Source organism: Peromyscus leucopus, chromosome 4 (assembly GCF_004664715.2).
Source record: "Peromyscus leucopus breed LL Stock chromosome 4, UCI_PerLeu_2.1, whole genome shotgun sequence".
NCBI classification, from domain to species: domain Eukaryota; kingdom Metazoa; phylum Chordata; class Mammalia; order Rodentia; family Cricetidae; genus Peromyscus; species Peromyscus leucopus.
Genome location: NC_051066.1, coordinates 100,707,222 through 100,779,310, shown reverse-complemented (window position 1 = coordinate 100,779,310; position 72,089 = coordinate 100,707,222). Strand labels below are relative to the sequence as shown.

The 72,089-nt window shown below is 43.9% G+C and overlaps 2 long non-coding RNA genes across 2 annotated transcripts; one reads left to right on the top strand and one right to left on the bottom strand.

Annotated features, from left to right (window-relative positions):
- Nucleotides 1–19,470: 19,470 nt before the first annotated feature.
- Nucleotides 19,471–44,753, bottom strand: LOC119087787. The gene is made up of 3 exons (XR_005091268.1): nt 44,715–44,753; nt 43,349–43,458; nt 19,471–19,762 (listed from the first exon to the last, which is right to left on the bottom strand). It is a non-coding gene; the product is annotated as an uncharacterized LOC119087787 (long non-coding RNA).
- Nucleotides 44,754–44,776: 23 nt separating this feature from the next.
- Nucleotides 44,777–48,987, top strand: LOC119087786. The gene is made up of 3 exons (XR_005091267.1): nt 44,777–44,856; nt 48,068–48,231; nt 48,741–48,987. It is a non-coding gene; the product is annotated as an uncharacterized LOC119087786 (long non-coding RNA).
- Nucleotides 48,988–72,089: the final 23,102 nt, after the last annotated feature.

The following is a 72,089-nucleotide window of genomic DNA, read 5'->3' as shown; positions in this document are numbered from 1 at the left end:
CTTCTCAGATGCTGGGAGAATCCATATTGTGTCTGCGTGGGTACACTATAAACAGAAATAATAAATGTCAAGCTAAAAAAATTCCAAAAATTGATAGAGCTTAAGTATTTGTAATGATGATATTAGCACTTTGAATATAGAAAATAACAATTTAATACGATTGGCTATTCCAAACATTTTAGAATTAGAGGCACTGGTTTTAAAATGAAATTACTACTTATGAGTTCGACAATCTGGCAAAAGGGTGGAAGTTTAAAATGAGCCCCATGAACCATCTTCTAATCCTGATGGCTCATCTCTGTAATTGCATATATAAATAAAATAATAGAAGGCAAGGCCAGAGTCTTCAGGTAGCCACTGCATGAAGACCTGTCTGGTTATTCTGAAGGGCCCTCAGCTTCTGCATTTACACCAGCTCATGATGTTGACTCAGCTCTGAGCATAGGAAGTGATTTGGGGAAACAGGTGGTTCTCATCAATGGTTCAAAGTCAAATTTGATTCAGAATTATCTGGAATTGTTATTTAAAAAAATCCACATTTGTGGGGCCCATTTTAGGTCTTTTGGATCAGTCATTTGGCTTGAGTCCAGGGATTTGCACTTATTAATGGCCTATTCAAAATGTGATTGGTGTTGCTGGCCAGGAGTGCCACTGCCCTCACACAAATCACAGTGCCAGAGCTGTAGTCACACAGTTCACCTTTATCTCTGGAGTCACCCAAATCATTCTGGTGTTTGGGGGACCACCAGGGCCATGTTAAACTGTCAGTACTAAGGCCTTCTATATGTATGTATTTATTTTTAAATTAGGCCTGGTCCTGCCCTGTGACAATTCATAAGACACGCATGCTCTGAACTCAAGGTGCTGCTGCAGCTTCCTTCCTGTGGGATCTTGGTGCTCTCATGAAAAAAATAAGCATTTTTTTTTTCTTCTAAAAAAAATCTCCTTTGTACTATTCCTCATAAGACTCTGGCAAGTGTCTGCACATTGTCATTCCTGTCAGGAACTGACCCCAGGAAGAGTGCCACAGATGTGAAGTCCAAGGGACAACAGGGTAACAGGAAAGCAGAGTGGCCCTGCTCAGTACTTTTGTGCATTCTGCACAGTTTGGGAAGTCACAGTTTGAATTTCCCCTGAAGAGTGAGACAGAGTCTCAGAGATTCATAGCCAAAAGGAATATGATGCTGCCATCAGCCTGAACACACATCAACCTACCCCTTCCTCAACACACTAGTCAAGTACAGAAAGACCATCTTCATGATGGCTAAAACGCTTCATCCCTTCAAAGAAAGGGCCCAGACAGAGTCCAGAGGTAACAGAATTAGACTCGGTCTGGGCTATTTACAAGCAGATGAGCTCTTGAATGACAGTTGACTTTACACTACTCATGCATCATGACCAGAAGGCAGAGTTCTCTAACCACAACCAGCTTTGACAGCCTGAGTATGGAGATGCCCATCCTCACTTGGTAGACTTTTGTCTAAATAAGGGGAGTAGAGTAAGAGGATCAATAAGAACAAGTACTAAAACGCCACAGTGACACTCATTGCGTTTGTATGGTGTGCTGCTTAGCCTTTGTCAACTTTACAAGTACTAGTGTCACCTAGAAAGAGAGAATCTCAGCTGAGGGGCTGCTGCCGTCACATAGGCCAAGTGGGCACATCTGTGGAGGCCTTTTCTTGGCTGCTGACTATGGGGATTGAATGAGAATGGGCTCCCATAGGCTTACAGATTTGAACATTTGGTCTCCAGTCTGTGAAACTATTTGAGAAAGACTAGGAGAGTTGACCTTTGCTGGAAATGTGTCACTGGGAGCAGGTTTTGAGGTTTCAAAAACTCATGCAATTCCCAGTATGCCTGTCTCCGCCTCCTGCTTGTATGTAGATCAAGATGTGAGCTCTCGGCCATTTTTGCTGCCATGCCGTCATGGACTCTAACCCTCAGAAGCCATGAGTACAATTCAGCTTTATAATTTGTGTTGGTCATGGTGTTTTGTCACACCAACAGAAAAGAAGCTAACACATTGGCTGATGTGGGAGAGTCCAGCCCACTGTGGCTAGTGCCGTTTCCTTGGCAGGTGATCCTGGTTATGTAGGAAAGGCAATTGAGCAAGTCAAGATCTAGAAGCCAGTAACTGATATTCTTCAGTGGTGTCTGTTTCAGTTTCTGTCTTCAGCTCCTGCCCTGACTTTCATCAGGGATGAATTGTAACCTGAAAGATGAAATAAGCCCTTTCTTCCCCAAGCTGCATTTTGTCAGTATTTTATCACAGCAACAGAAAGCAAACTAGAACATAAATTGGTACCCAAAACATAGGATACTGCTTTGATGGTCCTGACTGGGTTTTGTTGGTGGTGTTTGTTTGTTTGTTTGTTTGGTTTTGTAGTTAGTTTGTTTGTTTTGGGTAAGGATTGTGGAGGCATTTGGAACCTTGGGATGAAGTGCTCAGATCTTAATGAGCCTTTATTGTGGGAGCTTGGAAGATCAGAATGCTGAGAGAACTGAGGATGATGAAGGCCTTGACTTATGGGATGTTTGAGGGAGACAGAAAGTCTATCTAGGCCATTTGTGTGATATATTAAGTTAAGAAGCTGTGGAAGTGGAACCTTTGCTTTTCTGGGACAATAGATCCTGGTTAGCTGGGCTGAAATAGCAGCTGTGATTAATAAGAGACCAGCAGCACTGAGGTGAAATCTCCTGGGAAATATTTCCTCAGGGTGAGCACCCAGAAGCTGTGGTCCAGAGGGTGAGAAGGCTGCATCCCAAGCTGGCAGCTGAACCTGGCAATTCTGTGAGAGTCTCCTGCATGGTAGTGGTTTTAAAGGCATGAGGGGGTCATGGAGAGCAGGTAAGTCTTGGCACTAAGTAGTAGGATCATAATTTCCCTGAAGAGAGGCCGGGAGGCCATTTGTGAAGGTGCACCCTTAGTTATGGTGGGAACTCAAGAAGAATGGAGATGCCAGGGCTGTGAGATGACCACCAAGGAAAGTGACAGCTGTGAAGTGGAGCTGGACTGAGCCCTCGAGACAGCCGATGTGTGCTGTGGACGGCACGAGTGGAGTTGCCTGAGCCCTTTGGAGACCAGAAGACAGGGAGTCAGAGACGGCAGCCGCTGAGCTGTTTACACTGTTGCATTCTGCTTTTGCTTTGATCTTATTATAACTGTGACCTGGTTCTTACCTGTTGGGATAAGAAGCATTTAACTCGTTTCTGATTATACAGGATCACACAGTTAAGACAGTAGTATTTTAAAGAGACATTGAATTTTTAAGTGACAACATTTTTAAAAAAGATTGTGGGCTTTTAAAATCTAGACCGTGTTTTACCCTGTGATGTTAACATGAAATCTTGGAGATAAATAAGAAAGGGAAGATTATCATTTCATAATGATGTATTTATCAGGTTGGCAGGGAGTCATTGGTGCTGGTTTGTTTTTTTCTACTTGACACAAATTAGAGTCACTCAGGAAGAAGGAACCTCAACCGGGGTATTGCCTCCGCTAGACTGGCTGGTACGCACATTTGTGGGGCATTTTTTTTATTAGTGGTTGATTGGGAGGACCCAGCCCATTGTTGGGGTGTACTACCCCTGGGTGGGTGGTCCTAGGATGTATTAGAAAGGCAGCTGAGCAATCCATGGAGAGCAAGTCAGTAAGTAGCATTCCTCCATGGTCTCTGCTTCGGGTTGTTTCTGTGTTGGTGCTCTTAGTGTATGAAAACAAAGCTTTCTTAACCTAGAAAAGTAAAACACTGTTGTGACACTTGCAGATTCTTTGTTATGCCACACACTATGAAGGAAGATTTGGGGAACCGATGAGATGTTCTTTATTCACCCAAGTACTCGCTTTCCCACGGAAACCCTTTGGAGCCCCCTGAGAGCTGCACCAACTCTACGTCTCAGAAGCCCATAGCGACTCGAGGGAAGCAAGAGTTCCTGAACATCCATCAAGTTCAAGTTTATACCTGAAGGACAAATGTAAGCCAGTCATATGCAGACCAAAAGTATCTTTATGTTCCTGATATAATGGCATAGCAGCATCTTTCACACTAAACCCTACATCTTTGGAATCCCCCAGGACTATATATAACCTGTTGGGACAGATGAGCAGTGGCCACTTTAGAGGGGCCATGCTCCTTGTTTCCCACAGTTGCTTTTTATTCTTTATGCCACCTATGGTCCTCTTGCCACCCTTCTCCTGGAAGCATTCTCTTACCTTCCCTGACATTGGCCCAGATGAAACACCTCCATGTGAAGATGTGTGGCATCCATACTTACAGAGGTGGCTAGAGCCAAAGACTCTACGTCCGTCTGACTTGACCAGTTGCTTGCCAGCTTCCAAACAATCAGTTGGTGCTTGATGATCTAGTTTCTAAGTTGACAAAAGTAGTCGGATCATATTTTGGTTTGGTGTTTAAGGCTTGTTGGCTTTATGGAATACTAATAAAGCTTCAGTGTAAGATTAGTATAGATTTAACATTAACATTAACACCTCATTCTTAGTCTGAATTTCCTTGGGCTTGACACTTTTACAAAGCCTTTCTCCTTAATTATTTCTACAGATCCTCTCAGGGCTTTATAAATTGACATGGTTTGCTCTACCAGAGGCCTGTAGTTGGCTATCTCCTACTCTTTCCTTGACCTGCTTCAGGCTGGTCTCAGACCCTGCTGTGCTGGGACTCAGCTCTGGGAACGGCCTTCCAGCCTCCAGATGTGATGGGTAAGGATTTTTCAGGACTCTTTCATCTCTTGCCAGTCCCTCCTCCACTGACCAGCCCACTTTCTCCTTGAAGTTGAAACATCGCAGTTTTCCTATATTCCTTCTAGCTATCTGGGTTCTCTGTGCCAATCATTTTCTTACATAATTCCCTCTACCCAATCAGCACTAAAAATCTGCAAGTCTTTTTTCTCACCCCATTCTATGTATTCCTGCAAAACAAACAAACAAACAAACAAACAAACAAACACACCTTATTAATATCTGCCCTGTACTTCAACTTTACTCCCACTAGATGATGTTGTCTGTCTGTTTATCAATAGTCCCTCTCTTCCTAGGGAGCTATTAACTCACCTGTGTCTTCTTTAGGATGGCTCAAGGACATTTCAACTTTAACTTATCCCCAAATACAGTCACGCTCCCTCCCAAATTGATCCTCTTGTGAAGGTCTGAAGCTCAGTGAACAGCACAGCCACCCCCACCTTCTCCTAGTTGCTTTTCCACTGATGGGATAGAATTCATGGCCAGAGTCAGCTTACGGGAGAGGAGGTCGGTTTCACAGTTTGAAACTATACAGTGCATTAGTGTGGGGAAGGCATGCTGGCAGGTGGCTCTGGGGCAGAGGGAGTTTGCTGCCGCTGATGGTCGCAGCTCAATAAATAGGAGGTAAAGACTGCCCAAGATGCAAGGTGACGCTATAAGAAATCAAGAACTGCCCCTCATCCCTGCAAAGACACACTTGTTTTGTGAGGTTTCAACAAAAGGGTCCATAGCCTCCCAAGACATCGACACCAGCTTGAGACCAAGTGCTCAAAGACATCAGCCTACAGAGAATATTTTACATTCTTATAAAATATTCCACTCCAGCCTTACAGGCTCATGAGCAGCTCATAAAGCAAAACATATTGTGACTGACTTCAAAGGCTCCCATAGACTTATAGTCCCAACCCCATTCAGAAGTACAAAGTTCAAAAGCCCTCTTCGGAGGCTCCAGATAATCTCTTCTGTGGGAGTCCTGTTAAATTAAAAATCAGTTATACTCCTTTAATGTACAATGGCACAGAGTAGCCATTCATATCCCAAAGGAGAAAACTGGGAAGTGAGCAATGAAAACTTGAGCCAAAGGACCAAAACCTCCAAGGCAAACACCAAGTCCTACCACTTGTGGTGGCTCCTATGGATCAGAGTACCCACTCCTCCAACTCTGACCTGCAGCATGCGTGGTATGCTGACTCTTATGTATCAAATTGGTGTGAGCTAGGGTCAGCTGGCAATAGGGAAACCCAACTGAGAGAATACCCCCACCAGACGGGCCTGTAGTTAAGCCTACGCTGCATTGTCTTGTCTGATGACTGATGGGAGAGGGACCAACTCACAATGGCAGGGCCACCCCTGGGCTGGTGGTTCTGGGTGCTATAAGAAAGCAAGCTGAGCAAACCAAGTAAGCCAGTAAGTAAGCAGCACTCCTCCGTGGCTTCTGCATCAGTTCCCACATCTGCCCTGTTTTGAGTTCCTACCTTGAATTCCCTCAGTGATGGACTGTGGTGCATAAAGGAAAGCTGAAATAAACCCTTTTCTTCCCAACTTGTCTTTGGCTATTGTCTTTATCACAGCAATATAAAACAACTAGGACAAGGTCTCTCTCTAACACTGTGTCTACTTGGTGCCTACAGCCTGTGTCTACTTGGTGCCTTTGCACACAGTCTTTGTTTCTGGTATCTCCAATATTCTGTAGCCTCTCTAATTCAGCTTAGACCTCTTCGTAGTTTCATGCACAGACTTCCTAAGAACTCTGGGCAGAGAAGCCAATGCTGTCATATGTTTTCTAGTCTCAGTGGCTTTCTGGAACCTTAGCACAAGCCTCTGTAACTATCTCATTATTGCATCTTGCATGTCTTCAAAATAAGCACTCCAGGGATGATGTCAAGTTCTGCTGCCTTCTTGAGATACAGCCTGGTCCCCTTGGATTACAACTGCAATGGCCCCTGTGTGCCTTTGTGGCTAATCCTGGGAAAGGCATTTTCCTAGGCATTCATTTTCCCCCAGGGTACCCTGAAGGCTCATCTTTTCAGACATTCTCCTTTAAAATTAATTTGCATTGTTCTACCCTGGATCTCTAGATAAGTGGAGTCATGCCCTCCGTGCATCCATCTTATTGTCTCCATGCAAAATTCATGGTTTCTCCTTAATGGAATTAGTCCCTAGCTATGCATACCTGTCCTGTCTTCAACTTTAACTGCGCCCACACTCCTGTCCTTGCCAAACTCTCTGTTCACATTTTTCTGCTCTGCTTTCTAGTCTGTCTCACTGGAAATCTGGGTAAATGCAGTGAACAGTAGCCATGTCACAACCTGGACGCTACATTGTCTTGACATTTCCTTCACTAACGAGTTCAGACTATGACTTTAGAATTTAATCTCGTTTAAGTTTTCATAGTCAGGATGTGGGCATGCGCAGCCATATTATTTGCCTGAGTATAATGCAAATGATCAGTAGCTTATTTACTTGTAGAGTTCTTGTTCCCTTCTCAAGCTTCATGAGCTTGAGCACTATATTTAATGACTAGATTCCGACAGAACCCTACCATCATGGCCCATCAGGTTCTTTTTCATGGCATTCTAAGGCTTCTCTTGCCCTACAGCTTCGATGATTTCAACATTCCTCCCATCAACCAGTTCTAAAGACCTATGAACCATACAAGTAAGTTTGTCACTGCAGTGATCCCATTTCTTGGTGCCAATATTCTCTGTTTTAGTTCTGTGTGTGTGTGTGTGTGTGTGTGTGTGATTATGATGAAATATGTGACAAGTAACTAAGAAAGAGTAAGTTTATTGGGGCTCACAGCTGAGGGGAGATAGTCCATCTTGGCAAGGAATGCATATCAGCAAAAGACAGTGAGAATGTGAGGAGGTGGTTTGATCACATTTCAGGAACAGGGAGCAGAAGCTGGACAGGAAGCAAGCCCTGCTACAAATCCCAAGACCCACCTCCTCTGGGGAGACTCTATCTTTTAAGGGGACCACACTTTTCCTAAGCATCACCACCAGCTGGGAACCCCATATCTGAACACATGAAGATTTCACATTCAAACCGGAACACTGTTATGCAAATGAGAAAACAGGATAATTTACCTTGCATACCTCTCTACTTGATGATAATCTTTTGCCAAGCCTAATATTCACATACCTTGAATCCGTCTACTTGCCTCCCTCTCTCTCATCCTATTCTGATCCAAGCCCCCATTATCTATCACCTGGGTAACTTAGCTGGCTCAATAACTGGCCTCTTCCAGTTCATTTCTTGCATAAAGCCAGGGTAATCTAAATGCAAATGTGATCATGCTTAAAGAACCCCTTTAGTGGCCTTTCATTGCTCTTAGAATAAAGACCAGAATGCTTAAACAAGGTGTGCATGACTTGCCCTCCACTTGGTTTTTTCTGTAAGTCCCACTTACCAATCCTATCCCATTTTTTCACCGGGCACTGACTGCACTTGATGTCTCTGCATTTTTGAATGCTGTATTTTCTCCCGAACATACAGAGCCTCTGTTTATATGGTTTCTTACGTCCACATTTGCACACTCTTATTTCTAAATCATGCCGCTTCAATTAAGTACTTCCTTCTTTTCTTTCACTTTATCTTCGATAGCACTCTTCCAGAAGGCCCTTATTTTCCTTCTGTTCTAGTTGGCATCTTTGCTGCTGTGATAAAACACTGATGAGAAACACCACGAAGGAAAGGGTCTGTTTCAGCTTACCGGGTACAGTCCATTACCAAGGCAGTCAGCGCAGGAACTCAAGGCAGGAACCTGGAGGTAGGATTGCTTCATATGGCTTACTCATCTACCTTTTTGTACATCTCAGGCTCACATGCCCAAGTATGGCACTACCTACAGTAGACTGAGACCCCTACCTCAATCATTAATCAGGACAGTACCCCATCAATCTACCTACAGACCACCCTTATGGAGGCAGTTCCTCAATTGAGGTTTCCCTCTTCCTAGGCAAATTCAGTATGTGTATAGTTGGGGAGGAAAAAAAAAACAACTAACCAGCACAACTGACTCCTTATCAACTTGACACATGAATGTCACTTATAAACCATAATCATCTTATTTATGGTTTCTTTTCACAACAATAAAAAAACCCTAACTTAGACACCCATCAACTGATGGACACAGATGCAGAGACCCACAGCCCAACATGAGGTGGAGTTTGGGGAACCCTGGGCAAGAGGGAGAGGAAGAACTATAGGAGCCAGTGGGGTCAAGGGCATCACAAGAAAACCCACGGAACCAACTAACCTGGGCTCACAGGAGCTCACAGAGACTGAACCAACAACCAGGGAGCCTGCCTGGGACTGAGCTAGGTCCTCTGCATCTGTGTTACAGCTGTACAACTTGGTCTTCTTGTCAGACTCCTAACAGCAAGAGCAGGATGTTTCTGACTGTGTCTATTTAAATTGTTTATCTGATCTTGATTTAACTTTGGTAAGTGGCATCTATCAATAAAGCTGTTGGGCCAGGCAATGGTGATGCACACCTTTAATCCCAATGCTTAGGAGGAGGCGAATCTTTGTGAGTTTGAGGTCGGCCTGGTCCACAAACTTCCAGGGGCAGCCAGAGCTATTACACAGAGAAACTCCGTCTCAAAAAAAAAAAAAAAAGGAAAAGAAAAAAAATTTTTTTTTTCATTTTCCAGTTCTGTGGAGTATGTTTTTGAAGTATGAACTAATGATTCTTTGGATTTCCTCAGTGTCTGTTGTTACATTCCCCCTTTTTGTTTCTGACTTTGTTAATTCGGATATTCTCTCTCTGCCTTTTTGTTAGTTTGGATAAGGGTTTATCTATCTTGTTGATTCTCTCAAACAACCAACTCTTTGTTTCATTGATTCTTTGTTTTGTTCTCTTTGTTTCTATTGTATTGGTTTCAGCTCCAGTTTGATTATTTTCTACCATTTACTCCTCATGATTATGTCTGCTTCTTTTTGTTCTAGAGCTTTCAGGTGTGCTGTTAAGTCTCTAGTTCGAGAATTCTTTAATTTCTTCATGCAGACACTTAGTGCTATGAACTTTCCTCTTAGCATTGCTTTCATTGTGTCCCATAAGTTTGGGTAGGTTGTGCATTCATTTTCATTGAATTCTAGGAAGTCTTTATTTTTTTTTTCGTTATTTCTTCCTTCACCCAGTGCTAATTCAGTAGAGAGTTATTCAGTTTCCATGAGTATGTAGGCTTTCTGTTGTTTCTGTTGTTGTTGAAATCCATTAATCCACAGTGGTCTGATAGGATACAGAGGATTATTTCAATTTTCTTGTATCTATTGAGACTTGCTTTGTGGCCTGGTATATGGACAGTTTGGGAGAAGGTCCCATGAGGTGCTGAGAAAAAGGTATATTCTTTTGTGAACACTTGATTTTTGACAAAGAAGCCAAAATTTTACAATGGAAAAAGAAAGCATCTTCAATAAATGGTGCTGGCATAACTGGATGTCAACATGTAGAAGATTACAAATAGATCCTTGTAGCATGAATCTTAAAGGTACTTATTAATAAAATCAAACCTGAGGCCAATTATTGGGGTGAATGCTGGAAGATCAGAGAAGCAGAACAAGCCACAGCTTCCTTCCCACGGCAGTTCCTCAGCTGGTCCTGTTTCCTCAGACTGGAAGCCTCTGAGTCCTCATCCAAATGGATCTCAGCTGAACTGCTGCTCAAAAGCCTAAAAGCTTAACTAGCTAAAAGCTTCTAGTTTCTGGTCTCCACGCCTTATATACTTTTCTGCTTTCTGCCATCACACCCTGGGATTAAAGGCTCACTTTCTGGGATTAAAGGCCTGTGTCACCATGCCTGGCTGTTTCCAATGTGGCCTTGAATTCACAGAGATCCAGACAGATTTCTGCCTCTGGAATGCTAGGATTAAAGGCATGAGTGCCACCATTTTCTAGCCTCTGTATCTAGTGGCTGTTCTGTTCTCTGACCCCAGATAAGTTTATTAGGGTGCACAATATTTTGGGGAACCCAATACCACCACAGATCCTTATCTATCACTCTGCACAAAACTCAAGTCCAAGTGGATCAAAGACCTCAACATAAATCCAGATACACTGAACCTGATAAAAGAGAAAGTGGGGAACAGTCTTGAATGCATTGGCACAGGAAACAACTTCCTGGACAGAACACCAATTGAGCAGGCACTAAGACAGACAATTAACAAGTGGGACCTCATGAAACTGAAACACTTTTGTAAGGCAAAGGACACCATCAATAGGATAAAAAGGAAGCCTGTAGAATGGGAAAAGATCTTCACCAACTCCACATTTGACAGAGGGCTGATATCCAAAATATTTAAATGACTTAAGAAACTAGACATCAACAAACCAAATAATCCAATTAAGAAGTGGGGTACAGATCTAAACAGAGAATTCTCAACAGAGGAATCTCAAATGTCCAAGAAACACTTAAAAAAATGTTGCTCATTCTTAGCCATCAGGGAAATCAACTCAAAATAACTCTGAGATTCCATCTTACACCTATCAGAATTGCTAAGATCAATAACACAAGTGACTGCTCATGCTGCAGAGGATGTGGACCAAGATGAACACTCTTCCACTGCTGGTGGGAGTGCAAACTTGTACTGTCACTTTGGAAATCAATATGGCAGTTTTTTAGAGAATTGGTAATTGATGTATCTCAAGACCCAGCTATACTACTCCTGGGCATATACCCAAAGGATATACCACCATACCACAAGGACACTTGCACAACTATGTTCATAGCAGCTTTATTTGTAATAGCCAGAAACAGGAAACAATCCTAGATGTTTCTCAACCAAAGAATGGAGAAGGAAAATGTGGTACGTTTACAGAATGGGGTATTACTCACCTGTTAAAAACAATGAAATCAGTAAATTTATTGGCAAATGGATGGAGCTAGAAAAGATCATTCTGAATGAGGTAACCTAGACCCAGAAAGACAAACATGGTATATACTCACTCATAAGTGGATATTAGGCATAAAGTAAAAGATAACCATGCTACAATCCATAGACCCAGAGAAGCTAAGTAACAAGGAGGGCTCAAGGGCGGATGCATGAAGCTCACTGTGAAGGGGAAATAGAATGGACATTGCCAGTGGATGCAGAGTGAGACCTGGAATGGGGAATGGGGAATGGGGTTGGGACAGGAGGGATCAGACAGGGGCGTTGGGGGCGGGGAGGATTAGAGTACCTGGAGAAACAACTGGAACTGGGGGCATCTCTGGGATGAGACTGAAACCTTGAGCAATGGAAAATCTCAAGAATACATGAGGATGACTGTAACTAAGATTCTTAGCAATATGGGATATAGAGCCTGAACCAGCCATCTCCTGTAAGCAGGCAAGACGTCCAGTGGAGGGTCTGGGACACCAAACGAGCCACAAACCCTTCTTCCTACCATTTATCTTTCCTATAAGATGTCCTGGGGGTAAAGATGGCACAGAAATTCTGGGAGTGACCAACTGATGTCTGGCACAGCTGAAGCGCCATACCCTGAGAGGGAGCTCACCCCTGAGGGCCAGGGCTTAGAAGCAGGATACCCCAGAAACCTAGGATAGAATGAAACATGAATGACAAAAAGAAAGAAAGAAAGAAAGAAAGAAAGAAAGAAAGAAAGAAAGAAAGAAAGAAAGAAAGAAAGAAAGAAAGAAAAAAGAAAACAAGTCAATGAAATGACTTCTAGTGATTTTCTGCTCTTCTCACAGATTGGTGCCTAGCCCTAAGGCCAGTCAAGGCAGGAGCTCAAGGTGGGGGTCGGCAGACCGGCAGTGAACTAGAGACCCCAGGGAAGAGAGGGATGGTGCTCCTTAGCATGCTTTCTCTGGCTTGTTCAGCTGCATCTTTTACATCTCAGGTCCACCTGCCCAGGTATGGATCACTGACAGTGAGCTAGGCCCTCCCATGTCAGTCATCAATCAAGAGAACGCCCCACAGACATGCCAACACACCAGTGTGATGGATGTAATTCCTCAGTGGAGGTTCCCTCTTCCCAGGTGACTCTAGTTTGTATCAAAACTAGCCAGTACAATGTCTGGAGCATATTATCCTTCTAATGACTTCAGCTACAAGTAGTAATTATAAATTCAGTTTTCAAGTCGATTCGTGTACCTCTCTCACACTGCTTTTACTCCATTCCCTTCAATTTCTCCCTAGCACCTGTGTAATACAGAGGAGGAAATTTAGTTTAGGGTAAAATTTCATTTGGTAATTCTGTTTGTTAGAAACATCTGAGCCCAGCTTAGCCAAACACCCTGTTGGTTACACTTCATCAAGAGCCTTCCCTCTTCACTATTACATCATATAAATCATCTATAGAGCAAAGTGCAGAGAAATTCCTTATGGGAAGTGAAAATAGAGTTCTGTGTACCAGGTTTGATATCATCTCTACCCACTCCCAAAATTTAAAATTCTTTTGTGGCTTCAGGAAACAAATTGTCAGATTTGGATAACTAATGACAGAATATTTAAATCGCTTTGGTAAAGCCGTTACAGGGAAACTGGGAGAAATATTTTGATTGATTTGGCACAACAAGCAAATTGCACAGATAAGTTTCTAAATGGCTACGATCATGATCTTTAGCAACTGCATAGTGTAAATCATTCGTCAATCAAGCACTCAATACACCGTGGTGTGCTCCACAAGGATGGGCTAGATATGATAATTAAGTGAGAAGCTGATCATTATATGAAAATGAAAAGAAGGCTTCTGTTGCGTGTGTGGTTATGTGTGACCATCCAGGTCTCTGTATGATATACTAATTATCACTCCATCTACAGCACAGAGACACTAATGAACTCCTGTTTAACTTCCTGTTATGACTTGAGTTTAGGTATTTTAAGAAGAATTCCATAGAACTATTCTTCAATTTCTAATCACTGTTTTGCTAATTGAGAAGTTCTTGCTTTAATAGCCTGGGATGGGTAGAACTATTTTTTCAGGATTCTTTTTCAGGTAATAATGGGCAGACTTCAGGGGGAAAACATTCATAGCTGAATAACAAGAGATTCATAGCAAATATTTAATAGCCAGAAGGAGTTGTGAACTCGGGGTTGTGGAATATTTTTATGCCAAACAAATGAAAATGCAAGTAGTGGAGTCTTTTCCAGGGTTTTCTCTTTGGCCTCTGAAATGCCAGTTCTCAGTGGTGCAGACTCATCGGGATGCAGAGGACAAAACTGTACGTGTAGTAACCTCAGCACTCTGCATCTGGATGTTTCTCACATCTGAAATGGCCATCAGTGAACACAAAGGAGGACAGTCCTTGCGTAAAGCAAGGTTGGACATTGAGTCTCCCTCCCCACCAGGCACTCTGACCAGTGTATTGTTTGAGATCAACGCTGATCTACAGTGGGACACTGAACATGGCCTGTGCTGAACTACGATTCTGAGTGCTGGGATCACCCAGGAATTGAATCCTCTCACACAATCGATGACACTCATTTATCTTCCCTAACCACATTTGACTAATCAGATTCTTTCCTTTTCCTCGTTGTGGCTTTCATTCCTGCTTCCTTTTAGATAGAGGAGAAAACAGTTATCCTCTCAACCTTTCCATACAATTAACATCAAAGAGAAATAACGGACTCACAGTCACAGAGAAAAAAATATCCAATTACATACTGAAACTGGGACAAATAATTATGTCAATAAAACTGATTGGCACAAAAAAGCCAGACCCATGGAACCAGGAGATTTGGCAGAACAGAAGACTTTTACTGGCTGCGGAATCTCGTCTTCCATTCAGTCTGTCACCTGCTAACACAACTGGACACATAGACAGTGGTTAATGGAGCCAGAGATGTGACTATAAAAGTTGTGGCCAGAGCCAGTGAGGGCCAACTTAATCAGTAGGGCTGGATGCATCTGTGTTCTGGAGAGGAAGGCACTTCCTTCCTCGCTGTGCAAACCTTCACATAGCTGCCCTAGCTTAGCAGCCTCTAGAGCTTTCCTAACATAACTCTTTCTTCTCACGAACAACTTGGAAAGGAAGTATTTTAGCTATTTGAATACACCAGTCTTAGAATACTGTTTTCTAGACATGAGGGAAGAAGGGTCTGATTCATAGCCATGCATCATCGCAACAAAACAGCCTTCATCACACAGTCCTCTCTGACTGCTCAGCTGCTTGAGGCAGATTGGTCTGGATTGTGGAGACAGGCCATGTCAATCCAAAGTGACACATTCTGTTGGCCCTGGCTCTGCAGCCCTGTTGAAAGGATACATTTGCATTTGGGGTTATGAGTTTGTAGATACGGAAGTACTCAATGCTCAAGCGTACCTGAGTTGATTTAATACTGCTAATGAACTAGAAATCCAGCTCCCATTGGTTACATGGAGCCTGGATAGGGTAGATAATAGGCCGTGTGAGTCTTGCTAGCTAGCATACATGTGCCTGAATTGTTACTTGGAGGAACATAGGTGCTTGGGAGGTTAATTAACAAAGGCTACTTAGAAAAATATTCATTATTGCTACAGTGCAGTAATTTTACCCTTGAAAAGGTACAGAGTAGTTCTCTCTGGGACTGCTAGAGAAACGCCATGTTGGCTTGGCCTCTGACATCGTATATGACTCCCCATCATATCATTCTCCAATTGGAGTGACTCCTAAATACTATGAATCTAGTTGTAGGACATGGCAAAGGCCTAGGACTTAGCTAAGACATGAAGGTAGACCCTTGCAATTACAGTATTTTTTTTTTAAAGTTCCAATGTCTACAATAAGTTTCTAATAACCAGAAGCCAGTTTGGCTGTTGTATGTGAGAACATCGCTGGGTCTTTTTCAAAGTAGGTTTGTCACTTCCCCTAAGGGACAGAATGGTATTGGCAATGAATGCTGGGATCTGTGTGACCAAGAGAAAAGTGGAAGCAGGATGGTCCCCTCGTGCCATGCCCTTCCAGGCCAGATGAAATGCTTCTGCACACAGTGGCCAGAGAGCCAGCAGTGGAACAGGAGGATGGGGTGAGGAGCCAGGGTCAGCCAAGCTGCCAACTGGGCATGAGGAAATGCGCCTTGCCATGCCCATGTGAAGGTCTGATGACTGGGGAGAGTGGCTGGTGCAGGGCTGGAATAGAAAGGGCTTTGAAATTATGATCTTCGTGTTATGAAACAGATTCTTGGCTGCATTCATAAAGCAGCAAAGCAAAGACTCACATTTTTCTCTTCTGAAAGACAAGGGGTCTCTATGCATGAACTGGAAAAGAAATTCTCAAGAACAGCTAGGACTCCTCAGAGCTCTTTCTCAACCTCCCTTGTGTCTCCCTGCCACTGACCTATGAGTGAAGTCATTCTGTAAGTGACCAAGTCTCCTGCCACTGACCTATGAGTGAAGTCATTCTGTAAGTGACCAAGTCTCCTGCCTCTGGGAGAGTTAGAGAACAAAGATGGCATAAGGAAGGCAGGTCCTCCTCTTCCCAAGGTGCATCCTGGGCTGACTTGCTGTATCACATGGAGCTCCAGTCAATCTTTTCTTCACTTTTGCTCTGACCTCTCCTGGGATAAATGTGGTGACTAGCTGAAGCTCTCTACAGAACAACGTTAAAGAGGGATTGTCATGGGGAGCTGTGCCCAAGCTGTGTCCAGTGTGTATGGCCTGCACAGAGGAAAGTCAGCTCCACAGGAGTGGCCAGGGCAAGGGTCCAAAGTTAAAATACCCACATCCAGAGCTTCTCAAGCATTTTCAGTGTCTGGGGCACAGAGGATTAGAGGGATGTGGAGAACAGTGTTTTCTGCTCTTCTACACGAAGACTTAAAATAAGTCAGTAAGTATTATTTTTGAGTAGTTTGAAGTTTGCTGAAGAATGAAAAGGAAGTACAAAGTTCCCAAAGGGAGGTCTCACACTTCTCCTTCCCCCTCCTCCTCTTTACACCTTGCATGAGTGTGGTGTATTTCTTGCAAACTGACAAACTGATGGGTCATTAATTAGCATTCAGAGTTTACATGAGGGCTCACTCCGTGTTGCACATTCAATTGGTTTTGACAAATGCATTATGACAAGTATTCAGCACGCCACTGTCACACAGAACAGTGTCATTGTCCTAAAAGTACCCCTCGCTGGCTCCAGCTCTCTATCTCTTCTCTCCACTAGCTCCCAACTCTGATTTGTCTTTTCCCTGTCTCTCCAGCATTACCACTTCCAGGATGTTATAGAGTTAGAATCATATAGTATATAGCTTTTCAGATTGCACTACTTCATTTGGTAATATGTAATTATGTTAGCTCACTTTTTTTTTTAACACTAAATAATACTCCATCATGAGGCTGCTCTGGTTCATTTAGTCATTAAATAAAGAGGACATCTTGGCTGCTTCTGAGTTAGGGCAACTATGTTTAAAGATGCTGAAAATATTCACGAGCAGTTTTTTTTTTTTTTTTTTTTTACTGATTCATGAACCCTTGCAGGTCATGGGAAGAGATAAGTGTACTAAACACACATCCCAGACACAGTGCATTGCTCTGTGATGATAGTTGCCTCATCAGTATTGGCTAAGTGAGCAACTGAAGAAGCAACAAATCTTGTGCAAGTGGAGTATCACGGACAGAATGTTGTTCTCTCAAATTCATATGCTGAAACTCCAGCTTTCAAAGTGGATGTATTGGGACTTACTGTATTTATAGTGTTTTTAAATGAGGTCGTGGGGATGTGATTCTGATAGGTGTGTCCTTAAGGGAAACGTCACCAGTGATCTCTCTCTTTCTGTATGCAAAGAAGTGAGGAGGTAACAACCCACAAGATAGGAAGTGCCTTATACCTTGGTTTTAGATTTCTGGCCTTCGAAATTGTGAGAAAGTCCTTTCCGTCGTTTTAAGGCCCCAAGCATTTGGTACTTTTGTTATAGCAGCCTGAGCAGACGGATAGCATGGAGTTTGTTTCCCACAATGCTGTTGGTGATTGAAGGATGCAGGATGGAGGGGAAGCCATATACTCTGTGATATCACTAGGGGTCTGCACAGCGGGGGTCCTGTCATCCGTGGCTCAGATGTGACCAGCGAACAGGCAGTAGGTGTGGAAAGGGGCTTTAGTAAGGCCTCTTAACCACTTCCTTGAAACACATTCCGGACAGGGAATTCCTCAGGTAGGCATCCAGGTCAACGCAAATACTCAACGTGTGTGCAGTACCATGCTGCTAGCTCTACCTGCCCATGGTTCCCTGGAAATATTTAAGCACAGTGACCTAGGCTGCTCTAGTCACTAGAGAACACAAATCTTGTCAACCTCGTGAGCAACACACATCTGACAGCCTTTTAAATTCATATTTAGTTGGTAGTTATTGGGGGGGGATGTTTTTATTTCTTCTGTGACTTACCTGTTCAAGTACTTCATTTCTCTTCACGTATGCTCATATTTTTGATGAAAGTGTAAGGAACCTTTGTAGACTAATGAGGCTAGTCTACCCCCCACCTGCGTGGTACATTTCCACCATAAATCTTAGGTAGGTTGGGTGTGATGATTGCTGGATTTTTAGGTTACTACAATTAATTGATCTATTTGTTTGCATTTCTGCCTTCGATGCCATGTTCTGAAATTCTCACAATGAGGATCAACTCACAATTCTCTTATTTGCATTCATTGCTTTGTTTTGAATTTTGCAATTAAATCTTTAATTATCCTGGAAATTCCCTGTAAAAAGTAAACAATGTGAATGTTCTGGCTGCATTTAAAAAGCACAATAGCTACTCTGAGAGCCATTTCTCCCATCCAAGTACCAACCAGGCCCAGTCCTGCTCAGCTTCCAAGAACAGGATATCAGACGCCATCGGTGCAGTATGACATAGACTCTGAGCGCCATTTCTCCCTGTCATCTCAAAATATTTGTGCTGAATTTGAAGGTCTCTTGTTGACAACAGAGGTCAAGGTGGGGGGGAAGGAGGTAGGAAGAGAGGGAGAAAATAAAATGGACCTAAAAGGAAATTTTGTTTTATTTTAAAAGCCAAGTAGAAAACCCACTTGAGTTTTTTCCGTCTTCAAAATAAGCAGGCTGGACAGGACATTCTGTGGCACTTCAATGCAGCTCAGCCTTAGACATTTAGGAATGCTGAGGGCAAACAGTGCCTCTCATCTTCTCTCTCTGGAATAGCCCCGGTGCCCCGCCCCCAAACAGCTATGGGCCGAAATTATGTTTGAGCTCAGAGAACGCTGGAAGCAGCCAGGATCTTGGAGAACGTGGGCCTCAGACCACTTTGTTGATAAGAACACTGAGTCCCAGAGTTTACTGGACCCACTGGGGTCGCCCCTCTGGCTAGCTGCAGAGTCAGCCTGGGACCAGGCCCTCAGGTCTCACTGTGGATTCTCTTCCCTCCCAGCTCTTCAGCACCATCCCTTCATAGCCTTGCTCCTTCCTTTCCCTGTGACTCAAAAGTCTTTTCATTGCAGCCATGATTCCCTCCTGTCCCCCAAACACGATGCTGTGTGACAGCGAAGGCTGAGGAAGAAGGTGGCTTGCAACCAGAAATGCATTATGGCTGGAATTTCTTCTCAGCAAATTTACCACTTAAGGCTGCCATGTGTTTTTAGCCCCCCTTGGGCACTTTAAAATATTGTTCCCCCAGGGGGACTAGAGATCTTTTCACTTTTCTTAGGAGAAAGTGATTACAGCCAAAGCAATAAAATCCTTCCTCTTTTGCCTAAAAGCAGTGAAATGATTACCTATATCCTTAATTTAAATTCCCACTGACAGCTGGGATACCGCTGCAGCTGGAGGGGATGAGCCGACCTTCACATCTATTGTCAGCGCGGAGGCAGAAGGGAATTTTATTGACCAGGGAGGATAATGCGCATTAGGGAAGTCAAGCAGGTCTGCTCTGACCTATTGGAATATAGTGTGGGGTCAAAGGGCACGGGGTCTGAGCTGGAAAGCATCGTTAGCTTAAATGCCAGTTGTGTCCCTTTGTGCAGTCTGCTGTGACACTTGCCTGGTCATCTGTACCTCTGGGGCTGGCAGGAGGGTCGCTTTCAGCTGCTCTCTGCTTATCCATGGTTCTGAGAAGAGATTGCTGCCAACCCCCTTGGGGCTCCTGCTTGGAAAAAAAGAACAACAGCTGATTGCTATATCGTCAATCCCAGAAATTCCATCTACATGTTTTCAGAGCCTTGGTACAGCAGGCCACTCCTTAGGGGGACGCTTTACAGTGTTTGCCTTTAAAAAGGAACCCTCACAAACCACTCCAGGGAATGTCCAAGGAACAATCCTTCTCTCATTACACCCCTCCCCCTCCCCGGCTAAGTGTCTCTCAAAAGTGCCTCTCTTGGGACATTTGTTCCCGGTAATATCAAGACCCAGTAATGCATGAGACTTCTTGTTTATTTTTTCCCTCGTTTTCCATGCACAGGCGGACAGGGACTTGCTCTGAGGTCATAATAAGTTCATCGAATGTCCTGGGAACTGGCTTCAGGCTGCCTTCCCTATGCCTGCTGCAGCCTCTGTCTGCATGCTTTATGTGCATTTCTCATTCCAAAGGTATTGCTAGCATCACTACTTGTCAAGGGAAGAAATGTGACCCAATGTCTTAGTTACTTCTCTTGCTATGCTAAGACACCATGACCAAGACAATTTATGAAAGAAAGCATTTAATTTGGGACTTACTTTCAGAAGGTTAGAATCCATGACCATCATGGTGGGAAACATGGCGGCAGCTATGGAATAAGAGCAGTAACAGAGAGCTTGCACCCCGAGACACAACCACAAGGCAGAAAGCGAGCTTACTCAAAATGGCACACTTTTTTTTTTTTTTAAACTCCAAACCCACTATCAGTGACACACCTGTTCCAACAAGGTCACACCTCCTAATCCTTCCCAAAGAGTTCCACCAACTGTGCACCAGTATTCAAATATATGAGCCTATGAGGGCCATTCTCCACCACAACCCCACCACTTAAAGTGATAATAAGTACTGTCCCAGAAAAATACAGCCACTGAGAGAGGAGAAGTGATGTGAACCACGGTTCATGCTCCTAACACTGATATTTTCTCTGGGACTTTCTGGCTCCCCCTGAAGAGGCTATCTTGATGTCCTGCCCAGAGTCACTATTCACAGATAGCACTCCATTTCCTACAGAGGGACAGTGTTGAGTGGGGACAGTCTGTGGCATTCTCATCTGCCTGGGAAGTTACATGTCTCTTTATTCCAGGAGTTGTCCAAGCTACTAACTGATCAACTTGAAGTACAGTCTCCACTGTGGGGTTCTCTGTGGGTCAGGCTAAAGCAGTGCCACCTGAGACCACATACATGCTAAACTTAGTTCCTTGACCTGCTTTACTTTCCTAATCACCCAAACACACTACTGCTACCCCTACCCCTCTTTTAAAACCCTCTTCTTAAGGTTTTTAGGGGACCAAACCCCAGGCACTTCCCAGAGTCTCCTCTATGTTTTTTTTTTTTTTCTGTTGGCTTCCTATTAAGACTTGCTTTGTTTTCTATGTAACATCAGCGCGGGCTCACATGGCTCCTGCCATGCTACGCGAAAACAGTTTCTTTTTCTCCTAGAACTTTAGGAGTTCTTTAAGATAGGTTGGGTCTCCTTGGTCAGTTTGAGCCACGTGGGGTTGATGAAATGGAGGCGTGTGATTGACAAGACAAGAAGAAAATGGAAGCAGATGGGGGGCTGAGGTGCCAGCGGGAGATGGTTCATGGTGCCGTGGAGACTGACAAAGTGATCTGAGATTGCTTACCACTTGCCGACCTGTCACAGTCATCACAGAACGAAAGAACCTGCAGTCACACATCCTGCTGGGATGATGATTCCAGGAAAATGGCCATTGTGGATTGATGGTGTAATTGTCTGTGAACATGAAGCCAGGGATCTCCGGGTGAGGAAGGAAGGGAAAATGGGACGGTTGGGGGAAGCAAGGGCAAGAAAGGCTTCTGGAATCCACCTGGCTTTAACTCTGTCCAGGTAGAAGGACAAGTTGATGGAGATGGTGGCCAGCTTTGCATCCTTCTCTGCTCTGCAGGTGAGTTTGTGACCGACTATGGCAGAGGGGCTTTCTTCCTGGTAAACAGGCGCGGCCCTAACTTTCCAGCATAAGCATCGACCGTTCCAACAGTATTAGCTCCAAGTACAGATGAGAGGAGAGTGCTTCCCAAAATTACACAGTGCTATGACTCTCAGCCAAGAGGATGACTTCCTGCCGCTGGCTCTCCATGAGTCAGCAGATGGTGCCTTTGTTTGTTGGGCAGAAGCAGAGGAGCTTATGGGCCAGAGGTGCCAGAGGAGACTTCAAGTCATAAGCAAAGGGTTTAGGGTCCAAGCTTCCTCCCTTTTCTTCCCCCAGGGAGCCAGTTTGGGATGTATCTGAGACTACAGATTGCAGATGGCTATTGAGTTGATTCATGGTTGTTGGCAATGTCATTACAATTTTAGCTAGGAGAGGTTTGACATGGAGCCAGAACGAGGGCTTGGCTGATTTCAGACAGAACAGATTGGGAGGCCAAGACCCTGAGCATACACACACTGGGGTGCTCAGACAACTCGGGCAGGTGGGAAGGAGGTCTAGACAAGCAGGCTGTGCTCAGCGGGAGCAGGGTGCAATCACACAGGTGTCCTGTGGAACTTGGGTGAGATAGGTTCTGATTGCTGCCACAGAGTGCGTGCAGCAAGTCCCTCCAGCTGTGAGGGGATATCAGGGGGAGCCACTAATCAGGTTACAACAAGTGGTCCAAGGTCTGGATCCAGAATTTTAATTCACCGGAGGTCAGGAAAAGACAATGCGGAGTTTTGCTTGCTGCACTGAAACCTGCCCTCTTGAGTTTGCTGCTGTGTGTCCTGACCAGCTCAGGGCACAGAGAGACTTCTCTTCTTAGGTGGGGGTGTTGTTTCTAACCCCCTCAGTTAAGATTGCCCTAGTAAACTCTAAACATGTTATCATTTATGCTTGAAACTTGGTGGCTCTGCCTCAGATATGGTGATACATGCCTATTCCAGTGCTTCAAAGTTGGTGTGTATGCATGTATGCATGTATGTGCACCACACATACCCAGTGCCTGTGGAGGACAGGAAAGGGCCTCAGATCCCCAGGAACTGGGGTTTCAGTCAGTTGCAACCTACCATGTGGGTTCTGGAAATCAAACCCGGGTCTTCTGGAAGGGCAGCCAATGCTCACATCAGCTGAGCCAGCCCCAGCTTTCTGCTTTCCTAGATGACATCTTCTTGCTGTGTTTTCAGATGGTGAAAGAGCAAAGGAATGTTCCTAAAGCCTCTTCATAAGGGTGAGAGTCGTACTGGCGATGGCTCTCCCCTCAGAACCTAATTATTTCCTAAAGACCTGACCTCCCTGTGCTGATGGCAATTAGATTCCATCATGTGAATTTTGGAAGGACATGATTCCTCAGCCAACAGAAGCTGCCTCCAGTGAGTACGTGAGTGCGGGGTCAGGCTTACCCACGCTAAGACTCGGATACTGATGAGATGAGTAGGTCTTATGTCTTCTGGGGGGAATTTTCCTTCCACTGTGTGGCTGTTAATTTTGGCTGTAAACAAAAGGATGAGGAAAACTCAGGATGATGGATCTAGTCTACCTGTTGAACATATAGACTAATGGAAGAATGATTCAGACAGATGCCACAGACCTCACTCATGGAGGGTACCAAGTAGGCATCAGAATGGTGGATGGGTACACAAATCCAGGCTTGAAAAGCCCTTTGCATGCGGCATTTGTGTGCCTGAATCTGCCTGAGAAACTTTATCATCATCTTTCCAAGACTTCTGCTCTTTCTCATGTCCACTTAGAGATGACACCATTCTAAGCTGGGCATAATTTGAATAGTTTTTGAAAGATAGGAACAGCAGATAGGAAAATCATAGGAAACAGGTCAAAGAATGCCACAGTGGAAGGCAGAAGACATTTAGGATCTAAGTCAATAATTTTTGACATTTGAAAAATGGTGTTGCCAGGTGCTGGTGGTGCATGCCTTTAATCCCAGCACTTGGGAGGCAGAGGCAGGCCTCTGTGAGTTCGAGGCCAGCCTGGACTGTAAAGTGAGATCCAAGACAGGCTCTAAAGCTACACATTGAAACCCTGTCTTGAAAAACAAAACAAAATGAAAGGTCTTATCTTTTCTCAAAAAATCAAGATCAATGCCTAGTACTTATATAAAAAGCACAAATGATCTCATCAAAGTAGGAATGGGCGTCACATATCTCTCCACTCCACCACCTCCCTTGGGCAATTATACACATCTCTACCATTTTTTAAATTATGACATTGGATTCTAAGAAATGAGTTGTCTTCCCCATGGTCATGCAGCTGGTATTAATGGAGCTCAAGATGGGAGTCCTGAGTCTGATTCTTGGACTAAAGATCCAGTTTGTCCATGTGTAAATGAACATTTTTCATTTGGATTTTATAAGTAGGATACTCATTGTGGACAGATTCTAATAAATAGGCATGGGTTAAAGTCTCCCACTATTAATGTGTGAGGTTTGTTGATATGTGGTTTAAGCTTTAGTAATGTTTCTTTTACATATGTAGGTGCCCTTGTATTTGGGGCATAGATGTTTGGAACTGAGACATCATCTTGATGGATTTTTACTGTGATGAATATGAAATGTCCTTCTCCATCCCTTTTGATTAATTTTTGAAGTCAGTTTTGTTAGATATTAGGACAGCTACACTGGCTTGCTTTTTATGTCCATTTGATTGGAAAATCTTCCCCAACCCTTTTCCCTGAGGTAATGTCTGTCTTTGAAGTTGAGGTGTGTTTCTTGTATGCAGGAGAAGGATAGACCCTGTTTTCATATCCATTCTGTTAGCCTGTGTCTTTTTATTGGCAAGTTGAGTCCACTAATATTAAGAGATGTTAATGACCAGTGATGTTAATTCCTGTTTTTTTTTTTTTTTTGGTTTTGGTGGTGGTGGTGGTAGTGTGTGTATGTTTCCCTTTCTTGGGTTTTGCTGGTGTAAGATTATCTATTTCCTGCATTTTTGTGGATGTAGCTAGCTTCCTTGGGTTGAAGTTTTCCTTCTAGTACTTTCTGTAGGGCTGGATTTGTGGATAGGTATTATTTAAATCTGGTTTCATCATGAAATATCTTGTTTTCTTTGTCTATAGTGATTGAAAGTTATGCTGGGTATAGTAGTCTGGGTTGGCATCCATGGTCCATTAGTGTCTGTGAAACGTGTGTCAAGGGCCTTCTTTCTGGCTTTTAGAGTCTCCATTGAGAAGTTGGGTATAATTTTGATAGGTCTCTCTTTATATGTTACTTAGCCTTTTTCTTTTGCAGCTCTTAATATTCTTTCTTTATTCTGTATGTTTAGTGTTTTGATAATGTGATAAGGGGACATTTTTGTTGTTGTCCAGACTATTTGGTGTTCTGTAAGCTTCTTGTACCTTTATAGGCATGTCCTTATTTAGGTTGGGAAGGTTTTCTTCTGTAATTTTGTTGAATATATTTTGTGCCTTTGAGCTGGGAATCTTCTCCTTCTTCTCTCCCTATTATTCTTAGGTTTTCATGGTGTCCCAGATTTTGTGTTAGGAATTTATTGGATTTAACATTTTCTTTGACTGATGAATCTATTTCCTCTATCATGTCTTCAATGCCTGAGATTCTGTCTTCCATCTCTTGTATTATGATGGTGATGCTTGCATCTGTAGTTCTTGTTCCCTTACCCAGATATTCCATTTCCAGAATACTTCAGTTTGTGTTTTCTTTATTGTTTCTATTTCAGTTTTTAAGACTTGAACTGTTTCCTTCACTTGTTTGATTATTTTTTTTCTTGGCTTTCTTTAAGGGATTTATTGGTTTCAATTTTTTTTTGTTTGTTTATCTTTTTCTCGATTTCTTTAAAGGAATTTTTCATTTCCTCTTGAAGGGCTTCTATCATCTTCATGAAGTTATTTTTAAGGTTGTTTTCTTGTGTTTCAGCTACATTGGAATTTTCGGGTCTAGCTGTTGTAGGATCACTAGGTTCTGGTGGTTCCATATCTCTCTTTTGGTTGTTGAATGCATTTTTATACTAGCATTTACTCATCAGATTTTCCAAATGGTGTGGGTCATGCCAGTGTCTATGTAGTCTGTTCTTCCAGCTGGTGTGGGTCATGCCTGTGTCTATGTAGTCTGTTCTTCCAGCCGGTATGGGTCATGCCTGTGTCTATGTAGTCAGTTCTTCTAGCTGGTGTGGGTCATGCCTGTGTCTATATAGTCTGTTCTTGTAGCTGGTGTGGGTCATGCCTGTGTCTATGCAGTCTGTTCTTCCAGCTGGTGTGGGTTGCGCCTGTGTCTATGTGGTCTGCTGTGGTTGCTGGGGAGGGCTGGCCATGACAAGGATGTTTAGGTATGTGGGGTTGGGTGACAGAGTGAGTCTTAGAGGGAGAGAGTCCAGTGGGTGGCGGGGGTGGTGGTACAATCTGGAGGCAGATCTCCCACCTGCTTAGGCAAGGATTTAAAAAAAAAAAAAAAAAAAAAAAAAAAAAAAAAAAAAAAAACCTACAAGTGACCACTAATCTGGCCAAGAAATAACCATTTTTTTAAAAATTGCAATGTATGCCATTCCAATAATTTACTTCTGTATATGTACATGTAGGAAGCTAACAAGCATTGTTTTATAACCTGATTCTTTCTCTTCATAATTTCATGTGAGTATTTCCCATGTCATTAATTTTTATGACATCATTCAATTATAAAAAGGTATCATGGTATACTTGCTAGAGATTTTTGTCTAGTTCTCATTTTTGCAGCTATGAGCTGAATTGCAATCAACACCTTTGAAAAATGCATCTTTGTGCACATCTAGCTTAATCTGATTATAGTAAGTTCTCAGAAGTAAGTGAAAGTGAACACACAGTTATTAGGTTTTTAAAAATAATGTCTGCCAAATTGTCTGGAGTTCTTCCTCCATAGCACCAGGGTACCTTTTCTTTTGAGGCCACTCTGCACTGGATGGTACAGATGTTGACCCTTGGGAAGAACGATGTTCAAAGTTTTGAGTGTTTTTCAGAAGATCAAACCATAGTAACATTGGGTTGGAGAGAACTTCAGAGGCTGGTGGCTCCATCCTTCTCTCTAGGCAAACAACAGTGTTTAACCTGAAGGGGAGAAGTGGCAAGAAAGTCAACAGCATCAGAATTTCAAAATGCTGCCATTCCAGAACCATTCCTAAGCTTTGTCTGGGTGGCTGTGTCTCAAGACTGGTGGGGTATCCATGTCAGAACTGTCTTAACTAGGAGAAGGAACCAGATTTGGTGCAAGGGTTTTGGAAGGGATGGAAGATTCTGGACACCACTGCTAAGTCCTTGGTTGTGTGTTTCTTATTGCCACTGTAGCTGATTGCCATAAATTTAGGAGCCCAAAGTGACAGACGTTTATCTTCAATTCCCAAACAAGTCTGTAGCGGGTCTAAGGTAAAATCGAGATTGGGCAAGGCTGATTCTCCAGTGGGATGTCTACTCATCTATTCCTGGCTTTGGAGCTGCTGGTGTGCTGGCTTCCATACCAATGTCTGCATCCCTTGCTATTACATGACCTTCTCTTTTGTAGTCAAGCTGCTTTCTGTCTCCCTTTTTATGAGGACACCAGTGATTCTATTGAGGCCAACCAAAGTAAGCTGTAACAGTCTCCCTTTGAATCCTTAACGCGACCCTGCCAGGAGGTCTAGATGCAGGCTTTGTTTGAAGGTCAAGGAAGCCATGATGAGAATGCCAAGGGAAATGCCCTGGTATACCACAACTGCTGTCCAGATGACAATAGGGAATTACAGCACCTTGGAGCAAAGCCAGAGAAGTACCACTCCTGGGACCCCCAATGCCATGAATAGTTCTGACTGAGGGCCACCACATAAGCATAAGGCTCAAATGCCAATGCTCATGGCCTCAGAATCAACACTTTGTGAGACACTGGTAGAACTGTGTATGTTGATAGTGCTCACTTGGCTTAGTACCATCTACCTTAGTTGTTAAAGCAATCTGGAAGAGGAAAACGATGATTTCAGAAAGAAACCACAAGGACTATTATTAAGAACCCATAGAGAATATGGACTTAGGAACCATCTGAGGATTTGAAGAGCTTACTCTGAATCAACACGGTGAGGTCAAGACAGAATGCTGTTGGCTTTCCAGGCATTAGCCTTCTAGTTGCAAGCTGGTGGACCTAGAACACTGTGACTTGTACAAACATGCCTGGGCTGAATGACAAGGAAAAGGCCATGTGGCATAAAAGAGTGTCTTTATCAGATGGTTTCAAGGATGACTGACAGTGGCCGCTCCTTTGTGGAAACTTCTGATCTTCCTTTCCTCAACCCCCATCTGATTGATCTACATTTTCTACAAAAGGGTAACTTTTTAAAAAATTATGAAATGAAAGTATTCTGGTGTACCTTGCAAATCTCATCTCTAATTTCTCTTCTTCTTCTTCTTCTTCTTATTTATTTATTTATTTATTTAATGTACATTGGTGTTTGGCCTGCATGTATGTCTGTGTGAGGGTATTGGATCCCCTAGAACTGGAGTTTCAGATAGTTGTGATCTTTTTTTTTTCTTCTCTAATCTGAAACACTGATGTGAACAGCATCACATAAGTCTATTTTAATGCAATTGACACAAAAGTCACTCTAAATATCTCTCACAGAGGGAAACAGGCTCATGTCTCTGAATGATGGAGGAGAGTCTCTGCTTTGGGCTAGAGGTCAGCCTGGAGGCTTCATTTCTTCTTGCTTTTACAGCTCTGGCCCTCAGTTGGCTTTGTCCATGTGTAGCTCTCCTCATTTGACCAGAAATGGCAGTCATGATCCCAAACTTCATATTTGGGAACAATTATCCAATGAAAATCTCCTAGTAGCTCTCTTTGAGGGTGAAAATCATTCTCGGTGGCTTCAACAAGTATCTATCAGTTTACTCTATCATCATGGATGACCTTCGGTTTCTTAATGAGCCTGTACTCCAGGAATGGACTGTGGATGGTTCTCCCAGGAAAGTGCATGCAGAACCTAGCAGTTAAAGAAAGAGCCATCGAAGGAGCATAGTATCAGTACCAACTATGGGGAACCTCAGGTACACCTCATGTCTATGCAGTCGGAATCTCTTTTATACAGGACCCCAGATGATTCCTCAAGTTATAGAGGCACCAATTCACTTCTTTGAGAAAGGGGAAAGGAGCCGGGAAGAAGCAGCATGCACCTGCTGCACAAATCTTCCTGTGATGGTGTTAAATTGATTTTGACAGCATTTTTTCATAGAGAGAACTGCAAAATGATTTGAACAGTTATCATCTATCAGTTTAAATGTTTTCAACGACAAATAAAGAACTCCCAACTCAAAGAGTTTACAAGAATAAGGGAAAAATTGTATCTTACAGTATAAAGTATTGCAAAGTAGCATAATTCCTGGGCTGGTTCTCTCTTTTTAGACTCCCCTTTTGTCAAGACAAGGTTTTATCATATAGCTAGTGTGTTCAAGGCTGGCCTCAAGCTCATAATCCTTCTGCCTCACCCTCCTGAATGTTGGGGTTACAGGCATGTGACACTATGCCTAGATTAACTTTTCCTTAAAGATTCCCAATGGCCTCCCCTCATATTTCATTGGCTAAGACTGGCATCTATACCTACCTCTAAACTGCTTCTACTAAGGCAAAGTATTATCACTACTTTGGCATTCAGAATGTACCTGTAACTCTGAGAGGAAGAGTGGATATCAAAACCAAATCAGGTCCTCACCTTCAAGGAGGGAAAGCCCTTGGCATTCAATGGCCAGTCACAGCTGTATCTGTAGACCTTCCATTTTTTACTATTTACACTTCCTATTTGTCTCAGAATGGCTAAATTACGTTGAATCTGGTGGTTTATAGCTTGACCTGAAAATAGTTAATTTTCCTTGCTTATATATTTGGTACTTAAAAATGAAGCTTGAAAATGTTTTAGGAGGAAGAAGAAAATAGACCAAGACCAGTAGGAGCGGATTTTCATAGTCAGAGTTCTGATTGAATGTGACAAAGGGCAGAATAAATAAAGAAGACACTTGACAGAATCCTCTAGATGAAAGGTCTTATTTGGTTTGTGTTTGGGCAGCAGAGCCTCCTTTTCCCAGGCCTGCAGCTGAGGACCGGGCTGTCTGTATCTACCAGGATCAATACAGTTTTTGGCACCAGGCTCCGTTCGCCCTGGGGCACACATTTAAATTGTCATAGTTGGTCTCCCTCACAATGACATTCTTCAGTGAGGAAAGCAAAAGAGTGTGTGGCTGGTGAGGACTATGGCCAAACACTAGCCTGCCACAAAGAAAGTCACAGGCCTTTTAGCACCTAGACTTGTTTTCTTCCATTAAGGCTAAATAATACCAAGTTCACTCTCGGTTTCCTTAGAACAAGGCCCAGCAGTGGGTGAATTTGAAGCCACTTAATTATGCCTCGTGCTGTGTCAATCCTCTGAGGGCACTAGGGCTCGTTAGGGAAGGGTGGACAATCTGAGCCCCCTCTGGCTGCAGCCTGTGAATGGGATCTCCTTGGTCTCTGTCTAATAATAAGGCTGCTCTCCGGTGGCCCTTGGATGCCTGCCTTGTGACCCGCCAGGCTGTTGTGGTCAGGGCAGTGGGTGGCTTTGCAGTGGCTTTATTTGGTTGTTGAATGGATGGTTTCCTCATGATCTCCTTTGTTCTCGTTTTATTAGCAATCTCCCTGTGCAGAGGCATTTGCACAAGCGTGGCCATTGCAAGGAGGAACAGTCCGGACTTCACAGAGTGCAGAACGGTCACCATGGCACTTCCTCCATCTCGGTAGGTTTCGTTTCTTAAGCCCTTGGTGTTTTGAGCATTCTCAGATCTTTACAAGACTCAGGTAATTTGTAATTTAGGGTCCTACAACTGCCAAATCCTTTATCAGGCCCCTGAAGTGGAGTAGTCAATTCAATGTGTTTAGCTACTATGCAATGGGCCGTATTATCTCTAGTCTGTGAGCAACTGGAGCCTGAAGAGACTGTGACTTTCTCATGGCCACATAGCAAGTAGGTGGTATATGTGGAGGTAAAAAGCAAGGTTTCATGTGCATCAATGCGTGTGCTTTTTACTGTCCAGAGTGACAGAAAACTTGGCCCCATCCTTTTCTTTGATTTTATTCATGAAGGAAGGCGGGCGGTAATGCATGAGCACAGCCCAAGTGCACGTTACTTCTCAGAAAGCACAGATCGCACCTTTTTATCCCTGGGGCAGCCCCCTCATTCTCCAAGATGAATACTTGTGTGTGTGTGTGGGGGGGGGATGTTCATGCCTGCATAACGAAGTTTAGTATGTAGTTTTGCCTCTTAAGTTTACGGAGGCTGAGAAGTCCTGTAATCTTCCTGCCATGTTGGGGCCTCAAGAGAACTGATGGTATAGGTTCAGGCTAGATAGTTGGTGATAGAGCTGCTAGTTCCATTCTAAAGCCCTGAGCACGAGGAGCATCAGCAGCAGAAGATACATGTGCCGGCTAAGGCAGCCAGGAAGAGCAAGTCCAATGTGCCTTTGCTTTTGTACCATTCCGGCTCACCATGAATTGGATGATGACTATCCATTCAGGGAGGAACATACGAGTTATTCACTCTAATTCCAAGGTTAATGTCAGTAACATCCTCAGATATACCCCCAAATAATATTTAACTAGATAGCTGGGCATCTCATAGTCCAATCAAGTTGACACACAAAATTTACTATGCCAAGTACCTTTGACTGGATGAAGGTAGTATCAGCAAAGGAACAGGTCCCACACCTTTCTTTTTAAAATATAACCCAAACATATCATTTTTGTCTTGTAACACACATTTTAAATGGTTGCTGTACATGTAACACTGGGCAAGAGACTCAATATCTCTGAGTGTTGAAGACAATGTCCACCATGCAGTGTGCTGAGAGGGTTAAATAAAAGGAGACAGGAAATAGTTTAGAAACATGTTCATAGGTGCAAACATGTCATCATTATCATAGTTGTTTGCCTCCATTGCAGAGAACAGTACAGACAGATTTCTAATGTACTGAAGCTTTTAGGTACCCAGATTCTGTATGTCACAGCTCCCAAGAAAGGTCTTGGACTAGATCACTGCACTTTAGGAAATGGGCCCAGAATTCTGAGCACAGGGAGTGAGACCTGTATGGATTCCTACTTTCCACATCAGCTGCCTCTCTAACATCTCTGTTCCTTGGGCTAGTGGCTTTCCCACCCCAGGCCTACTGTAACCATCAACATTTCAAGAAACAAATATAAGAATATTCCCCTTCCAGGTAGGTAAGCATAACTAGCATTTTCCCCAAATGAGTATTTTTAAACTAGAGATTTGTATGGCTCATTCAGAACCATTTTACCAGAAAAGGCAGCCTCAGGGAAAATGACTTAAAAGGACATGTGAAAGATGGACTCGGCCTGTCTTCGTGGTAACAGAAATATTGCTGTTATTAATATCATGCACTTAGAGAGCTCTGCCTTCCAAAGGAGCTCAAAGCATTGCTCATATATTATCTTATTGTCCCTTGCCATATGCAAGGGACGTAAAGGACAGGAATAGGAAATCTTCAGGAAAAAAAGAAAAAGAAAAAAAGCACTGTTCATTGAAGCTCTTTGGGTTGAACCAGATCCAGACCAAAGCATCACAGCCTGGTAGGGGGAGCTAATGAATCACTTTCCTAGAAATAACCAACTTCCCAGCACATGTCACTAAGTGGCAGATGTGTGAAAGCTGTCCTTGAAGGAAGACACCTGTATTCACACCTGGGGACAGAGATGATATGCTTTGCAACTCCAGACTTTGCAAGACCTTTTAGAACCTACAGCTGACCTTCCTGACTGATTCCAATGTCTTTCCCTTGGCATTTCAATGATGTCAACGCCTTGGTTGTTGACCTCATGTCTGAAGGGCATTGGCTCCATGTTGGGTCATGTAGTGGAGGATCCTATTGCTTAGTAATGGAGGATTCTACATGGTATTGCATACATAAGAAGCCATCTTCAAGTTATGACATTTATTTATACTCCACATCTTCAGCTTAGTCTAATCTAGACCATTCTAGTTCACATCCATATTCATTCTAACTGGTACTTGACCTAGTGTGAAGGTAGCAACAAAGGGTGACAGGCCTACATGTGCATTAAAAACCGTGATCTCATGCAGACTGGAAGCACAGTGGGACTCAACCCCATCTTTGCACTAAGAAGAGCACATGAGTTCCTGAGCTGGCTTCCCTTCATGATGAACTATAATCTATAAGGTGAAATAGACCCTTCCTCCTCAAGTTGATTTTGGTCCCTGCTTTTCTAGAAGCAACAGGAAGCAAAACTAAAATAACAACCACTTATTTCACATTGATTAACAGAGAGCGACGGGGGAGGAAGAAGGAGAGAGATCAAGGATTTTTATAAACTTCATGAGCTGAGCTAAATGACTAAATAATGTAGACACTGTTGATGGAAAAGAACCCAGTCTCTGCCATCAAGGAGAGGTAGCTGCTATATTTGTTCCACCTTTACGCCTGAGTTGGTGATGTAAAAGCTCCAGGTAGGTTTAGTAGTCTTGCTAAAAGCAGCAAGAGAAAACAACAAGCAAATCCCCCTGGGTTGAGGTAGCTCCGGGGCTCAACAATTTCAAACACAGCAATTACAGTTCTTTCTGTCAGGACTGACCTTTGAGGAGATTGGCTCACTTGTAGAAGGTCAACATCTCCTGGTCCTGGTACAAGCAAGTCCTGAGCATTGCAATAAAATAGAGCCAGAAAACCCCATGGAGTCTTTTGCCTCTCCCATCCGGCAGTGATCTGAGGTTCTCAGATCCTTCCAGAACACTCTGACTACACAGCTAGCTCTCATATGTAAGGGGGTGGGTGGGTGCTGGAAAAGCAGCCTTTACAAGGCAATCAAAGTTGGGTAGATTTCCTATTAGAGACTTAAAATGTGTTTTCATAGCAAGGCAGCCACTGTTCCCGAATGAGTGGATTCCAAGGATCCTGCACGTTCCCCAACTCCTAGTTAGGAGTGCTATGAGGGTCTTGATGGGCTACAGGAGGACAGTGAGTTCATCCAGGGAGGGGAACAAGTGGGCAATCGTGTGCTCTCTCAAGTCTCCATTTTCCAACTTCCACTTTGAAATTTCTGTATCCAAACTCAAAGACGAAAAATCAGTCTCCTTCAAGATCCTTGAACGAGAAATGTTCTCTGCTGTGATACTCCATTTTGGTGGACAGTAAGAACCCACATCTCCAACTCAAACAATAGAAGACAAACTCATGGCTCTACTTTGGGCTTGGCTTCCTGCTTGAATGTTCTCTTCTACGACCCAAAACTGGCCTTGTGCCTATTCCTGTAGCTAGAGTTTTCCCCAGTCCTGCTTGGCCCACAGTCAGGACAAATCTCTCTCACCCGCCAGTCCTGCAGCTGCTCAAACCCAACCAAGTAAACACACAGAGACTTATATTTCTTATAAACTGTATGGCCATGGCAGGCTTCTTGCTAACTGTTCTTATATCTTAAATCAACCCATTTCTATTAATCTATAAGTTGTTACATGGCTTGTGGCTTGTGGCTTACCGGTATCTTAACATCTTCTCATGGCAGTGGCTGGCAGTGTCTCTCTGCCTCAGCCTTCCACTTCCCAAAATTCTCCTCTCTCTTCGTCCTGCCTATACTTCCTGCCTAGATACTGGCCAATTAGTGTTTTATTTATTAACCAACCAGAGCAACACATTTAGCATACAGAACATCCCACAGCATATTCCAGAGAGGTACTCCTGTTCTCCAAACCAGAAAAGTGTTATGTTCTCAGACCAGAGGCTTTAAATCAAGTTGGTAACCAAATGGAAATACCTTTCACATAGCTTAGAGTTCACTGTCAGGGAAGAGGGAGGAGTTTCAGCTCATTCTTTCCTTCCTTCCTTCCTTCCTTCTTCCTTCCTTTCTTCCTTCTTCTTTTCTTTTTTTTTTTTTTTTTTTTTTTTTTTTTTTTTTTCCTTCCTTCCTTCCTTCCTTCCTTCCTTTCTCTCTATCTCTCTCTCTCTTTCTTCTTTTTTATTTTTAGAATGTTCAACTCTTGCATTCTTAATATTTGTTTTATGGTATGATGATACATCTCAATGATAGAGAAATTGCCTTGTATGTTCAGCCTTGGGTTTGATTCCCAGTACTTAAAAAGAAAGGAAGAAAAAAGGGAAGGAAGGAGGAAAGATGACAGATTTTGAGTTTAGTTCTGGTGTGTGTGTGTGTGTGTGTGTGTGTGTGTGTGTGTGTGTTGAAGTATTACTAGTGGGTCTCTTTTTTTCTCAGAAAAAAAAAAAATGTTGGTGGCAGAACCCAAGATGGCGTTCAGAAGTTGCCTGTCACACTGTCTTCACATTCATACAGTGTGGCCCTCACAAAACTCAGGAAAAGCCTTCCCACTTCTTATTCACGAGGCCTATGGATGGCTTGTACTCTCTATAATTATGTGGACTCATATTTAGATATATTTTTTTCTGGAAAGAAAATAAAGATATTCTTCCCAGTTGGCAAAGCAATCCGTGACCTAGATGATATTAAACCTCCATTTACCTCTGTAGCCATTGGTGACTGAAACAGATCAAAGGTCACAGCAGGAGGGTCTGTCAGCAGCCACAGGAGCTGATTCTCAGCCCAGTATGAGCAGTACACCCACAGGGCTGGAGCTGGCCTGGGGGAGTCCATCTGGGCTTCCATGCCTGGGTTCTGCCTTCACGGTGGGAGTGATCCCATTTTCAGTAGTAGGTTTCTTATGACAAAGAAGTCCAGAGAAGCACCTCGCCTTGATCACATGTTAACTGTAATTCCCATGCTTCTGATGACCAGCAGAAGAGGAGGCCTTCATGATTTGAAGTGTGCTGTATTCTGGGAAACTGAAGATTTACTTTCACAGTCTCAAGGGACGTAAACTCTTGTTACCCACTTACTTGTGTAAACAGTCTTGAACACAGAATGCTTTTGGTTTCTGCTGAAACCAAAAGAGAACCAGAACCCAAATCACACAAGGAAAGGCCACAGAGAATAGTAAATGAGAGAAAAATGTTTCAATCGTCCCTAAATAATAAGCTCAGACAGATTAGAAAACCATATTTAGAAGACAGTATTTCGGTGCTATACAAAGAGACACTCAGCGAAAAGAACAAACAAAAGGGTTCTTCTGATTCAAACACAGTCACCACACCAGATGCGGTAGCACATGCCTATAATCCCACCAGTGAGAAACAGAGAAATGGGGTTGCCACCAGTTCAAGGGCAGCATGGCCTACAAAATAAGACTCTTGTTTTGGAAAGCAAAACCAAATAAACCAACCACTATTGCCAAAAAAGTTAATCAGTATAAAAAGATTGAGGTCTGAACTAGTTCTCAGAGAAGAGAAGGAAAAAGAAGATAGAAAAAATGTAAGAAAAGATAATATATAGGTAAAGAAAACAGCCGGGCAATGAGCATCAGATCAATAAGCTCTTTTGAAAGAAGAGAATTGGAGTGGGAGAGAAAGAAATAAGAAGAAAAGAAATTTTCTTAGAGCCCCAATTCTGGCAATTTCCAACAAAAAGGGTGTACAAGGACTGACTCCAAAGAACAGAGAGAGCCCCCCTCTGAACACAGTCTTGTGAGTCAGCACTGGGGATAAGGGATGACCTCCAAGCCTTCCGGATTTTTAAGCACTGGGGATTGAACCTGGGCCCTTGTGCATGTTGGGAAAATGCTCTAGCACTGAGCTTCAACTCTGAACTCCCAACTCTGAAAAAAATGACCTTTTAAATACCCAAAAAGGACAATGAACAAATAGACACTGGTCTTCTCAAAAAGTAGCATTGGATGCCCTGAGACAGTGAAGCAAGAAACTTCCAAGTTCTAAGGGAGAATAAAGTTTCTGTCCATTCAAGGGGGAGGCAAGAAATCTTTTAAGATAGAAACACTTAAGAAGTACACGTCTTTACTAGCAATGTACAAGCATTGATCTATGACACTGCCAAGTATTTGCAAAAAGTCAAGCTATGATGGGCTTCTGCCATGCCCCCCTGGAAGTCTGTCCAGGCAGCTTGTCTCTCTGCAGCTGTTGGCACGGACCTAGAGCACCCTCGTGCTGCTGTCTTGAAACCCATAGGCTCTCATTATACCAGCTGTTGCCACTGCCATCATCTAGAGAGAACTTTTTCTTCTCTTTTTTCTTTTTGGTTTTTCGAGACAGGGTTTCTCTGTGTAGTTTTGGAGCTCGTCCTGGATCTCATTCTGAGACCAGGCTGGCCTTGAACTCACAGAGATCCGCCTGGCTCTGCCTCCCGAGTGCTAGGATTAAAGGCGTGGGCCACCACTGTCGGCCAGAAAGAACTTTTTCTGGTACTTATTTCTGGGTGTGTTGTTTCCCCAACTCAGTTCCTGAGCAGACAAAGAATTGATAGCTGAACCTTGGATAAGTTGCTCATGGTGTAGCAACAAAGGAGATGAAGAAAGTGGACCGAAGACATTTTGAGTTTGCAGTGGAGAAAGCTGGGCTTTTGCTCAGAAAAGCTCATTCTCTGGAAATTCCCCATGTATAGAAAGAAAATTTAGATTCTGACTAGAAAAAATTTACAAATATCCTCACAAGATATCTTAGGCATACTTGGTGATATGTTAAAGGAAAAAAATGCCAACTAATGTGGACAAATTAGAAGAACGGACAGGAGAAGGGATATAGAAGTCCAACTATGAAGCAAAAGAGAGCGGGATTCATGCGATTGTGTGGAGTGCACTGAGGACATAGGTTTCAGCTTTGCCCTTAGATGTATTCCTGCCATTGACTGGGGATCACAAGCAACTCTTGCAAAGGGGAGGAATGTAATCCCCACATCTGTTCCAGCTAATGATAAACAACATTTACATAACTATAAGAAAACAAATGTATTTTTGTCATTGTTTCCAGTGTTTTCTATTTGCAAATAAGTTCATTACTTGTGGCTGCAGGACAGAGTGTAAGTGTCCCCAACACTGACAATGTAATATGGAGGGATGAGAGACAGGGTTGTTCAGAGCAGGAGACAGGTGGAGAACAAGCCCCCTTCACTTCACAAGAAAGTCATCAAACATCAGTGAGGCAAGAAATGGAAAAGTACCAACAGTAGCAAAGATAAATGCTCCAAAAGTGTTTGATTTTAACTGTCACCTGCTCAGAGAGGAAAAGGGGAACAGCAAGAAGAGTCAGAACTTTGTGTTTCCTATCGAGAAGTTAATAGAGAAACTTCTAAACCTGGCAAGATGTAGTGTTACAAACTTACTCTAGAGGTGCGGGAATAACTCAGGACAAGTGAATTGACTGACCATGGTTGGGATAGCTGTGGGCAGTGAGAAGGAAGAGGAGAAAAAGGAAGAGGCCTACGTGTGTATATATACACACAGCTTACTCCATCTGCAGTTTCTGCATCCACAGATTCAACCAACTATGGATGGGGAAATCAGTGGGAAAAAAAACAAAATGTGTGTGTGGTGGGCATATCTAAACCCATTTTTGTCACTAGTCCCAAACATTGCAGTACAACAACTACAACAATTACGCATATAACATTTGCCTTGTAATTTGTGTGCTAAGCCCAATTTCTAAAGACATGTTAGACTATGCAAGTCTATTCTATGCAAATACTATGTACTTATAGCATGGACTTGTGTGTCTGTTGATCTTGGCACAGACAGAAAGCCTTGGAGCCTGTAGATACCAAAGAGAACTTAAACACTCTGTGAAGACAAAAAGACTGTAAGTGTTTTCATGGAAAAGAACCACAATAATATTCTCTCTCCTTTGTTTCATAGAGAAAAGGAAAAACTAGATTTATCATCATTTGAAACAGATTAGAGGATTGCTTTTAAAATAATTTATATATCTTATTCATAGTTTTGTTATGCTCACAGTTAAAGAACAATGACTTACCGTAGTTTTTACTAAAAATTACTCCTCAAACAGATTATTTTTCAAACATTTAAATGTGTAAAATATATGAACTCAGTATGAAAAATAGAAATGCTAAGTTTTTCAATCTCTTTTGGCAGGTCTAGATTGGCATAGAGTTGCCTTTTGTTGTTTTGTTTTATATTTTTGTGGTATTGCTGCCTGAATTTCAGTTTGAAAAAGTGTTAGCAAAGACCTTAGCAGAAAACTGTATTTTCCACTAAGCCCTTTACTTTGACAGAAGCTGTTGAGTTTCACAATTAATTCTTCTCTCTAGATCACTGTGCTGCATAAAAGATGGATCCACACTGACAAGATGGAACAAATATCATCATTAGCGAAACTCTAACAACGTGGAGTAACTTGCTGAATTTGGGTCAGTTTGTCTGCCTTATGACACTGTTCCTCTCTACTGCTTCATACTTGACTAATCTCCATTGTGTGCTTGACATGTTTTGTAACTGCTTGCAGGTAATTTTAACTCTTCATTTTTGGAAAATTATATATTTATTTGAGAGATGTGGGCGTGCACAGGTACTGTCGCTTACCGAGGATTCAGCACTGTGCAGGAAACAAAACAGCAGAGCTCCTCTGGAATCTCTGGGTGACACCCATGGCTAGGAAGTGCGGGGTAGGCGGCAAAGTCTGCTAGAATAAGGGGCTGTTGAAAACCTGCCCCCAAGATCCACATCATGGATAAATTGAAAGAAGTGGAAAAGCAGAGAGAAACCCAAGTGGTATGCTAAGACTCTATCAGTGTGGAATTGTCAGCTGTGATAGGCAGTGTAATGGGAGCTCAAGAGGACCTTCCTCTCGGGGCCTCTTTAAGTCATCTGCAGTCTTCTGTGGGCTGCCATCTGGTTGGCTGCTCCTGTGTTTCCTTTACCCCGTGGGGCATTTGTTGTCACCAAAAAAGGCAAAGCAGGTAGAGATGCATTTGATTTCCGAGGGTCTTGGTAGTCTTTCACTGATTCTCATTTACATCCAACAGTATTAGAGTTAGGAAGGGCTCCAGGTTGCTTGGGTGGGAATTTCCTTTGCTAGGAAGCACAAAATAACCTGGTTTACGTAAGTTTCCTAGGAGATTCGCCTATGCTTTCTAGTGTTTAACTTTTACACAACGTGTACTGCTTAATATTGGGTTCACAATTCTTCCTCATCCTTGCAAACATTTGAGAAGAAGCATTAGACACAAAAAGAGGTCTTCTGGGTGGTCCCAGGTACTCTCAAGGTCAACTCTGTTTCACTTAGGTTAACACACACACCCTTAGTGTTTTGTTAGAAAGTGCTACTGAAAACAAAATTCACCTACATATCTCTCCTGACCTCAACTGTAGTCATATGGACTCTCAGTGCTTTCTCTACTTCAACATTTTACTGGGCAAGCCTCCCTCTTTCCTACTGTTAACCCTCTTTCCTACAGTAGAGGATTAGAAGTTCACTCATTTTTCTCTGTGAGGAGGATCATGGCTAACACCTGGCAACTTCTCACTAACCCTTGACTTGAGCCTCATCCTGGTCATAGTATATCTTGCTAAGAAAAGAGTTTGTAAGCTTTCTACATTGGTTCTTGATCTTTCTCTCCACTGTTCCTCCATCTGTCTCCTAAGCAAAAAGAGCTCCATCGTCTTCAAGTGCTGAAGCCTGAATCCCTTGAGCAATGCTTGAGTTTTGCTTGTTAATCGTTCAGTTGACATGGGGTATTCCAAATACTATGCTTTACCGTCTAACCCAGGTTCTATACATGTTAGGTCCATCCAGTCTGCACATCTCTATTCCTATAGCATCAGCCAGCTGCGTTCTTCACTTGAATGACACTTAGCCTCATTAGGTTTTCACTTCATTTATTGGACATTGACATCCCATTGTGCATGTAGCTGCTCGACTAACCTTTAAAAACCGATGTCATTAGCTACCCATTTCAATGGACTGACAGTATTCTTGAAGCCTAAATGCCATGGTGTGGTTTACAGGACTCTGATGTGGTTGTGTTCCATGCCTGTGCCTCCAGTCTCATCGTGGCCTATTTTTCTCCTAGTCCCAACATTTCTATACTGTGATGTCTTTCACTTAGCTGAACATGGCTGAGTTCTGTTTCAACTTGATGCGTTCATACACTTGAAGACTTCTTTCTCCCAGTCTTTTGTTGGAGGACCCCCTTCCTCCTTTCTAATCAGCCCTTCATTATCATTACCTTCTTAAAGTTTTTCTCTGTGGCTTCTAGTGTAAGCTAGAATCTCTGCTAATACAACTTGTATCATGGGATTCATCAGCACTTGAACTATGTTATGGTCTATGTTTATGAGCATGTGTTTGTCAGACACCTGACAGCTACTCAAATATGAGTTCTACACTGGAGGGAAGTGCATCTCATTCATTTTTCTATTCTAGTACTTAGCACAGCACTTGATATATAGCTGTATTCTGGTTCAAATTTGAAATATCCCTAGTAGACTCATAGTTTGGACACTCAGTCCTCACATCAGCCCTGGTGCCAGTTTGAAGGCCTGGGAGCCTTGTGGAGGTGGGCCCTGGCCAGCAGGGGCAGTTCATTAGCAGAGGGCCTATGAAGGTTATATTTGATTCTATTTCTAGTTTGTTCTCTCATCTTCTTGGTCTCCATGGCAACAATCATCACCACAAAGTCCTATGCTCATGGAATGAGTCTTTCTGGCTACCATGCTTTTTCCACAATGATGGACAGAGAGTCGCCAAAACCATGAGTCAAAATAAATCCTTCTTCCCTTAAGCTGCTAATGAGAAAACAAGACAAATGTAGGCAGCTACAAAAAAAAAAAAAAAAAGTCATTGACTATTTGAATGAATGACGTATAGATAGTGAAGGCTAATTTATGTGTCATTATAGTCTTTGAAAATGGGTTTCTGAGAATTATGACACAAAAAAAACATAAAGTTTGTTGGCCACTAGTGAGGACAGGTCAAACCATGTTGCAAGCACACAGAATGGAAAGAATATGAGGCAATGAGATGAAAGCAAGTCGGGAATAGTCAGTCATAGCAGAAGCAAGACTATGTTGTATCTGCACGTAGCTTCTTGCCCAAGGGCACTGTGCCATGGAAGTTTGTAAGTCGCATCGTTGTTTTATTTTTTTCTTCTTAAAAAGATTTATTTTGATTTATGAGTTTGCATGTGTATCTCTGTGTGTTGCAGGGCTGGTGCACATAAGTACAGGTACCCCCAGAGACCAAGAGAGGACACTGGGAGCTCTGGAGCTGGAGTTACAGGCAGTTTTGAGGAGGTGTTGGGGACCAGAGTCAAATCCTCTGAAAGAGCACAAGTGCTCCTAACCTCCAGCCACCACATGTATATGATTTTAGATCATCTGCTAGCTACATTATAAAGCATAAAAGAAAATGATGAAATTAATTTTGATACAGTATTTTTATTTACCCAACATATCTAAAATATTACAACTTCAACATATAACCAATATAGAAAGTTAATGAGACATTTTAAATTGTTTTTCAAAGAAATGTTCACAAGTTGCTATGTTATACATGGGCAACTCCCAGTTCAGACCATTTACATTTGAAGTATCCAATAGTCACTAAGGCTGGCAAGGGACTGCCATTATTGGACAGCCTTACAGGTTTCTTGTGGTATTTGATTAATTGTTTATAACAATATGCCATGGACTGGGGGGCCTAAACTATAGACAACTAGCACTCAAAACTAGAGAAGTATGGCTGAGCTTTTGGTAAGGGCTTTCTTCCTGTCTTGATGATAGCCACCTTCTAGCTTTGTCTTCAGAGGACAGAAAGGGAGAGAGAGGGAGAAAGAGAAGAAGAAAGGGACAGGAGGGGAGAAGAGCATTGGTCCCCCTTTCTTCACCTTATAAGGCCACTAATCTTATCCTTGAGTTACCATCTTCATGATGTCATCTAAGCTTGATTGCTCTCCAGAGAGCTTGCCTTTAAATATCCAATGGAAGGATAAGTTTCTTCTACATATGCATTTTTCAGACACTCAAGTCCTTTTCCAAAGTTTATCTGTGCTGACCATGAACTTGACCTGATTTTCTTATTCAAGGGTACTATGCCAGGTAGGATATGACTCCTTAGATGGCACACCCCTGGGGACTTGCTCACCTGGTATGTCGGGCTGACGTGTAAGAGAGGAAGTGTTTGTGTGCAGTGCTCCAGAATACAGAACCAGAATGGAATTTCAAGGGGGCAGCTTGCTTTGAGAAGTTTAAACAATAAAGTGCCCTGTTCTGCAGACCATTTTATGAAGAGAGCCAGGCAGAGGCTGGTGCCCACTTGGGCCAGGATTCAATAATTCACTGGAAGCTGCTATCAGATGATCTTTCAAGTGGCTTTGAACCAGGAGATTCTATAATTGAATTAATCTTGCAACACTCTTCCAACAACCAGTATTTTCTTGTGGACTCTCATTTTGCATTGGAAAATGTTTTAGGTGGTGTTTTGTTTTCCCAGCAAAAAGGTTTTTGTTTTGTTTTGTTTTTAGTTTTTTAACTGTAGCTACACATACTGAGAGAAGGAAAACAAGGGGAGAGGGGGACTCTCTTTAACCCATTGTTACCTGACTGATTTTACCCTCCGCAGCATGTCAGGTACGTCTATAATACTATTTAACTACACAACACGTGTGACTAACAGTAGCTCATTTTTTGTTTACATTTTTGTCAGTGAAATGCTAGCAACAGGAAGCAATTGGTACTATTCCCCAGTAGAGAGATTGTTCTAGGTTATAAAAGTCAGCAAGCCTAGCAAACGCCGACTTACCGTGGTGTCTACTCCCAGCTTCTTAGGTTCTTACAGGATGCATGATGCTTCTGTTCTCTGTTCACCATAGCCTTGGTGAAAGCCAGGCCTGATTGCTGAACTCTTGTTTCCTGTGCAGAGAACATAGGTCAGCCCAGCCAGAAAGGAAAGGAAACCAAATATTATCACTTCTTTTTAAGTTGAAGAATGCATAGAAATAAAGTTGATAATGTGAACAGTACAATATTGTACTTTACAGCATCAGGCATCTCTTAGTTGCTTTGCTGAAGTAGTAAAGTTAAAATTGTGAATTGGTTTATATAAAAAATGCTGCCCCCCCCCAGTCTCAGGCATTTGAACGCTTGGTCCCCAGGTGATAGCACCGTTTGGGGATGTCTAGGTGTTGCAGCTTTGCTGGAGGAAGCCTGTCGCTGGGGATGGGCTTTGCAAAGCACCTCCCATTCCCTCCCTCTGCATCATGCTTGTGTTGGAAGAGTGAGCTCTCAGCTCCCCGCTCCCTCTCTTACACAGGCCACTTGCAGCCATGGCTCTCCACCAAGATGGGCACTGTCAACCCTCTAGAGCCATAATTCAAAAGGTAAAACTCTTTCTTCTATGAGTTACCTTGGTCACGATGTTTCAGCAACAGAAAAGTAACCAGTATAAGCTATTCCTAGAAATTCACAAGTTCACTCTTGGTATCTTAGATATGATTATTTTCAATGTTAAGTACTTTCTCCGTTTGTGGAGAGAGTATTCCTCTTTCAACGCAGAACCATTTTTCAAGTGGTCTTCATTCTTCAGTCCTGGCCTGACTGACTCCCACACTCTTTGTATAGTTGCCTTCACAAACTCCTGGCAATAGGATCCTGCTGTATTACAGTAATGCCTTGTTCTCCCTTTTCCCAGCCTAGGTAGCAGATACCATGGGTTCTCTTTGCTCTTCACAGGCTCTTCCTGTCCTAGCAGCTACTGGCACAACACATTCGAAGACTCAGCTCAGGCATCAGCTCTGCAGTGTAAGCCATAGGGAAAGCTGTAGGATGCTGAACAATATCCTACTAGAAGTCATTTCACTCAGGTGAACATACAGCCCCTTTTCTGTTTTAATCTTACTAATTCAGTCTTTCATTTGTTCAACTAATTTAGTCTTTTGTTCATTTGTAAAATATTTCTGAACACCCACATTATGCACATTATGCCAGCCACAATACAGAGAGTAAAATTCATTTCATGTAAGCAGGGACACATTTAAACACACACACACACACACACACACACACACACACACACACACACACACACTACCCTCACTGTAAAATTGTAACTCGCAGAGTGAACAATGTGTGGTGTCATGTGGTGGGCATGCTGGGGAGGGAAAGCTCACAGAGGAGGCGGGCTTTGAGCCAGGCTTTCCGGAATGCTGGGCACTTCTGGCAGTTGGCAGAGGGAGGGTGGGGGCAGCGATGCAGGCAGGCAGGCTAACGCAGAAAGAAAGCACACGGTGTGTAGGAGCAACAGGTGATAAGGTAACTGAGCTGTGGTGAGACAGCTCCGAAGCCACGTGCAGGCAGACTGGGAGGAGAATGAGGGCTGGGTATTTTCGCCCTAGGGACTTTTCTGTGTCCCCTTAATCTCCAGAATTAAAAACAAAAATCTATCTAAAGATAGAGGCTGTGAAGCCTTCTCAAATATGAGAAACAATTACGCCACATTTTGGTAGTGGTGGCAGCCATTGTGACCTCCTCCTTCCTCTCCTCCTCCCCTTTCTCCTCTGGTATAAAATATAAAGAACGCTTTTGGTTGTTATGATTTTGCAGACAACAGTGCATAGATTGTCTGAACAGGGGGGTATTGGGTGCCACTCTGTACTGGTTTCCCATTCAGAAACAAGACATAGTTATTTCATACACACCCAATGTTACTGAGTTGAGCTCTGTGTGCTGTGAACCGCACTGGGCAGGATCTGCTGTGGAGGGCTCCTGGCAGTGCTGGGTAGAATGTCTAACTTGGAGTAACCACCTCAAAGCCCTATTGTAATAAAATTGCCCTTAGCGTGAATGCAGATGCTCACGTGCAGGCCTGTGGCCCCAGAAAAAGGAGAACCCCCACGATCTGCAAAGGGCTCTGCAGTTTTCGGTAGCAGTGTGGCTGTGGGCTTATCTGAATCTGTGGATCCCATAGGGGAAAAGGGAACTCCAGAGTGAGTACCTGTGCTCTGGACAGCGTCAACATCCCAGCGCTAACACAATGGAAAAATGGCTGATTGATTTCATTGACTCTAGAAAGGTAGTAACAGGAACTTACGAGCTGGGACCGTGACAGCACTCCTGAAGGGTAGAATAATCGAGGGACCACACTGCGTGGTACACACAGACACAACCTGGATCCTCACCACACACAATTTCTTGGTCTGACTTTTGGTAAAGTGTTGTTTGCTCATACATAGGATTAATTCTAAGTCTTTGCTGTTGATCTAAATGCCATGCTCTTCCAGCCTCCAAAGAGCTTAAGTCTCAGGCTTCCAACTTTGCAAACTCACCACCATAAACACCTTTCTGAGCTCACATAAGCCATCCCAGAAACTCCAGCATGCATTTCAGAAAGAGATGTAAGAGATCAGTGAACCGACTTTGGGCAAGCATAAGCTTCTTACACTTTAACCAGTTTCTCCAAATTCGGTCTCAACTTTTCTCAGTCACCTGTGACAATTCCTCATCCGTGAATGTAGCACCTGCTTCCTCTTCATCAAGCTCTGTCACCCAAAAGTGTGTCACCTTCAGCTTTGCCCATTCTGTCCTTTCCTACATCAGCCTCCTTTATCTAAATCCTTACCTCCCTAGCTCTTATTTCAAGACACAAGTATTTCCCCCCATTCCTTTTCATTTCAGTAGATACTTATTGGAAGACAAATACGCAAAGATGGCACTGAGAAATGCATGTCTAATCATACCCAAATTCCCTGTGTTTGAGAATCCTAAAAAACAGAGTGAACACTGGAGAGCGGGGGAGAGACCACAAAATGGCTGCATTTGAACGTAATATAAATGGCGTTTGATTTTCTACTGTTTTCCATACTCTCCGTACATTTCCATACTTGTATGAGGCATTTAATTACACAGAGTGTAGCAGTCCATAAACCATATGATCCACTTTGTCAACTGTGTCAAGTCTGATGTTGTGAAGAACGTAAGCTCCTCCAGCACGGGCCCCACCCTGACATGTCCTTACACTCCTTGGCGGACAGCTCATGCTTGGTTCATCCACATACATCACATGTATGTCATCACAAATAGGAATATGAAGGGTTGATCACTACCCCAGGCAATCTGATGGTTAAGGCTGCCTGGCATCCTTAAAATAGGGTGTTTCAGGCTGGAAAGATGGCTCAGTGGGTATGAGTGCTTGCTGTGGAAACAGGAGAGCCTGAGGTCAAATCCCCAGCATCACATGAAAGCTGAGCATGGCAACATATGTCCATAACCTCAGTCCCGGGGGTGGAGACAGGTGGATGCCCAGAGCTCACTGGCCAGCCAGTCTAGCTGAAACAGCAAGCTTCAGGTTCAGTGAGAGAGCTTTTCTCAAAATAATAATAATAATAATAATAATAATAATAATAATAATAATGTAGTGTGATAGAGGAGGCTATCCAGCATTTTCCCCAGGTCTCTGCATGTTCATGCACGGACACATACACACAAACAGGCATGCACTCCCCACCACGCACAAATAAAAAACAGGATGCTTTGTGCAAAATAATTACAGTCATTGTGATACATTTCAAAATATGACTCTTCAGTCTCCCCACCATCTGCCTAGAGTCTCCAGAGGTGCTCTGTGCAGACTTTAGAGATGCTGAGACATTGGGATCTAAATTTAAATCCAAAGTGATGTGTGGCCTCAGATCAACCTCTTCCAGAATATAGTTGTCTCATGGTCCAGGTAATGGTATCTTAACATCAAACGGACATGCCTATTTTCTAGGAAAGGTGGGCATCTCATTTTATGCCGATTCCATGTTCTTTATGTTCAAATAATATTTGTTCTGTTGTGTCGTGATGTTTGTGATTTAAAGACATCTCAGATCCTTAGCTAATGGCCTTCCCTGGTAGTTGTTCTGGCCAATCATCTTATTTGTTGGAGTCACTGAACAGGTTGGGACTAACCACTCAGGAGCCATTGCTGGCTGTGAATGCCTACTCAGAGGCTCTATGCTTGTGTCCCCTCCCCCAGCAAACCAGAACTTCCAGGAGCTCTGTGTATCAGACACCAACACATCCTGATTGTCCAGCTTCTCTCACTCCCAAGGGGACAAGGTCTGACCACTCAAATGTCTCTGTGTCACATTGCAGTCAAGACTCCCGCTCTCATTGTCACCCAGGGGTGCTCTTTGGATCAGAAGAGTCCCAGTGTCTGAGGACGAAGTTTTCTGAACTGCTAGCTTGTGTTTGAGGACATTTCTCAAGCATGGCACTATATGGTTCTAGGAAATGCTGATACGACTATAGCAATTTTCTCCAATTTGTTCCTGACAAAGAATTCTCTTCAAAATTGAGTTGGCTTCTTTGCTTTTGTTCAAAAATGCTGGTAAACACAATTAGCCTCATTAACCTCAGTTTCTATTTCATAACCGAAAATTAGCCTACAATCACTGGTTTGCTGGAAAGCACAGTTGTAATTAGTCTTTAACTGACTGATACAAAAAATCTGCCTCTTTAAAAATTTTCTTTGACATTTCAGTGCATATGAAAACAAGTCTGAACCTTCCTGCGTTAGCACTGGGGATGGAAGTAAAAATAAATCGAGGAGTTAAATCAAGGATCTCAAGCTGAGACATGAAAAGTGGTGTTCTTGGATGTGGAAGCTGGAGAGGAGGCATTTGCTGGGGAGATGACGGTGTGAAGGTAGACTCCATGAAGCCAATTCTCTATGTGTCTCGTGCCCAAAGCAAGTTACTTATGACATTGATGGACATATCATCTACAGGCAAAATCAAGTTATAATGAGAGAGTGGGGAAGGAGAGGGAGAGAGAGAAAGAGAAAGAGAGAGGGGGAGGGAGAGAGAGAGAGGAAGAGAGAGAGGGACAGAGAGAGATGCAGACAGGCAGGCAGAGAGATTAGGGAAAAGGATTTGCTTCCTTGGCACAGTTGAAAATGTCATTTTCAGCCCTTGAAATTCACACTCTTGACTAGCTTAGGTACCAACACCTTTTTGTGGGAGAGATTCGAAAGTCACATTGTGTGTGTGAGCAGTCGCCACATTTGGTCTTTTTCAGGCTACCACCTGAAGACAGGACTACCCATTCTCCTAACCCACAAGCTGAGTCAGGGGTCCTATCAGAAAATTGTCTGGCTGTTGTTGACAGAATCCCCAAAGCAGAAGGGTGAGATTGTTTCTTTTTTTGTTCAACAGCTAACCTAGAAATATAAAGAAAAAGAAGAGAGAAGAGGGATTAATTTGAGGTAGTTCAGCTAGGTCTTTGGAGGGTGTTAAATGCCTATGGCCAGAGGAATCAGACCACAGCAGGCATCCCTCGGATGGAACACGTAAGTCTGCTTAGTCACTGGCTAGCTTAGTCTGTCCTGGCTACACAGTAGACTGGATAGCTTACAATCAGCAAACACTCATTTCTGGGAGTCACCTGGGTTAAGAAGTTTGTATCAAGGCGGATTCTGTGGCGGGAAACAGCTCTGTTCCTAGTACATGGGCTGCCATCTTCTTGTCAAACTTCCACACAGTAGAGAGGGCAAGGGACTCCGTGGGGGTCTCATTTGTGAAGCCACTAATATCACTTATGAGGGATGTTTCTTCATCACTCCATCACTCTCCAAGGCCTCTTGACCTCATCACACTGAGCAGAGAAGATCTCAGTGTGGGTTTAGGTAGGGCGTAAGCTCAGGTGAGGAACTAGGTACTGAGTGAGGCACAGGGTCCTGGGGTTGACCCTTTTGGGGCTGTTACATTTGTGGACAGCATTATGAAAAGAAATATTTCAGTGCTCAGAAACCTGAAACTAGTAGGAGTGTGTGTGTGTGTGTGTGTGTGTGTGTGTGTGTGTGTGTGTGTGTGTGTTTATAGGTAGCAAAGGAAAGTATACTGGTTAGTTGTGGCCAAGTTGGTATGAACCAGTCATTTTGAAAAAGGAAACCTTAACTGAGAAGATGTCTTCATTAGATTGCCTATCGGCAAGTTCCTGGGACATTTTCTTGATTAGTGATGGATGTGGGAGGCCCAGGTCATTTTGGGTGGTGTCACCCGTGGGTGGTATAAAAAGCAGGCTGAGGAAGCCTGGGGGAGCAAGCCTGGGGGAGCAAGCCTGGGGGAGCAAGCCAGTAAACAGCATTACTCTCTGACCTCTGCCTGAGTTCCAGCCCTGCATGAGCCTTGCCTTTCTTCATTGACGGACTGTGACTGGGATAAATAAACCAAACATACCCTTCCCTCCCCAAAGTGTTTTTGGTCATGGTCTTTTTCACAGCAATGGAAAGCAAACCAGACAAGCACCTTTGTGGGTCCTTGGGCTGAATCGGGGCAACTTCAGATAAGATCTTTGGGATAGCACCCTGCTGCGCTGGGGAGATGACAGATCTATGTGTGGGTAACATCCCATCGGCGGTGAACATCAGGTGCGGAGTCCCAAAACCTGTCTAGCTCCGAAACTCTCCGAGGAGATACCAAACAAGGCCCGAACAGAGATCCGGCCCTGCCCTGACTCCTCCCTCACTCCCTTCTGCGCTTCGCAGCAAATCCTTCATTTCCAAAGTCTAGACTTAGCTGATGCCCTCTGCACACACCTGTTCCAGGACTCGGCACCATCTCTGTCTGTGTGGACAGAGGCTGAAGGACGCCAAAAGGAGGCCACAAAACCTGTCTAGAGCCCAAATTGCAACTGAGGAGTCTCATCGTTCAAAGGGAGGTTCTCTCGTGCAACCCCTGAACCTCTTCTCAAGCCCTGTAAGAGCAAAATGAAACAGCCACTGAGTCCGGAAACAATCCAGGACAGGAAAGTCGTTTTCATTAGGGACCTAAGGCATCAGATGCGAATAAAGCAATGAGAGAGGAGATTGGTATTGTTTTCTCTGTGGCTGGTTGGAGAGAATGGGGTGTGACGCCTGACTGTGTGGCAGCATCGCTGAAGCATCTTTCTTATTCTCTTCGTCTTGTTTTATGGAATAGCCAGTGGGAATGATTGCACTGCTGGGAAGTGAGTCTCATCATTAGAACTTCCTTGATCAGAGTGTCTCACTTCAACTCGGCTTAAGAATCCCCAGCAATGATGCCGGGCGGTGGTGGCGCACGCCTTTAATCCCAGCACTTGGGAGGCAGAGCCAGGTGCCAGCCTGGGCTACCAAGTGAGTCCCAGGAAAGGCGCAAAGCTACACAGAGAAACCTTTTCTCGAAAAACCAAAAAAAAAAAAAAAAAAAAAAAAAAAGAATCCCCAGCAATGTACCCTACAAGGACTGCTGTCTTCCAAAGAACCACAAACAGTCTTTACTTTCTGAGACATGGTGTAGCCTGCTGTTACCCCTTCCTGCCCCCAGCAGATTCTGCCTCCTCTGGCATCCTATATGTTTTTTTTTTTCCATTTTAATCTCCATTTGTTTCAAGCTAATATCACATATCCTCCAGAAAGAAGAAAGACCCTGGGGGTGGTTATTTTGACAAGCTATTCTGGATAGGAAGCTCTCTCTTTCCCTGACATTCATTTCTTGTTTCTTTTGGGTAATTAAACACAGAAAAGGTCACCCAGCATTCTGGCAATAACAGGAAGTGGGGAGGGGGGCAACGGCAAACAATACAAGGAAGGCAGCACTATTTTTATTTTTCTTCCCGTTTCTCTAGGAAGGATTAGTTATTTATCGATTATTCATAGGCCACCTCCTTCCTCTAAGACTCTCGAGGCTGTGCAATTTGAAAGCACCCCAGAAACACCTGCGTGTTACTAAGTTTAATTTCTTGGCAAAACACCATGGCCACACCAATACAAAAATTTGATTTGAGTGCTTCTAAGTTGCAGTGAAATGGAAAATGTGTCTCAGCTACAGCATCTGTACTCTCTTGTACCTGTTCTCTCTTCCACCATCCATGCTGTCAGCTTCGGGGAAGCGTTTTCCCATCTTGCCTTGCTAAGATGCCCAAGCTAAAACAGTGGTCTACATGATCCCACTCTCCTCTCAGCTCCACGAGGGGCGTAGACTGCATTTCCACATCCCAGAATTTCAAGGCCCTGGGTGATGATGAACTTCATTCATTGAAGCACCTTAGCTGCTTGATGACTGTCTATCTAGGCCAGTTCAAAGCACATCAGCAGCTACAAATCTGGGCTGTTTTAGTCTTCGCCATGCTGTGAGCATAGCTTAGGCTTTCCCGCTCCACAGCCATCACCATGCTACCCTTTCGGCCTAAAACTGTCTTTTTAAACTGGTCCCGTTCTTCATGGTGGTACTGAAAGACGACTGTCATAGGAAGCAGGAGAACTGGCTTCTGCTCCTCAGCATAGGCACTCAGTCAGCAACCAGTACAACAGCACACAGCAGCCCTGACATACCCCCCCCCGCCCCCGCACTGCTCTCCAGGGCGGCTGTGTGGCTCTGATGGCTTCACCTACGTTCACCCACCTATCAGCAGACAGTTATGTGCCACTCTTGGCTGAGTTCTCTCACGTGGAAGGGGCTTGGGGAGCTATGAGGTAGCCTAGGATGGCCTTCAATGAGAAACCTGGATTTCCTCCACATGTTTTTTTTTTTTTTTTTTTTTTTTTTTTTTATCTTCCAACGAGTGACTCAGGTTTGGTCTTAGAATCCTGTCAAGTGTGTGCAAGAGAGAAGGAAAAGGACCCTTCAACCTCAGCTCAGGGTTGGCACATCAGTCCTTTGGCTACATCCTTTGGTTTGAGCAAGGCCACCACAGTTTTAAAGCTTGGGGAAATGGGTTGTACCCCTTGTTGGTAAACCTCTCAAAAAATCACATCACCCTGGGAGAGGATGGGAGTAAAGAGTAAGAAAACTGTGTACTATCAATCTGCTCTGGATTACCTGATTTGAAGAAGTTTTCAACGGTGGTTTATTTCTGCTGGTTCTGAAAGCTATTTTAAAATGGGTTTATTTACACATTTATTTTATCTCCATTTATGACTCCTTCACAGTTGGGAGCTGCATCTCATTTATTGTTTGGGCCTTGGGTTGCTCAGCATGCTAGACATATCTCAAAATAGAAGCATCCTAAAACCAAGGCAAGGCAGCAAAGAGACGCAGAAGACTTTCAGATGCAGACTGACCTCACGAGATTCTCTCTCTCGTCATTCAGGTTGGCACGACCCTCTCTGAATGGAAGGACAGTGAGAACAGGCGCCAGAGCGCTGACAGCAGCCTTCTAGTCTAGACTCCCCGCCGTTCCTAAGGCTCAGGCTTTCAACTTCCCACTTCTCCTCAGAGGTCAGCCATCTTCAGCCTTCTAGTCTAGACTCCCCGCCGTTCCTAAGGCTCAGGCTTTCAACTTCCCACTTCTCCTCAGAGGTCAGCCATCTTCCCAGTTCCTCTTGGCTTCCCTGCCTGCCTTTCCTCACTGTGGCAACTTCACACTTGTGTAGTAGCAGAAATGACTATGTCTTTCTTAGTCATTGAGCCCAGAGGCACAGAAGATGGCTCCCGCCTTAAAGTGATCCTCTAATCAAGGGGTTTCTGGGAGAACTGACTCCTAGTGGGGAACGCTGGCTCTCTGGTGCTCCCTGGAGCTCTTGCTGGTGCTCTGTTCATCAGTGCACCTAAGGCCTTTAGACACCTTGATCCCGTCCACTTTTCATGTCCCATTCCGTCGTTCTGATATCGCCGTGTGTGGGGACAGCAAAGGCAGTCCAGTGAAGGGCGGACTGCCCTGAGAAGGAGAAAGGAAATGGGGAGACAGCCCTGCATGGATTTGCTGGTGGTGAGAGCTCTCCACTCTGCAGAGGGGAGTTCAGTTCACACTTCAGATTTGGAATGAATCTTGCTCCCACCATGAATCTCCCCATTGCTATTTGAGGCCTTGGCTTGCAGAACTCTGTAGTGAAGGCTTTTATTATTAGGACACATCCTTATGGTTCTCTTGATTTGGTTTAATTCTCCAGTCACAAAGCTGAGAAAGAACCTGGCTTCAGTTCCCTGGAAACCTCCTTTTAAAGAAAGTGCACATAGACCACTCGGCCCTCTGTAAATTCTGAATATTTTCTAGCTCAGTTAGCAGTATATTGCTTTTCAGATACACCCTGAGCCTCTGTCTATGAATCTGTCTCCCTTATCTTGATGTAGCCATGGCTTTGTGACTTTGGGATAATCTGATAGCTCATTCCTTCTGGCCATTCATCCTTCCCATCCACGGAGCTAACTTGACTGGGGTTCTGTGAAGCTACCTACCCCTCACGGTGACTGTTTCCCCATAACCCTCAAGCATCCTTCTTCCCTGAATTCCAGTCACCCTTGAAACTTGGCCTTCTCATCAGAAAAGAGAAGGAGTTTTGTCTACCTTGCTTCTAGAAGTGGGGAGATCCCCTACTCCAAAATCAGTTGTTTTATTTCTTCATAATCAAGATGTATCTGAAAATTCATGAGTCTGTTCTCTCTTAAGACTGCCTAGAAATGGTTATTGGACCTGAAAATTTATAACATGCTTCAGGAAAAGAGAATGTGTTTCTATAAATTCTTTTAGATCAAAGGGATGAAAACTCAACTGTACCTCGAGCAAAATGCAGAATGTATTGATCCATATAAGCCAGGGAGAAATTGAATACAGGGACTTGGCTATATATTACACATAATTCACATTATACACACACACACACACACACACACACACACACATACACACACACACACATACACACACACACACACACACACACACACATATATATATATAACATAGGTAGTAACGACAAGGAAGGAGGCGATTTCATTGTTTCCAAACCCACTCTGTTGTCTTTCCTCCCCAGAGATTTTGTAGTTATTTTCATATTTAAACACACACACACACACACACACACACACACACACACACACACACACACACGGACTTTGGGGAGAAGGTTTCATTGGCAAAGCATGAGGTCCCGAGTTTGGTCTCTATCATCCACATAAGAGCAGGATGTAGCGTCCCAGGTCTCTAATTCCAGTGCCCAGGAGCTGGAGACCATGATCCCTGAGTTGTAAGCTGATACCGTCTTGTGAAATCAGTGAGCTTCTGGTTCAGCAAGAGACCCTGTCTCAAAAACTAAGCTGAGTAGTGATTGGCAAAGACAGCCAATGCCAACCTCTGGCTTCCACACCCTGTGTGCACCTCCGAGAGAGAAAGAGAGAGAAGAGAGAGAGAGAGAGAGAGAGAGAGAGAGAGAGAGAGAGAGAGAGAGAGAGAGAGAACAGACAAAAACTTACACTTAAGAAAAATGCTAATTTCATCCTTCTAACAAAACATGAAGTCTCCGCCACAAGGGGAAGGGCACAGAAGTTCTTCTTCCCCTCTGGTCTTTCTGCCCGTTGATGGCCAGAACCTGAGAAGTTCGACTACAGCAGAAGAAAGCGTAGGACTGGCTCTGTCGGAGCCCAAGGCAGGCATTTCCTAGGTGTGGCGAATGTGAATGGTCTGCTCCATGTGAGGGAGGAGTTTCCTTAGCTGTGTTTCCTAGAGTGGGAAATCCTGTTTCCTCCTGAACATTCACATCGTGCCAGCAACCCTCCATGTTTAGGAATCCATGTCTTACGCTCATCTCTTGAACACAGGCAGTAGGGACTTAACTGCTCTCCTTCTTAGGCAAGAAGATGGCGGAAACAGAGCTGTGTGTCACATTGCCATACCTCTTTATTGCTGCTAAGTCATCCCCCTGGTACTTCCAGCCTCCTGTTGCTACCCAAACACCACTGCTCACCTTGGGATGGCAGACTGATTCTGGAGTCCAGCCCCTACACCAAAAGGCAGCTAGCTATCCGTGGGTAAGGGATGCAGTTTGCGCACACACAGTTCAGTTATCCGCGAGTATTCCTCAAACCTTTCTTACTGAAGGGTGGAGTCAGGGCAGCAGGGAAGGGAGTAACACCTATCAGAAGAGCTGGAGCCAGAAAGTTGGGTCTCCCCACACAGCACATTCAGGGGTAGCACTGAGGGGTGCCTGACAGTTCTAAATTCAAACCTAGACATCGAAGTGTTTGTGAAATCGCATTTGTGACGCTGAGGAGACAGAATGTAAGCCTCCTGAGTAAGTTAGAGCGCTTCGGCCCCTGCTCGTGGTACCTGGCTTCAGGCAGCAGATGTCGGTCAGTTGGGTTCCCTTATCTTTGCACAGGGTTATGGGGATGGCTCCAGTGAGGTAGCCGCTTCTGACTCCTCCTCCCGTGCCCCGTTCTGCCTACAGGAGAAGCTCTCTTTGCCCGCTTTGGAGAAGCAGGCTTTTCTCCGTTGACTACCTCCCCACTGCCTCCCCACTGCCCCTGAGGCTGTCAGGGTCACTGCCTTTTGGTCCCCAATTATCTAGGTGTGGACCGAGTGCCATCCTTCTCCCTCCAGCTCCAGAGCACACAGGAAAAACTTTCTGACTGATGATTTGACTGACGCCCCTCGCTTTGCTCAGGAGGAGAGGGATGTGCCTTCTAGCTTTACAGGGAGTTTAGGAGGGAGCACGTGGTTTGCTTGCCCCACCCCGCCCCACCCCAAAACCTATGCCATGAGCTGCAAGCATAAAATTTGATCCAATTGTCATCAATAAACACAGTCATCACTATAGTCACGATGATGCATGTCCATCATCCCCCAAATGTCCTCGTCCCCCTCTGTGACCAAGAGCCTCTGGTCTGCTTCCTTAGTTTGTATGTTCTAGATTTCTCTATATATGGAGTAAGTCTGCTTTTTTAATTTTTGATGAGTTCTTTCAAAATAATTTTTAAAATCAAAATATAATTGCATCATTTTCTGCTTTCCCTTTCCTCTCTCCCATCCCTCCCATGTACTTCTCTCCAACACACACACATAAATTCATGGTCTCTGGCCTCTTTTATTTTTTGATTGTTGCTACACACACACAAACACATGCACACAATCTGCTCAGTTATTATATGTTATTTGAATGTATGTAATTTCAGGATTGACCACTTGGTGTTAGACTAGGAGTCTCTTCCCTGGAGAAGACTGTTTCTCCAGCTCTGTCTGCATCCCTTAGTAGCCTGTAGTTCTTTGTGCAGGGGGTGGGGCCTGTGAGATTTCCTCCTTCCATGTTGACACATCTGTTAGTGTTAACCTTGTTTAGATGCTGTTGGGGCAGCCATGTTGATAAGACTCCATGGATTCAGCTTCCTGGCATTTCTAAGAGACACAGTCTCCCAGCAGACACCCCAGTCCTCTGGATCTTAGAATCCTTCCTGCTCCTCTTCTGCTGTGTTGTAGGAGCTTTAGGTGAAGAAGTGACATTGTAGATGGTTCAGCTGGGCCTGGTACCACATAATTACTTCTCTGCATTTTGATTGGCTGTGGTCTTCTGTAATGGTCTCTGTCTGTTACGTGGAGAAGTTTCTTTGTTGATGGTTGAGAGCTACACTTATCTGTGGGTATAAAGGTAAATATTTAGAGTGTAGTTAGGGATTATGGTGGTGTAGTAAAGTGGTGGTTGTAGCTTTTCCCTGAGATCTGTGACCTCAGGAGGCCAATAGAGTGGACTAGATTTCCAGTACCAGGTGTGATTTCTCTCTTGTCGAACATGTCCTAAGTATTTTGAGATTCATCCAGGTTGTTTTTGGGGATTGAAAAGTTTGTCCTATTTAATTTCTTGGTCTCCCATTGTATGGATATGTCATGGCCTACTCTCAAGTTAATGGAAAATTTAGTTGTTTTTGGTTGGCAGTTATTATATGCAAACGTATAATGCACGTTTGAACAAGATTTTTTGTGAGATTGCATTTTCAGTTCTCTTAGTTAAACACCTAGAAATGGATGGTGGCGTGTATGATGGCAGTACGAAACACTTTGGTCTGCAGTGTTTAAACTCCAACGGTGACACAGCCTGCTCTGTGCTTCGGTGTGTCCGCCTCCCGAGGCACTGTCACTGTCAGAGCCTTCCATGTGTTAACCACCATCTCCCCTACGTAACTTAGACGTGGATCACAAACTAGTACTCAACGTCAATACCATTAAATGAGGAAAGGATCCCTGGACACAGGTCCTTTTAGAATCGATGGGGGTTCTGCTAAGAGATGGAGACGTAAAAGCCAGCATCTCCCGCACCACTAAAATATCCTCGAAGGAACAGTTCAGTACACACTTGTGGATGTACAGGTCCATTGTCCCTGGCCAAGTCACAGCCAAACTGAAGCCCTGGTCTTCCCTAGAAATTGTTCCTATGTCTTTTCATTGTTGTTTTTGTTTATTCTTTTGAGAATTTCATATAATATGTTTGCAACCTCCCATCAGCAAGGACTTTCACCCCCTCCATTCCAGGTCAAAAATTATTTAGAACAGTAACTTCCCTCATTGGGTCATAGGTCATATTCTTGCTAGTGGCTTCTGAGTTTCATTTCTCCCCAAAGAAGGTGCTGATGAAAGTTTGGATTCCCGAGTTTGTTCTGGAGGGTGGCCACAGGAAGCTCTGTGAGGGTGTGAGAGGTGTGGGGGGGAGGGGCCACAGACAAGGAATGGCTGTTGGCATCCTGGCTCAGTCACACCATGGAGTGCAGTGCAAGCAGCACTTCGGTGTGTGGGGGAGGGGGAGGGGTTGCTCCTCAGCTGTCACCTTCTGCCTTTCCTGGCTGAGAGTCCCCTCAGGGATACCGCCACTAACTCTTCCTTGGCATGGAGCTGGCTAAACACTTTCTGCAGCCAGCTGCTCCCTTTGGCCAGCAGCTCAAGGGCAGTGTCTTAGTTAAGATTCCTATTGCTGTGAAGAGACACCATGACCGCAGCAACTCTCATAAAGGAAACATTTAATTGTGGTGGCTCGCTTACAGTTTCATCATGGGGTTGGGGGGAGCATGGTGGCATGCAGGTAGACGTGGTGCTGGAGCTGAGAGTCCTACACCTTGACTCAGAGACCACAGGAAGTCCACTGGCTGTCACACTGAGTGAAGCTTGAGAAAAAGACCTCAAAGCCCGCCCCCACAGTGACCTACTTCCAACAGAAGGTGTGGCCCAGACTAAAGGTGTGCCCTTTAGCCTCAAGGTCTGGATTAATGGGGTGTGTCATCCAGCCTCCTCCAACAAGACCACACTTCCTCCACCAAAGCCACACCTCCCAATAGTGCCACTCCCTGTGAGCTTATGGGGGCCAATTACATTCCAACAGCCACAGGGAGCCAAAAGGGAAAACTTTCCTTGGGAGTCTGGGGATAGAGTTCGGTGTCATGGGAAGGCTGGGAGAGTTGCAGCATTCGAACAATGACATCATATGACATCTAACCTCCCCTAGGGCCACCTCTGGAGTAGGCCAAGGGGGAAGGGGTCAGGGGAATGCTTTTTTTGTGGGTAACAGGGTAGAGGTGGTGTTGATGGTGTTGGGTCTAACCTCTGGCGCTTAGTGATGACTGTTGGTAGGACATAGTAAGCTTCAATCTATGTTTTCGCTTCAAAAGACTTACAGTGGAATCCAAACAGTAGTCTCTGTGTAACTTTTTACTCTAGCCCATAATTGTTCATTCCTGACACTTTCTCAAAGATGCCCAAGGAGTACCCACCTCTCCTTCTTTCTGTGTTCAATTTCATCCTTCGGGGAGAACTTTCAGTCTTCATTATTAAAAACCACATTTATGGAAAGCTGCATTATATACTGAGGATCCACAGACAACGAAGCAGGCTGGGAAAAGTGCAGTTTGCACAGCTTTCTGCCTGCCAGGTCGAAAGCCTGGGTGTCCACACAGGAAAACGGGCTAGCTTCGGTTTCTCCTTTGCTCGCTTTGATTCTAGAACATATCCTGAGGGTTTAATCGTCATCTCCTGATATTAAATAGCTCCTCTCTTGACCCACAGTGACAATTTTGGAGAGAGCTGCCTGTTTTGGCCCCAGACTCCTGATCCTCATCCAGACCTTACGTTTATCAGAGTCCAGGTGGGTCACCATCCTTAGGCCTCTCTATCTGTACCCTCTTAGTTTTTGTTTGTTTGGTTTTGGTGGTGCTTTGTCCAGTCCTGAGATTTGTATTTCCAGTTCCCATCTGCCATACCTTCCCACGAATTCTCAGTTATAGAGAATTTATTTCAATTTTCCATAATTTCATTTTCTAAGGCCAATAACTCACCCACTCACATCCCTACTGGTCTTGGATTTCTTATCAACTTGACATGTTTGTTTACTTCTTGTCTTTGGGTTTGAAATCATGTCTTGCATCGTTTCTCTGGCCTGGTCTCCTAGACTGCAGTTACTACCCTGAAAATGTTGGCTTCTTGGCCCCATGAAGCCTTTCTTTGTGGACAGGCCCCGACACAGACTCTAGCCCTCTGCACACTGTCCTTCCTTCCTGTCCATCCCCCCCACCAAGCCTGCTGGCTTCCACTGTAGAACTGCCCCCCTAATTAGTTGGTACATCATGCACCATGTGTAGAAGTGATGTGAACTTATACCCTCACCAGCTTCTACCTGCCAACCGTAGCGTCAGCCATAGTTCTTGCCTGGCTTTTGTGGTAATAGTTGATAAAGGAGGATGTTTTCCAGCCATTCCTGCTAACCTGTGCGATTCATTTTCTATAGGAAGGATTCCCTCCTGCCATGCAGACATCTGCTCAATCTATGATGCCTATGGAGACAGGCTCTGAGTTTCCTGTTTTATTCAGTGGGTTGTAATCCATGTTGATATTGTTATTTTGAAGTTAAAGTTGCCAAATTTGGCCATTAGGAGATCTTACATTTGTGATTCCTACTGTTCTCTTCGTCTTCAGCTTAGTTTGCATCACATGATAAGGTGCTCCGGATTTAGCTTTATGCAAGTCTTGTTTCTTCTGGACATTTGTGGATTGGTTATGTGTGTGTGTATCTATATGTGCATGTATATGCATATATATGTGTGCATTTGTATGCATGGATATGTATATATATGTGTATGTGTATAAATGTGTAGGTGTGTCTGTGGTGGTATTGTGTTCCCAAAAATATTGTGCACCCTAATAAACTTATCTGGGGTCAGAGAACAGAAAAGCCACTAGATATAGAGGCCAGAAAATGGTGGCACTCTTGCCTTTAATCCTAGCATTCCAGAGGCAGAAATCCATCTGGATCTTTGTGAGTTCAAGGCCACATTGGAAATAGCCAGGCATGGTGACACAGGCCTTTAATCCCAGGAACTGATGGCAGAAAGGTATATAAGGCATGAGGACCAGGAACTAGAGCTGGTTAAGCTTTTAGGTTTTTGAGCAACAAACATTTCAGCTGAGATTCATTCTGGATGAGGACTCAGAGGCTTCCAGTCCGAGGAAATAGGATCAGCTGAGGAATTGGCGAGGTGAGGTGGCTGTGGCTTGTTCTGCTTCTCTGATCTTTCAGTGCTCACCCCAATAACTGGATCCAGATTTGTTTTTGTTAATAAGACGTTTTAAGATTCATGTTACATCTGGCACCCAGCATGGGGCCATTCGTAGATAACCTGCTTCTGGGTCAGGTTTGAACATAGCAGAGCAGCTCCCTCACTGCGATCTATTGAAAGTCAACCCTCAACACAGGGTGCGGCTGGAAAGGGGGCCACCCTCTCGCCCATCACATGAACGCACGCTGTGTGTATGTATGTATGTATGCATATTTCTGTGTATATGTATGCATCTGTGTATATGTATGCATCTGTGTGTATGTTTGCTTGTGTGTATGTGTATCTGTGTATGTGCTTGTGTGTCTGTGTGTGTATGTTTGTATGTGTATCTATGTGCCCATGTATATTTTTGTGCATGTGTGTACATGTGTGTATGTTTATGTGTATGTGTGTATATGTATTTTTGTATGTGCATATGTGTATCTTTGTGTATATGTTTGTATATGTCTCCTTGTATATGTTTGTTTGTATATGTATGTGTGTATAACCATGCATGTGTGTATATGTGTGTATGTGTGCACAGCCTATATTTTGTCCACATTTGAAAACATTTACCAGCTGCCCTTGGAACTGTGAATTCTCCTTTCTTCTGGAAGCTGCGATGCAGTGTTGCAGGGTCTGTTTTGGCTGTTCCTCCTCACACTTTCAGTTCTCTTCTTTCAGATGGAGAAGCCCGGGTCCCAGTGATGCCTTCTCTGGATGTCCTGCACATAGCTGATTACCCAACCCTACCTGGACTTGTTGCTTAGACCACTTGCCTTAATGGCTTTATGATACAGGCAGGAAGGGAGCCGGCACACTTTTCACAGAAGTCAACAAGAGAGCGGTGCTAAGAATTCCGCCAAACCACGTTTGTTATCTCCACTTCTTTTTTACTTAGATAACTGCATCTTCCCAACGTTTCAGTTATTCTGAGTGATAGAACTGACCCCGTCCTCTGCTCTCTGTGTCACGGGCCGCTTCTATGAAGCCAATGCTCTGTTGCTTTCGAGCATGGACAGAACAGCAGATTGCACTGTGAAGAGAACAATTCCTGGTTTGGTCCAAATGGGTTCAGACTAGGCTTTACAAACAGGCACCCTCAAAACCCCAGAGCCCTGACCCAGGGAGCTGACTCCACTCCTGCTTTGTCTACACATCTCTGGGCAGCTTCTTGGCAACCCAGGCTGCATTTCCCGCCATCTCGGCGTTCTCATGAGGAACATGGCCAAAGGAAGAGATTGCCACAGACTGACATCAGGCTTTTCCGTTTCTACCAGAAAGTAAATGGTGTCAGGCATGCTCACATTCAAATGAACAAATCCTCCCAGGAGGTGGAAAATACATCCCTACGATGTGTCTTCAGGAAAACTGAAGAAGAGCATTGGTGACTCCCAAGGATGACTGAGACAGCTCTGTCCTCAGCTCTCTCTCTCCCTATTGGCTGATCTTGTGCTCTTCCTGGTGACAGACCCACAAATCAGGAAACCAAGCTCACAGCCTCATTCTAGAGGGAAGCAGTGGGAGTGTTTAAAATGTAAATTACTACATACAAGTGAGTGTGGTGTAATTCCCATTTCCAGTAATCACATCTGTTCTCGTATGAACAAAATAAACTTCCTGGGGTCCTGTGCACTGGCCCAGTGGATTCAACATCACCATTTTCCTATACAAAGCAATAAATGCCCAATTTGCTCATGTGGTGTGTGTGTGTGTGTGTGTGTGTGTGTGTGTGTGTGTGTGTGTAGTGTAGTATGTGTATATGTGTATATGTGTGTGTGTATGTGTGTGTAGTGTAGTATGTGTATATGTGTATATGTGTGTGTGTGGTATAGTATGTGTATGTGTGTGTGTGTATGTATGTGTGTGGTGTAATATGTGTATGTGTGTATATGTGTGCGTGTGTGGTGTAGTATGTGTATATGTGTACACACAAATCTATGACCTCCAAACAGCATAATTGAGTTGTCATATGCATACTGCCACTTGTCCTCTGTGAAACAATTTCAGTTGCTGAAATTATGTGAAAGATTTTCTCTTTTTACTTACCTCAACAACTTCTCTCAAATAATTGACAACCCATTTAAACGTCCTCTTGCAGCCTACGTAATATTTCCTAACTGATCATTGGCTGAGTGTCCAGGTTGTTTTCGGTAAGTGACAGTTCTGACAAGGTCCTTTTCCATGTTGCGGCAGTACCGGATCTCAGGGTCACTTGTCCAGCCTCTGCTCTGTTCCCTGTGACAAGTCATGGGGTCAATGGCCTCAGCTGAGTTCATCTGAGGAGGACACTCACAGAGATGGCGGGGCAGGGTTAAGGAAGGACACCAGCTACACCCCACACCCTCTCTCCCTTGAATGGTTTCTCTGGCAGAAGCTGAACACCATTCTTGGGGGCACCAGAAAAGCCTTAAGTGTGTCTAGACACCTCTACTGACTGCAGCCTCTTTGTTTCCACCTCCCTCTGTCTTGCCCAGATGTGAGCATCAGCCCCATGGTTCTGATTCCTGGACTGCTCCTCCCCCTGCTTGTTCCTCAACTCTACCATTGCTTAGCTTTTTCATGCCCTGTACTAATTCCTCTCCATAGGAAAAGGCCTTTCTGGATAGGTTATCACTGTGCTCCACGGGGCCACTGTGCTTACTTTGTATGGCTTCTTTATTGAGTGTATATTGATAAAGATACAGAATACTATCAGAGCCTGAAATGAAGAAAAATTCCCTCTACAAATAGAGAAAGTGACATCATCCAGAAAGGGGCAGCAAGCACCACACTGGGGGTGCTGATAATTAGATTTATTTTCCTTCAATATTCAAAATAAATCAAAAATGTATATTTACACATATAATCTATTGAATGAAAAGCAAAGTGACTTTAATATGTAGAGACTAAATAATTTTAAATTTCAATGTATAGCTGGTTAAAACAGGTTTTATCTTATTTATTCAATTTTTACTTCTTTGTTTGCACAGGAGACACACACACACACAGACAGAAAGCACAAGGGTGGGGACACTGGAATGCCATAGCATATATGTAGAGGTCAGAGGACCATCTTGCCTTCCACTCCATTGAGCAGAGTGTCTTGTTTCTGCTGCGATGCTTTGGACTCCCGGCTAGCTGTCCTGTGGGCTTCTTCTGTCTACACCCCCATCATGCTGTAGGAGTGCTGGAATTTCACATCTGCCTTTTTGCATGAGTTCCAAGAGTTGAACTCAGGTGGTCAGGTTTGTAAGGCCAGCCGTTTTTACTCACTGAAGCGGGTCCCCAGGATAAAGGTTTTCTCAACCAGTTCTCTGTGAACTGTTTTTATCACTGCTCTCAAGAGTTTGTCTACTCTGATTTGAGCATTCTCTGTAGACTTACCACTATGAAGTACCACTCTTTTACAGTTATGTATTGGAGATGAATATAAATGTTCTGTTTATTGATGAGAAGAAAGTAATCTATGAGACTCCTATATTCCACAGTGTCCTGCGTGTGTGTGTGTGTGTGTGTGTGTGTGTGTGTTTGTACACAAAAGGTTTCTATCACTGTGAAGAGACACCATGACCATGGCAACTCTTATAAAGGAAAATATTTAATTCAGGTAGCTTTACAGTTTCAGAGATTCAGTCCTTTATCATCATGGTGGGGAGCATGGTGGTCTGCAGGCAGACATGGTGCTGGAGAAGTAGTTGGGATTCCTACATCTTGCAGGCAACAGGAAGTCAACTGAGACACTGGGCGGTATCCTGAGCATAGGAAAGTTCAAAGCCCTCCCCTACAGTGACACACTTCCTCTAACAAGGCCATACCCACTCCAACAAAGCCAGTCTCCTAATAATGCCACTCCCTATGAGCTTATGGGGGCCAATTAGATTCAAACTACCACACAGGGTCTCTCACGAGGACCCAGAGCCTCGTGAAATGCTTAGATTGGCTGGACAGAAAGCCCCAGGAACCCATGTGTCTCTCCTTCCCCTTTGCCGCACCACCACTCTTGGCTCCTTACGTGAGTTCTGGTGATGGGATTGGGTCCCCTATTTGTGTAGAAAGTACTTCACAAACCGAGCCACTTCCCCAGGCCCTCCACAGTCATTTCTTATTGTCATCACATTAGCCACATAGCCAGGCCACGGTGGCTATAAATGGCACATGCTCTCTTGTCTTTTCCTTGGGCTTTTGTGGTCTAATTCTTTCGTCAAGTGAACTCACCAAGAGATGTGTGCGTGGGTCCTGGTACGTTCCAGGTGTCATTTCCTTAGTCTCCATTTGGCTCTGTTGGTCTATGATTTAACTACCCACCCTCCTACTTTACACTGCACCCCGACCTCCCACACTGTCTCCTTTTATAGTCTTCAACACATCTCCCCAGGGACTGGGTCAGTTCTCAGACTCTGTTCTTATACTAATTTACCAGGACAGTGGGTGTCTCGTTTTTAAGTGTTTACTATTCCAACACCAGCATTCTTTTTATCTAACCTTTTTGCCTATAATTCTGGGTATACTGGCCACAGCTGGACATCAAACCAGGCTCTGGATTTGATTATGGCCACTGACACTCCATTTTTGGTGGCCAAATGTCTGTTATGACTTCTGGCCTGCATGGTGGCACAATCCCAGCTACCCAGGGAGTTTAAGGTGGAGAAGTGACAGGGTCAAGTTGGAAATTTAGCAAGATTCTGTCTCAAATTTTAAAGATCATTGTTTTAAGGGGTTTGAAGGTATATCTCAGGGGTGCAGCATGTGTCTCACATAGCTGAAGGCTTATTCAATTGCTGTGGATATCACTCTGTATAAATAAAATGCTGATTGGCCAGTAGCCAGGCAGGAAGTATAGGCAGGACAAGCAGAGAAGAGAAGTCTGGGAAGTGGAAGGCTGAGTCAGAGAGATGCTGCCAGCCGCCGCCATGAGAAGATGTTAAGATACTGGTAAGCCACGAGCCACATGGCAACTTATAGAATAATAGAAATGGGTTCATTTAAGATATAAGAACAGCTAGTTAGAGGCCATTAGTCTAAACAGTTTAAATAATATACGCGTCTATGTGTTTATTTTATAAGTGGGCTGCGGGGCTGTGGGAGCTTGGTGGGACCCAGAGAGAAGCTCTCCAGCTACCTTCAGTCTCTAGTAGTCCACAAACAGTGTGGACTGGAAGGCTCGCAATGCTAAAGAAAGCTGACTGTTCCAAGATTTAGAAATTTTCTGAATTGGTGTTTAAACTACTGATAGCTTGAAATGTATTGTGCTTGTTTGAATAAAAATAGTCCTGGTAGGCTCATAGGGAGTTGCACTATTAGGTGTGGCCTTGCTGAAGTAGGTATTGCCTTGTTGGAATAGCTGTGCCCTTGTTGGAGGAAGGTATTACTAGGGGGCAGGCTTTGAGGTCTTAAAAGCTCAAGCCAGGCCAAGTGGCTCACAGTCTCTTCCTGTTGCCTTCAGATTCAGTTGTAGAACTCTAAGCACTATATCTGCCTGCACACTGCCATGCTTCCCACCATGACAGTAAAGGACTAAACCTCTGAAACTGTAAGCCAGACCCAATTAAATGTTTTCCTTTATAAGAGTTGCTGTGGTCATGATGTCCCTTTATAGCAGCAGAACACTGACAAGGTATGTATTAAGATGGGATATTTTCTGTCTCCCAGAAAGTAGTTATCAGCATACTACTGTGTTTGGGTAATGAAAATAGAATGTGAAAAAGAAAGAAAAGTTTTCCAATCATGACTAATCAGACAAATTTTGTTGAGAATAGATTTTTAGTTGAAAATCCTTTTTTAGGTGGTGTTTTGGAAGTTATGTCAAAAAGCCATTCAAACAGGTTATAAAACAGCAAATAAAAGAAAAAAGTTGGTAAACTGGATTTTACCAAATTAAAAATTTCTTAACTACTCTTTAAAAAATGAAAACATATACCATACACTAGAGAACACAGCCACAGAGTGACCAGGGAATTTATATGAAATATATAGACATGCCTACAAGTCACCAACTAGTAAGACATTTCCATAATGAAGTGGGGAAAGGTTGACAAAGCTACCCCTCAAAAGGAGATATGCAAGTGACCAATAATCACATGGAAAATAGCTTGCTAACATCGGGAAATGAAAATTCTACCCACAGTGAGGTAGGATTCCACCACTCCCACAAAAGCTAAGTGGAAGACAGGGAGCAAGGGGCAGCCAGGGCTCTCACACATGGCTGGCAGAAGTGTAAGATGCAGATTCTTTGGAAAACCTCTGGCAGCTCCTGGCACGTTACACATACATTTCCCCTTTGATCTTGTAATTCTACTCCTACCCAAGAGAAATAAAACCTACCCACAAAAGATTTACAAAAGACTTCGTGACGGCTTTGTTAGTTCCCAAAATTGCAGCAGCCTGCCTCTGCTGTAGAGACAATCACATGATCACCTGTAGAGACAGTCACATGATCACCTGTACAGATAATCACATGGTCACCCGTTGCCTTTCCACCATCAGCTACACGACACGTGCTCCCCTTAATAGTGCCCACCAGGCACAGCTCGCTCTCGTGCCTGTTGGTCCTCTCTAACTCTCTTGCTTCTCTTGCCTCTCTTCTTCCGCTTGTCTCCTCCCTGTGCTCTCTATCTGTCTGTATGTCTGTTTGCCTGCCTCTCTCATATCCCCACTCCAACATGGCCTTACACTCTTTCGCTCTCCCTCCCTCTCCCCCAGGAAACCTCTTGCACTAACACCGTGGTGTGTGTGCTTAGTGGCATACCTTGGCAGGCTCCAAAAGGTATCCACTTTGCCTTTCTTTTTTTTAATCCTTTCAAGCTTTATTCACAATAGCTTTAAATTGGAAGCAACCCAAAAGTCTGTCAGTAGCAGAGTGAATATAGACATTGTAGTACGTTTACATCATGGAGTACAACTAAGCAATAAAAACCAACAAACCACTAATGTGGACGTCAACATGAATATTAACATTTGTTTCACAAGAGAATCAGATGCCAAAGTCCACATTGCTTCTATTTATACGGAATTCAGGAACAGACAGAACTACCTTTGACATCGAAGTAGTGCCTTCCTCGCAGAGAGACAGACAAGGCATTTGGTAGTAACTACAGAGATGCAGGGAAGTTTCTAGGTGACTCTGCTTCCTGCTTGCTTAGGGTATAAACTCCAGTGCACGCGTTCATCATAGCTCATGATCTATAGGCAAACCTAGGTCTACATAATAAACAAGAATAAAATTAAATCCTCCCCTCCAAAAAAACAAAACAAAACAACAACAACAACGTCAAGAACAATGGCAAAATGAAGCGATTTCTTGACATCTCAGGGCAAGGAGGAAGCAATGTTATCTCTGCTTTAATGACAGAAAGTACAGACCATCAAATGAAACCACTGTGTCACACTGTAAAGCGAAAGAGGACACAGCAGAAAGCAACTTGCCTTACAGCGGCTCACATTTAGCACGGTGTTACCTTAACACCCTCCACCAATCATTCCACTTCAGCTTAATGGTGCCCAGGAAGAGTACTTTTATTCCTGGTTTGGCCTGTTTATTCATTGGTGGAAGCCATCGATTCAATAAATCCTTGCAAGCCTCTCCTGCTGTTTGTTGGTGAGGAGCTGATGACTGACAGGCTAGCCGTGAGGCTCAGCAGGACCTGCTTTGCTGACTGCCATACAGTCAAGAGAATTTGAGATGATCAAAGGAGCAGTTAGCAAACTGAAGCTCTCCCAGTCATTGTGGAAGATTGGAGACTCAGCTTGAGAGAGCAGTTCTAAAACTAGGTGTGCAGTCTCCTTGCAAACAGGCTACCGATGTGCTCCTAGGGCAAGATGGCTGCTGTGTTTTCCACTAACAGAGGCCACTCCAATCATCACTCAACAGTGAGCCCCAAGTCGTGGACTTCTGTGTTCATGCTGGCTTTAAAGCAAAAACCTTCCTTATTTACTGATGATGTCTCAGTACTCTTCTGGATGTTTCTAAGAATTCCCGTACGGTCTTGCTGTGCCTTGGCATTACCCATCAGCACTCTCAATCTCTTTTAGTCTGTGAGGTCCTAGGACCTGCAATGTGAGGTCAGCTCACCCTAAGTCGCTTTGCCACCAGGTGGATTGTAGATTAATGGTTTGCCAAGCTCTGTTGAAGACATAGGGAGACAGACATGAACGGTAACACTTTCTGGAACTGTACTAGAACGGGTTGCCTTAGTGTTGGCCACAGCAAACATACCACAAGCTAGGTGCCATTTCACATGGAAGCCACATCCTTTCTCATGACTGTCTGATTATGATCAATAACATGTTTTGTCTTAGTAACCATGTGCCTGGCCACAGCCTTGGTTCCCTAACCAAAACTCTTTTAAATAAAAGAATAGTACAGCCATTTCTCACATAGACACCCTGCCCTTTTTTTTTTTTTGAAAAGCTGAATTGAAAATAGAACATGTTCCATTTCTTTTAACTCATTTATTATCGTTTAGAATATGCGTCCCTGATACCTGTGACATTTAGACTAGATGTCTGTGGAAACATCTTAGCCTGGAACAGAGGGGTGGGAAGCAAAGGTCGCTGCTAACATTTGCTGTGTGTCATGCTTCTGACTGCCTCTCACTTCCTTGCGTTGTGGGCACGGCGTGTCTGTTTCTGTTCCCTGAATGTCTTCCTCCAGGCCTGTGAGATCAGTGAGGTTCCTGAGTCTGAGCCAAATGGAGAGGCAGTTTGGTCACTACTAGGACTGCGCTTGGAGCCAGCTCACCACGGACACACACTTACGTTAGTTGCTTTATGGCCAGCCAGTTGTTTCACACCAGCTCTCCTCTCTGATCCTATGTGAGGGTGCCCGTGGCAGGATCAGACAAGTTCTCCAGTCTGCTACGGTTAGCCTCATCTAATATTTCCAGACCACAGTTTTCTGAACCCTAATCTCCCAGATTAACTTTAAAATAGGCATTGCCAACTTTTTCACGCCAAACAAGGACACACCGAGACTTCTTGTTCTCCACTGGAGCCTCCACTGTCCTTACTTTGCTGCTGAGGCAGACTCCTTTTCCATGCGGCTTCTGACCCATTTGGTGATGCTAATTCACAGGAGCAGGGTCCCATATGGCTACATTAGCCTGGGAGCTCGCAGGCTGAGCCCAGGGGACAACAAACCCGGATGAGTATTTTAAAGCAGGTTTAGCCACTTGTCACAAGAAAACCCTGCTCTTCGGAGTTCTCTCGGGCTGTCTTTGGACTGTCTCTCTTGCCTTTGTCTTGCTGTCCTGCCTCCATATTACAGTATTTATGGAAAATTCCAGGATGATATAGAGCCTGGGAGGTTTTGAGTTTACTGCCTGGCTGTGTTTCTTCCACTGTGAGGGATTAAGGAACTAGAGTTGAAAATGAAAATGTTCACCAGCAATTTCTCCATCAGTGCACCAGGGGAGACAGTCATGCCGCATCCTCCTCCTCCTTCTCCCCTTAAATAAATAGCACTGAGAATTACAGAGGCACAGCTTGGGACAACTTTAAAAGCACACCCCTAGATCCCCACTAAGATAAGCAGCCTCCACATTAAGGGGCTCCACCATCAGCTAAAAGGGATGTCTGGGGCCCACAGTAGGAAAGGAGGAGAGATGCTTTTACAAAAATAACATAATTTGGCTCCCGGAGGAAAGGGAGAGTAAAACACAGGCTGTGTTCCTCCCAGCCTCCCTTGCCTGCCTCCCCCGTGGAAACCCTAAGAAGCTTAGTGTTCATAGAGGAGAGGAAGAAAAACGCTGGACTGTGAGGGTGGGCTCCGCGTGCCTTTCAGTGAAGATTTAGGGAAGAGTGGGGCCCCTTTCTATCTTCCTCCAGAAAAGCAGGAGAACTCAGCTAATGCAGAAGGCAGGGCCAACAAAATGGAAACCATTCTGGTTTTCTTTGGGCAAATATTGAGTGCTTATTGTGTGCCCAGCACTGTGCCTGTTAGGAAAAGAAACAAAAAAAAAAAAAAAAAAAAAAAGCAAACTTTAAAGGCTCACCCACAGAGCTCATTTTGGTTTGGTTTTTTTTTTTTTTTTTTTTTTTAAAAAAAAAAAAAAGAGTTTCCAGGAACAAAACCAAGTCTTGGTGATTGAAATGACCTAAATGCTGGCCACAGTGGAAATGCCCAGTTCTGGATGACTTCTGAGTCTCTACAAGCCAACCCACTGCGATCGTGCAAGACCTTTGCTGCTTTTCTACTTCCTACAACTCGATTGTGCGCAGCACATGACATCACTTATGTGAGTGAGACAGTAACCAGATTTCTTCCCCATGTTTGACCTCAGTTTCTCCGTATGAGCTGCTGGAGAATCATCTGGCCCCGAGTCATTCAGAGCCTTACGGCAGATGCTCTGCGCACTCAAAGCCATTATGTGCTTGTTTGCAGTCACGGTCCAGACATACCAGTCTGTCAGTCAGGACTCTGATTGGTATCCACAGATTGGATCTATAAAGTGCCTTACTGAGAAATGACGGAACTGCTCACCAAGTGAGTTGTCTAGCTTTCAGTTGCCATGCATCATTTTCTGTTTGGAGAATATGAAGATTGCCCAGACGTGCATCTTATGTTCAGGACAATGTACAGTCACAAAAGGAATCCTTCCATTTGAAAATGCAGCTGGCTAAGTGATGCTGCAAGAGCTGAAGGTAGCTACATTAGTACTTTGTCTTTTTACAGCCTAGGGTGTGTGTGTGTGTGTGTGTGTGTGTGTGTGTGTGAATCTTATGTGTGTATCTCTTTATGTGCATGTGATAGGACTGGAAAATTGGTGTGGAAATGAAACTAGGCATTTTTGCAGAAATTAAGCCATTGTAATTTATTGATAAATGTCAATTATAAGTGACCCCTTAACAGCATCAAAAGAACATTGCTTAGAAGCCAAAAAAAAAAAAAAAAAAATCGCTGCTGCAGTGAGCAAACAGGTACAGTGGTCTAGGTGACGCGTCTGAGGGTTCCCTCGTTTCTCCAGCTAGCCAAGATTGCAGAAGCCAAGACCTCATGTGCCCACCAGTCTGAGGAAAGACTCCCAGAGCTCCCTGGAGCCCCCATGTTTGGACAGCAAAGGAAATCACTTCCGGGGAAGACAATGGCTTGTTTACTTTTCATTGAATTGAAAACTGAGGGTATTTCATAATCAGCTGAAGATATCTTATCATAAGCTGAAGATATTTCACAATAGGATCTGGAAATTCTTCGTGAATATTTCACTGAGTTATGCTCTTCTGGCATCTCTACAAGAAATAGTGCCGAGAAAGACTAATAAATCTAGGTGAGTATGAAGAGCTTGG